The sequence below is a fragment of the Pinus tabuliformis genome, chromosome 3_1 (genome assembly GCF_031772625.1).
Source record: "Pinus tabuliformis cultivar Carrire ecotype Pingquan chromosome 3_1, CPIR1, whole genome shotgun sequence".
In the NCBI taxonomy this organism is placed as follows: Eukaryota; Viridiplantae; Streptophyta; class Pinopsida; order Pinales; family Pinaceae; genus Pinus; species Pinus tabuliformis.
In genome coordinates this window covers 434,076,426-434,148,514 of record NC_142301.1, presented here as the reverse complement: position 1 = coordinate 434,148,514, position 72,089 = coordinate 434,076,426, and positions in this window count along the sequence as shown.

The following is a 72,089-nucleotide window of genomic DNA, read 5'->3' as shown; positions in this document are numbered from 1 at the left end:
AGGCAACCAGCGTATATCCAGTGAACTTGTGATTTAGTTAATTTATCATATGTTGATCTTTAATCAGTGCATCATTACTTTATTAAACATTAAATAGTAACCATGTGTAGTAATAACAGAATAAACCATTACACATAAGCAACACACATGAACACCAAGATTTAAGGTGGAAACCCAATGCGGGAGAAAAACCACCTATTGTTGTTGTCTCTATCTTCTTTTAATATAAAGAATAATTTGTTTACAATCTTGTATTGGTATAGGCTCATAGCAGTACGCAGGCACCCACCTACAGAAGGCTACAACTTTCTCTCGTTCTCCAGCTTCTATTGGAAGGGAGCTACAACCCTCTAGCTCTTGTACTAGCCAATATGTTTACCAATAAGTAGGGCCGACCTACAGAAGGCTCCAACCTTCACTTTTTCTCCAGCTGCTACTGGAAGGGAGCTCCAACCCCCTGATCTAATCACCATCCACTACTGGTAGGAAGTTTCGACTTCCTCACTGAAGGCTCCAACCCTCAGTATCCTCTAGGGACCACGTTTCGTAAATTTTTAGACTGGATGCTCCTATTACATAACAACACACTATGAAGGCCACGTTTCATCAATTTTTCATACTAGACCCATTAGTAACATTGAAGCTCAAAATCAATCACCACTACAATACATCCAAAAAATACATCTGCATCAAGCAATCATTGAAACCCAATCATCAATCTCTGATATAAATGAAGCCCAACCATCAAACTCTGAATCAATCAATCACTGAAACCTCTAACACACTGAATCAAACAATCGATGACCCTATGACACAATTGAATCAACCATTCATTCAAACCTTAATCAAAATTCAACCAATCAACTGAAACAGACATACCAGTACATAGATCTGAACCTAGAACACTGCATCAACAACCAGAACCAACTGTAATCTCAAAAATCATGTGTCATAATGTATACGCTACTTCAATGAAGCCAACCTGCTTGTATACGCTACTTCCTTTAACAAAACCTGCGTATACCTCCAAAATTAATGAATCATAAAAACCTCTGAATCAAAACTGTACCAAACAGTAACAATCTGAAGATCTAGTGTCAAGTTACGGATATCTAAACAGACAACAACAAAGATCACCCTTCTCACTTAATCAATCAATCAATCAGACTCAATCTCCTTATGCATTCAATTCTACTTTCGTATCTAAGAATACATCATTGGCAAACATCAGTAAAAAATAGCACTGATCAGATAGATCACTCATCTTTGAACAACATGCTTTTCTTTTGCATACGCTACTTGGAAGTGCCGAACCAACATGTATACGCTCCTTCACCAAGGCGAACCAGTGTACAGATCTGCAGATAAAAAATTATAACTTCGCAACTATTCTAGTCTTCAGATGTACCCATATCATAGCATTTAAAGCACAAAACATTTGTTAGCACTCATATCTAGCCTATCCATTATCATATCTCATAATGATAAGTCATTACGATCCTGATCCATCATTACATCTCTTCCATCATCTAACACTCAGGTGAAAACTTAGTCCAGATCAAGAAAAGAACCACAAACCCAAAACATGCATAATTGCTTTTGATCTAACACGTCATAATATATTCATTTCTTCTTCACTTATCCCTTTTATCTTCTCCTCCTTATATAGTTTTATCCTTTCTCAATACCTTGGACCAAAACAACAATTAGAACCTGTGGTATTCTTTGATGGGATCAAATAACCGTTACTCCACTCAATATTGTGGGCTAATACCATGGTATTGACCCTTGGTATTATTTCACCTTAATTTCATTATATTTTCATCCCATACGTGATTTTCCTCTTGTGAATGTGTGTGCATACATATACCTCTTTTTGTACAGTGAACCCGCGTATACAACTTAGCATACCTAAAAACATCATTTTTCTTCAACTTCATGATTCTGATCTATAGTCCTTTGTTCCAATATCCTATTCTTCTATACCATTGCCCTGTTACCTCTTAATTGACCTGTTATAATGTGATTTTCCATCATACATCACTTTTGAACTGATTTCTTTGAACTTCCCTGCATTTTGTCACATCTGTAAACACAATTGCCATGCATTTTGTCACATATTGTTTATACTTTTATCAATTAGTTCATTCATCAAATATCAAGGACAACATGCACAAATAATCTCCCTGTATCAAACCTTTTACCATTATTCTCTTCCATCATTCTGTCACCTCTGACCTATAGATTCATCTAGTTGCCATATACTTGTTCTGCTACAAGTGGGTTGCCATCAAGTACAACACATGCATCATAATTCCAACAATATCCCCCTTTGGACTTGACGGCAACTACTTTGGTGTTTGGTCACCACAACCTATAAATAACACCAAGTTGTTATAAACATCAAGCTACTCTCCAAACACCAAGCTACTCTCCCCCTTTGACATCAAGGGAACAGGGCTGACTGACGAATTTTAAATGAAGACTTCCATATCTGAACAGTTGGATATGAGCATTGATCATGCTCCCCCTAGGCACATGCTGAATTCTCTGTTTAAACTACCCCTTTGTACATGCTAAGATGCACTATATCGTCCATGCTCCCCCTGAGCACATGCAAAGTTTGCAAAAATATTTTCCAAAATAATAACATGACTCTATAACTCAACTATGTGAGTATGACCTTCCTATCACCAATGACTCATACATACATCAATCTCCCAACCAAGTGGGGATATACCAAATGACTCAGCCACTCAACCAAGTGGGATTACATATTTGACATGATTTGAAAAGTCCATACATGACTGAATATGACAATTATTACATCATAGGTTTTTACATGACCTTTACATCAAATGATATACATGACATCTATAACAAAGACCAAATACCTAAACAAGACCATGATAGTAATCAACAACTATCATACACCATATATGATCTGCACCATAAGCATCTATCAGCAACATCCAGACCAACAACCTGTATATGTTCATCATTAGTTCCCAAGATATAACAATGTAAATATCATCAACCTATGACAAAGTATGTTGCATATAGATATCAACTTATCCTCTTGATCTCATCAACATCAACTTGCTCCATTTCCTTGGTAGAAAGAGCCTTATCATAACCTTCTATGAATCAGCTAATCATATGTCATATCTCCAAGTAGTAACACAAAATCATTCACATCATATCATATGTATGTGAAAACACCATACTCATCATCTATGATCATAACATCATCATCAAGAACTGTATGATCTTTCCACAAGAACCCTCAAAATATCAACCATGTATCATCACTAGGGAACATCCCACATCTGATAAGCATCAACCATGATAATTAACATATGTGAGTATCAAATCTATCATCATAAATTAAGAAGTCATCATCATTATGTGACTAAGTAAGCAATGTCTCCAAATATCCACATCTTCAAATAACTATGTCTTCATGAGACCTGCAATAACACCATTCTCTTGGCCAACCAACAATATTAATCAATATTCAACTTAAGTAATCATCCATGTATCCAACATAATGTGTATCCATCAAAGAGATAGCAATCTGTATCTAGCAAGCCATGAGCTCATAGTCATTTGTTAATCTTTCTTGATACCATCAACATCAGCAATCCTTAATCATTTGAGAGCCAAGAACTATAGGAATCCTCATCCATAACTACACCATATGAAGTTTATGCGTCTTTGAAGGCATGATGACATGACACTTGTCAAATAACGAAGTTGTGTACTCAAGCTCTGTTCTTCTCCTTGTCCTTACGAAGATCACCATGTAAGAAACATACCATATATACCGCATCATCAAAAGGGTCATCCACAATCATCCATAAATCTGATCTAAATAACAACTATGTGGCTTAAGCAATATAAGTATCATCTGAGATTTCATCATAGGAAACTCATGATTGCAATATAGCATGATGTATCATTTAAACACCTCAACAACATAAGTACCAAAGACTTCTAAACATAATGCCAACAATGCATTATTAGAAGCATAGCATATTATCCCCCTGAACCTGTGCCAACTGTTCACTGTTGGATCTGATCATTGCATATATCAGTAAGGATCATCAAGGCATCATCATCATCTAGTTATACATCAAGTCATCAACAACTTATGAGGGTCAAAATCACTTCTACATATCATCAACATACTGTAATCATCATCAATCAAAACAGAAAGGATAATTGATAATTGACTGAACCATATCAGACCCCTTTTCCTGAGCTTGTCTTACTACTTCTACATGAAACTAACATATACACGATTTTGCAACTTCTAACTTGCGTATATACGTGACTTGTATTCATGATAACTGTGTATGAGAATTAGAACACTAAAATTTCATTCGTTCAGTTCCTCCTGAGTCTGTTCTGTCAGTATACTGAGCAATGCCACATCTTTCTAACTATAAGTCCTTCTTCTTGCATACCTTGGAGTGTGATGATGTTTTCTCCTTTTGGTATGTTGGCTGAAATTTGCTCCTGCATTCTTCTGTTATATGCCCAAACTTGTTACAGGCATAACATCTTATATGTTTCATATTCCTTCTAAAGCAATCAATGGCTTTGTGACCAAACCTAGTGCAAGAAAAACAATATCCCTTAGAGTACCTGGAGGCCGATGATCTTTTTGTGTGATGGTTATTAGCTTGAACCATTCTGCTTCTACATCTGGCTGCAACATGTCCAAAATTATGACATATAAAAAATTCAACATTATTCATCGTAGGAAATAACTGATTATCACTTCCATAGTTAGGATTAAATGATTTTCTTTTAAGTGTTTCTTTCCTTGGTTGTTGATGGGGATTACCTCTTATCTCCTTATTGAGCATTTCAAATTTTGCATTAGAGTTCCTTGCCTCATCTTGTGAGCTAGATTCACCTTCAACAGTTTCATGAAAACCAAGACCAAATTTGATGATAGGAGACCTTTGACTACTAAGAATATTATCCAAAATCTTAGTACTATCTTGAAATCTCAAAAGTTTATCCTTTTCTTCTAATTTACCTTTTAGGATATTTACCTCAACCCGATATTTCTCTGTAATATCCCTCCCCTTAATAATAAATAATAAATAATAATATAATAATAAATAATAAATAATAATATAATAATAAATAATAAATAATACAAATAAATAATAATGATATAAATAATAAATAATAAATCACTTAATAATAAATAATAAAAATAATAAATCATAAATGTTAAATAATAAATGATATTTAAAAATATACAAGAAAATAAATAAAAATAATAAAAATAAAAATAGTAATAACTATACTAAAGCTCTAAATAAGAATAAATAGAAATAAAACAAAGAAAACAATAAAAAAGCAGTAAAGCTATCAAAAAGAAGAAAATAAAACAAGAAAGCTAAAAATCAAAGTCGCATGTAGACACATGGAGTGTGTGCATGTGGTTCACATGGAGATGTGATGATTCACAGGACTCCACAAATGGGCCGAGAGGGCCGGTTTATTTGATGATCTCGTGCGAGCCCATACGCACGAGGGAGAATAAGTAACACCATATGGGTTGGGACAAAACTCAATCAACACTACATATGCCAGTGGTTCCTTTGTCTTGTGTATAGCTCTTGATGGATAGCTCTAGAAGAGCTATGGGACCATCTTGAGGAGGCCAAGTGCCTGATGTTCTAGGCTAGGTGCCTGTTATTGGATTGGGATGCCAAAGTCTGGAAGGGATGTAAAGGACTTCGATGCCTGGGGCTGTGCGCCTTAGTAGTTGTGGAGGGAGTGGACCAGCCTTGCGAGATGCCCGGGGTCATTGAGTGTCGGACCGGATGCCTACCTTGGGGCAGATGAGGTCTGAGTCAAGCACAAGCCTTGGGGCCAGCCTTGGACTAGCATACAGATCGGGTCAGGCTTAGCCTGGTGCCAAAAGTGGGAAAAAGGACAGAGATTCCTTGAGATTTCCCGGGGTGTTGGGGACTTTCGATGCCTGCTGGTTATACTAGTTCAGCAGAGGGTGTTGGCAACAGGAAGTAAATAAAATAATAAATAATAAATAATAAAAATAATACATAATACATAATTCAACATAACTTCAGGACGAAGTTCCTTAAAGGGGGAGAGTATGTAATATCCCTCCCCTTAATAATAAATAATAAATAATAATATAATAATAAATAATAAATAATAATATAATAATAAATAATAAATAATACAAATAAATAATAAATAATAAATAAGAAATCACTTAATAATAAATAATAAAAATAATAAATCATAAATGTTAAATAATAAATGATATTTCAAAATATACAAGAAAATAAATAAAAATAATAAAAATAAAAATAGTAATAACTATACTAAAGCTCTAAATAAGAATAAATAGAAATAAAACAAAGAAAACAATAAAAAAATCAGTAAAGCTATCAAAAAGAAGAAAATAAAACAAGAAAGCTAAAAATCAAAAGAAAAGTAAAGAAATAAAACAAGAAAGCTAAAAATCAAAGTCGCATGTAGACACATGGAGTGTGTGCATGTGGTTCCCATCCAATGTTTGCTCTATTTATTAGATGGTGAGGAGGATGGGAGGCATTCCATCTTTCCAAGATTCTATCTTTCATTCTCTTGGGAGAATGGTGTTCTAAGACATAGGAGTCACTGGCAGTAGTACGTTGATTGAGGGCTCGGGGGTGGCCAGTTGTAGCAAATCCTTGCACAATTGAGCCTACGGTTGGGTGGAGAGTCGTCCCCAAAACCTGGTTGCGGTAAGCCTACTTCTACCACAGGTAAGCACAAGTAAGCACTATTCATAGTTTGAATTTAGTTAATTAATTACATGATTGTTTGGCTAGGTAAGTGCCACTTTGATTTAAATTTAATGTTAATAATTTAATTAGATATTTATTTTGGGCTGTTACATTCTCTTCCTTTTCCAGATACTGCATCTTCATGATTTCTTCATCTTTTCTTCCTTCTTCCAATTGTTGTTTTGATTTGAGAATCTCATTTTCTTGTTCTTCCTCTCTTGAGGTAGTTCTTCATTCTACTTATTTGAATTTTCAAGATCTTCTTTTAGAGAGACTATCTCATCTTCAAGACTTTTATAGTAACTGGATCTTTCTATAAGTTTCTTGATTGTTGTATCCTTCTCATTTACTTCATTTCTCAATGATGTTACTTCATCCTGCAACCTTTGACATTGATCTTCCTTTTCCTTGTATTGCTTCCTTACTTTGTTTCCTTCCTCCAACTGAGCTTTTAATCTGGTAACTTCTTCTTTGTAGGCACATTCCCTTTTATCAATTAGATCTTTTTGATCTCTAATTGTGTCTGTGAGCTTTTTAAATTCTACCTCTATTTGATTTCTTTCTCTTTCACCCATAAGAGAAAATTCAGTTGTTTCGCTGTCACACTCATTAACTTCAAATGAACAGAGAAATGTATCACCAGAGGACAACAGATTCATACCTGATAATTCCTTTTCTTGTTCATCTTCATTCTGAGGTGATTCTGAATCTGAAGAGTTGCTTCCACATAATGGCCACTCGTCTCTCCCATTGTCACAGTTCCTTTGAGATGTCTTCTTCTTTTGAGGTGATTTCTTCTTTTTCTTCTTTCCCATTGTTACTACAACTCTCCTTCAAGCGATCAAGCTTCTGCCCAAGGACCTGCTCTGATAACAATTGTTGGGAATAATACTGAGAGGAGGGGGGGTGTGGATCAGTATTTACAAATCACTAACTTTTTCATTTCCATAATCAGATTTATATACGCTACTTCAGAGAAGGTAATTTTCGTGTGCACACAATTGTTCTTAAGGAAACCAATGTATATCTAGTGAACTTGTGATTCAGTTAATTCATCATATGTTGATCTTTAATCAGTGCAATAGTACTTTATTAAACATTAAACAGTAACCATGTGCAGTAATAACAGAATTAACCATCACACATGAGCACTAAGATTTAAGGTGGAAATGCAATGCAGGATCAAAACCACTTGTTGTTGTTGTCTTTGTCTTATTTTAATATAAAGAATAATATGTTTACAATCTTGTACTGGTGCAGAATCATACCAGTACGTAGGCACCCACCTGCAGAAGGCTACAACATTCTCTCGTTCTCCAGCTTCTACTAGAACGGAGATACAACCCCCTAGCTCTTGTACTAGCCGATATGTTTACCAATACGTAGGTGCCAACCTACAGAAGGCTCCACCCTTCACTCGTTCTCTAGCTACTACTGGGAGGGAGCTCCAACCCCCTGATCTAATCACAAGCCACTACTCGCAAGAAGCTTCGACTTCCTCACTGAAGGCTCCAACCCTCAGTATCCTCCAGGGACCACGTTTCATAAATTTTCAGACTGGATACTCCTGGTACACAACAACACACTACGAAGGCCACATTTCATCAATTTTTCATACTGGACCCATTAGTAACATTGAAGCTCAAAATCAATCACCACAACAGTACATCTAACAAATACATCTGCATCAAGCAATCATTGAAACCCAATCATCAACCTATGATATAAATGAAGCCCAACCATCAATCTTTGAATCAACCATAACTGAATCAATCAATCACTGAAACCTCTGACACACTAAATCAAACAATCATTGAGCCTCTTACACAATTGAATCAACCATTCATTCAAACCTTAATAAAAAAATCAACCAATCAACTGGAACAAACAGACCAGTACACAGATCTGAACCCAGAACACTGCATCAAAAACTAGAACCAATTGTAACCTCAAAAATCATGTGTCAGAATGTATACGCTACTTCAATGAATCCAGCCTGCATGTATACCCTACTTCCTTTAACAAAACCTGCATATACCTCCAAAATTACTGAATCATAAAAACCTCCAAATCAAAATTGTACCAACCAGTAACAATCTGAAGATCTACTGTCAAATTATAGATATCTAAACAGACAGCAACAAATATCACCCTTCTCACTTAATCAATCAATCAATCAAACTCAATCTCCTTATGCATTCAGTTCTACTTTCAGATCTAAGAATACATCATTGATAGATAGCAGTAAAACAACAGCACTGATTAGATAGATCAGTCATATCTGAACAACAGAATTTTCTTTTGCATATGCTACTTGGAAGTGCCGAACCAACGTGTATACGTGCCTTCACCAAGGCGAACCAGCATACAGATCTGCAGATAAAAACTTATAACTTCGCAGCTATTCTAGTCTTCATATATACCCATATCATAACATTTAAAGCACAAAACATTTGTTAGCACTCAGATCTAGCCTATCCATTATTAGATCTCATAATGATAAGTCATTATGATCCTAATCCATCATTAGATCTCATCCATCATCAAACACTCAGGTGCAAACTTAGTCCAGATCAAGCAAAGCATCACAAACCAAAAACATGCATAATTGCTTTTGATCTAACACTTCATAAGATATTCATTTCTTCTTCATTTATCCCTTTGATCTTCTCCTCCTTATATATTTTTATCCTTTCTCAATACCTCAGACCAAAACAACACTTAGAACCTGTAGTATTCTTTGATGGGATCAAATAACCGTTACTTCGCTCAATATTGTGGCCTAATACCATGGTATTGACCCTTGGTATTCTTTCACCTTAATTTCCTTAATTTTTCATCCCATACGCACTTTTACTCTTGTGAATGTGTGTGCATACGTATACGCTCTTTTTCTACAGTGAAACCGCGTGTATACGCTCTTTTTGTACATTGAACCGGCGTATACAACTTAAAATACCTGAAAACATCCTTCTTCTTCAAATTCTTGATTCTGATACGTAGTCCTTTGTTCCAATATCCTATTCTTCTATACCATTGCCCTGTTACCTCTTAATTGACCTGTTATAATGTGATTTTCCATCATACATCACTTTTGAACTGATTTCTCTAAACTACCCCGCATTTTGTCACATCTGTAAACAAAACTGCCATGCATTCTATCACATCTTGTTTATACTTTTATCAATTAGTTCATTCATCAAATATCAAGGATAACACACACAAACAATCTCCCTGTATCAAACCTTTGACCATTATTCTCTTCCATCATTTTGTCACCTCTGACCTATAGATTCATCTAGTTCCCATATACTTGTTCTGCTACAAATGGGTTGCCATCAAGTACAACACATGCATCAGGCCAAGGAATGGGAGAATGTTGTGCTCGAAAGCATTATCACCCATAGCCTTGGTGATGGTGTAAGGTCCATATCAAAGTGGTTGGATCTTTTGATGGGATCCGATAAGGTGTTCCTTCTGCAAATGCAACCAAACTTTGTCACCCACTTGAAACTTATGTGGAACCCAATGTTGATCATGACATTGTTTGTACTTGGCATTCGCTTTATCCGGGATATCATGAACCTACTGGAAGATGTGCTACATGTGTTCAATAAACCTGGTGGCTTTATCAGCTTTGGACAGAACATGTGTAGATCATGCATGTGTAGTTGCAAGAAGCATTGCAACATTAATGGGACACACTAGTTGAAATCCCATGCCCACTTGAAAGCAGTTGTTTCTAGTCGAGCTATGGATAGATATGTTATAGTTGTGTTGCACCTAGGGAAGAATCTCATCTCATGTTCATGGCTACTTGGAGTTTTACATGCATAGTCTGTGCACTATCATCCTATTGACAACTAGTCATCAATCTGAGGATGGAATGCAGTCAACTTGGTGAGCTTAATATCCAACAAATGACTAGAGGCTTGACCAAAATGCACTTAGTAACCTACTATCCTGATTTGATATAATAGTATGTGGAATCCAAAAATGTACCCACACTCATTCAAAGAATATTTTGGCAGTGTATTTTGTTGTGAGGCTCTTTGTGCAAGCCATCAATATAGCCATCTTAGAAAATCTATCAACGACCACAAATACATAATCATTACCATGCCTAGTAGAAGGAAGGCCAGACATATAGTCCATGGAGATGAATTCCCAAAGCTCGCTAGGAGTAGGAAAAGGACTGCACATGCCTTGCTTCTTAATGGTTGGCTTTTCAATAGTATAGGTAGTGTAGGATCTGATATATTTTCCAACATCATGTTAGAGTTTTGGCCAATAAAAATACTTCTAAAGTACTACCATAGTTTTCTCCAAACCAAAGTGTCTTGTGACCGGACTATAGTGCACCTCCCAAATCATCTTGACACGCTCGCTTGAAGGAACACAAAGGTGCCCCGGGTAGGATAACGCTACATCCTAGAGGTGTAAGTATAGTACTTTCTTTCCATCCATCAACATTTGGTAAGTGGTGGAAAATTCTGGATCATTTCTGTATAGTTGTGGTCATCTATAAGTCTTGTGCCCACAAGAGTTGAGCACAGTGGTCAGTGCAACAACCAGGGATCAATTGAGGTAATATACAACAATATTGGTGCTTCCCTTCTTGTATTTAATACTCAAATGGAATTTTTGCATCTATGTGGATCATATTTTATGGTGATCATTCTACAACTTCTCTTGTGTCTGCATAAATTGAAGAGGTCGGTGATCTATGTGGATGATAGTCTCTTTCCCTAGAATGTAATGTTTCCACTATCGGAAAGCTTGCACAATGGATTAAATCTCCTTATCATAGGTGGGGTATTTTCGAATCGTATCATAGAGTGTCTCACTATGATAGGTTACGAGAAACCCTTGTTGGGTGAGAACTGCACCAATAACATAGTCAGAGGCATTTGTCTCATTTTCAAATGGTTGTTGCAAGTCTAGCAATGTGAGTACTTGTGCAAAGAAAAAGAAATAAACTCAAAAAATCCTTTTGTTGTGCCTTGGAACAAAAAAAAATTGCTTTCACTCTACCCTTAGTAACTTAACTCATAGTCCAAGTGATATGAGATAATCCCAACATGAACCTTTGATATAAATTGGCAAGGCCTAAAAAGTTGTAAAGCTCTGTGATAGTTGTTGGGGTTGGCCATCCTTGAATGACTTAGATCTTAGCCGAATCAAGATGCACACCTTGCTCATCCATTACGTAGTCTAGATATTGGACCTGGTTCATGACAAAGGAGCGTTTCTCTAAATTGGCACATAGTTTGTGCTGCCACAAGGTTTCAAGGACATGTTGAATATGTTGCAAGTGCTCTGCCCAAATCTTGTTGAATATGAGGATGTCGCCCACATATACAGCCATGAAAAAGTTCGTGAAAGGACATAAGATGTCATCCATCAGCCTCATAAAAGTTGCAAGGGAATTTTTCGACATGAAGAGCATGAACAACCACAAAAAGAGGCCCTCCTTGGATTTGAAGGTGGTCTCCCATACATGTATGGTTTCTATAGGAACTTGTTGATAGTCAAACTACAGATCAATCATGGTGAAGTACTTGGACCCCTTGAGTTGGTCCAAAATTTCATCAATTTGTGGGATCGGGTATCTATTCCTGATAGTGATCTTATTCAGTGCCCGATAATTAATGCAAAGTCTCCAAGTCCCATCCTTCATTTATAAGAGTATGATTGGGCTCCCACAAGGTGAGGAAATTGGTCAGATGTGCCCTTTTTGTAGCAACTTCTGGATCTGCCACTTGATTTCCTCGTTTTCCAGAAGATAGTGGTGATATACTATCCCATTAGGTAGAGATGCCCCAGGTTTCATATCGATTGAATGCTTGACTTAACGGTGCAAGGGTACCCCTGTGGGTGAGGAGAAGATGTCCTTGTACTCCTCCACAACCTTGCCAACTTGATTTTTCTACGCAGGGAAACACTTTCTGGAGCCCATGGATGTGGCCACGATCTTTCCCTTACTTCGAGAGAAAATAAAAAAGAAAACAAATTTCCTAGTCTGGGAGATGATCTTACTACATTTCTTAGTAGAGACCAAATAAATGGCGGTAGGAGGGGCTACCTCAAGTATCCTGTATAGTTTTCTGCCCAAAGTAATAATAATAGTGTGAGGTCTGGACTCATACACAATATGACACTTCCACAAGTATGTTTAGCCTAATAAAACATCACACACTTCAAGAAGAGAAACATCACACAATACCTCATCTGTGAAGCGATTGATGTTGTAGGGAAGGCGACACTACTGGCTAACACAAAAATCTCATCCTTGGTAATGCCACCCAATGGTGAATGGTTGCCGGTGTGGTGTGGTTGTTAGGCCCAGCCACTTAATGAAATCTTTGGAGATGAGGTTCTTTTGGCTCCCACTATCGACAATGAACTAAAGTAGAGAACCCTTCACCCACATCTATGAGTGGAAGAGATGCCCCCCCTCCTTTGGATCTTTGAGCTCAATCTTTTGGACCTTGGTGGTGGCAATAGTGGAACTCAGTTCTACATTACTAATATGAATCCCCTTGTTTTTCCCCTTGTCAAGTTTTGGCTCAGATTCAAAACATGCATCAAAATATGAAGCTATTAGCTCGACCACCAATGACTACTTAGCGTGAACCTCATTTGTGTTGTGGGTGGGGCTCTTATGGAACTCACACCACTTTATGTTCTCCTTCTTTATCTTCATGGTGCTATTATTTACTTGTGGATTTGATGGGTTGTCTTGGGCCACTCGAACTTGGCTTTGTCCTTTGTTTTGCAGTTTGGAGGTGCATTTTCCCTTCTTCAGATTCGCAGCTCCAAAGTCTCGCTTCTTATATTTAAATTTTTGCTCGATTCTAACATCATATCATTACATTGTGCCAAGTGAGGAGACATCCAGAAACTCCATTTCTTACTTGATGTATTTGTGCAATCTTCCATGGTACTTAAGTATCATATGCCACTCAGAATCCTTGATACCAAACTTTGTGCATAGGGTATGGAAAATGTTTGTGTATGACACATCTTGGTCCATTCCCTGTCATAGTGTGGTTCACTTTATGTACTTATATTCATAGCTTCTAACAGGGTAATATTATTCCTTGATGACATCTTAGAAAGAAATCCAAGTGGTTGCGGCTAAAAATAATGATGGTTCCTCCTCATCCCTCTACTTATAGTATGTTTCCCACCAGTCCTTGACATAGGGGGTGGCTTTGAGGAGTGTTGTTGGGTGTGGAGCTTGATTATCTTCCTGATTGTTTATAGGTTTTTGTCTCAACCACGTTGGACCCCAATTCCTAAATGGTGTGGCAACGTCACCCATATGAAAGTCATCAAGGGGGTTCAAGGGGGAGCGATGAGTACTTTTAAATATCCCCCTCCCTGTGAAGGTTTGGGGGAAACACCCCCGAAGCTAATAATAGATGAAAATTTGCCTTGTAAAATATTATAATTTTGTAGTCAATCTAGGTCGTTCATTAGGCGGATGATATGAGGGTAGAAGTTATGTTAATTTAGTGTTTTTTTCCCTAGAAGGAAACCCTCGGTTTATATGAGGGAATTGTATTTCAGTTGTGTATTATTATTCTAAGAGAGAGAGAGAGAGGAGATTGTGTGAGAGTGAAGAGGAAATTACAACGGATCTGCTATAGGTTGTATCTCTTCATTTTTCTAGATAATATAAAAGGAAGGACTGGTTGTTTCTCCATTGACATAGCTCAAATTCGGTGAACCACGTATATTTGTGTCTCTCTTGTTTTATGCATTTTCTATGTTTTTGTTTCTGCAATATTTTATGTGTTCCATTGCTCTGTAATATATAATTTTCTAACAAGTGCAAAAGTAATATTTTCCATATCAAAAAAATTATGGACTGAAAAGTATCCTTCCAGCAAATTTAACCATCTATCTAGGGAATTTGCATCTAATTGGCCTTCAAATATAGGAATGTCAAAATTAACTTGTACCTTAAAGGGGGTGTGCCTCCGAAGTGACTAATGGATGAATATGTTTTTCTCGCTGATACCTGTCGAAGGTTATGGGAAAAATTGTCCATCATATAATTCCTTTGTTGGTCAAGGGCTTCTTTGAGAAATATTTTGAAAGGATCTCCTGCTCCCTCATATTTATTTTCTCCCACCATGTCAGGCCGTCAGGGTCGTTGAGACCAATCTTGCAAGGGTTCAACGAGTTGAAATCCCAACTCCTTATACCTCGACCTCATTGGGGACATGCACAAAAAACAGAGAAAGAGCAGACCGATCTAATACCACTGATCCAAATCTATCAAGGAACAAAATTAAATATATATTTAATCTAAAACACATAGACACATCGAAAAAAAAACTTTAATTAATAAATAGCAACTGTTGAAAACTATTTACATACATAGGAGAAACAAACTAGCTCGAGTGATTGTAATTTATATATGAGAATAGATGTAATGACTATATGCATTTTGAACTATGTTACAATGAGGCTCACAATCCTTTTTATCATCAAGAAACAATGGAAAACCCTAAACATCCAAAAATATAACCCTAGGAGATGAAGCGTCAAAAGTTTGTGGGCCCTGTTGGGGTTAGTTGGAACATTAACTTCCCCAAGTCATAACTTTGGCATACGATCTTCGTTTGGCACATACGATACCTCGTTAGAAATATATATCCAAGGAAAAAAAAAATTGACTGCAAACCCCTATCATTTTCTATAGGTTTTCCCATTTAAACAAAAAAACAAAACATCGTTTAGGGCCTCAAAATGCATCCGAAAATTCAGGACCCAAAAAACTGCCAAAAATATTAAACTATGCTAGAAATTAGGAAACTAAAAGGAAACAGTGCTGGAGGTCCAATTGGGATAGGCAATATCCACCTGGATCATTCGCATACTTTGAAACTAACTTAAAATGACACTTTGCAAAGGACATATATGACATAAATATATATAAAGGGGCAACGAATGGGAGCCATCGACATATACATTAACAAATGCATTGAAAACTAATGAGAAATGGTGCAATGTGATAACGAAGGGAAAGGACATTGGGTGTATGCATAAGACACTCTCATCAATTCTTTAACGATAATCACAAAGAGAATGATAAGACAAATAGCCACGTGTGTTACAACTATCACGACATTACAAAGAAAGTATGGCACCAGGATTATACGACACATTGAAAGTGGTGATGAGCGTTGATCATAACCATGCATGAGGATTATATTACAAAATGCACATTAAAATGAATAAATTCTTAGGCTATGACACTTGGAGTTATTTTATAGACAACATAAATTAACACATTCGAGATAAATAAATGCCTACATCTACTATGTGTTTAAGCCTCCCCCAATAAACAATGCATATTTGGATATGTGCTAGGGCTAGAAAAACATCCCAATGTGGCATGATGGAGACTTAACAAAGGAAACTGTGCCCAATATTTTATCGTCGTGAACTTTTATCTTATGATTGGAAAAGTCAATATAAATTCTCCTTTGAGATGCTATGTAGGTTGCATTGTTTAGTTGCAACAATTAGTTGAGTAGAGCTTGATATTGTGATTGGCTTTGGAGAATGCGATCTATGTTGCATTTGAGAAGTGCGACCATCCGGGTCACAAAATCACATTTTAGAACCTCAAACAAGAAATACGAAAGTGTGAATTTATTTGGAATGCGAGTATGTGACTATCCCAAGTCGAATCCTTCATTTGCAACCACTACCCAAGTCACATCTCTGATATACAACCTCTCCACATGTCAGGTCACACTTCTAGTCAACGACCTCTCCATAAGATGTAATTTCGTTCTGCGATCCCCTTCAATATCACAATTCACAGATCCAGTCTATAGAAATTAGCTATGAATTGTCTGACATACATAAATTGTGCAAGGATCTGGCTATCTTTCCAGGGCATTTCTCTAAGTCACAGATCACGGTTCCAGTCCCTAATGGAACTGTGACCTATAATGTGATTTACATTGTGACTTGAAATGTGATTTGTGCTAGTGCTTTAAGGTGTGATTTGATTTGAACCTAAAACTATGATCTATGCTAGAATTTAAACATGAAATAATTCACAACCAATTCTTATCCTTCTCCATCGTACTTTCTCTTATCATTGTGTAGCCTTCTACAATAATCACATTATAGGGTTGAATTTGATAGTATTTAGCTCGAGTATATCATAATTCAGCATTCATGGAAAAATTGTGTCCCTTTACCATTGGATCCTCAGCCTGTTGTTACATTATAGCAAATAAATTCATTACATTCAAACAATATATGTGCCATATAAATAGATTATCCATGCTTGGCTTGTGTTGTTCTTCTGTTGGAAAGCAGAGGGCAATGAACGAACTAATGTTGTAAAGCATCCTTATGATATTGACATGTGGCCATGGGAATTTTATTGAGAAGAATGTTTTATATACCTCTCAAACTTGCTACAATATGTAGTAGTGTGGTTGAAGCATGCTAATTTTCATCTTAATAATAGAACCAAGTGTTTATTTTTAGAATCTACTAATTATATGGATGCCTGCAATGTCTCCTATGAAGGAACTCTCAAAATCTGTTCTCAAGTGAAAGAGGTAGGTATAAAGCTAAGACACTTGGAATCACACAGAATAAAGGAGTTGTCACATCATGGATTGCCATGATTTCCACGTATGCATTGAATGTTTGCACTAATGAGGCCTTGGTGTTCTTCAAGAAAATGCAATAGTCTGGTGCAAATTCAAATCTTATCACTAGTTTTACTCCCATCATGTGCATATTTGGCAGCTTTACAACCTAGTGAAGATATTTAATAGACACTATCATGAACCTTTGGCTTCCTTTCAACAAATGAAAAACCTTTATGTGAGCCTTCCCATAACCACAATTGAGAGAATCCTTACAACATATGATAAGTTTGGAAATGACACACTCACATGATGATGCATATGCCATTATGAAGCTAAGGGTGAAATGAGAGGAAGTGAAAAGGCTCAAGGTGATAAGTAGCAAAGTAAGGAGAGGAAAGATAATGGAAATGTGAAGATATCCAATATAGCTAGTGTGAAAGGGCATTATACAAAGAATTTTATTTTCACATGGATGATGTATTCCATTGAGCAAGTGAAAAACCCATTAGTGGGATTCAAATGGGTTTTGAGTATGATTATGGAGTCAAGTCCAGTAACAACACAAAATGAAGATGTAACAAAATGAGCTTCGCACAAGAAATATCAACAAAAGGAAAATCCTTGTGATTAAGGATGCAATAAGAAAACTTGGGTTGCATATTTATTCAAGGAATTCATTTTCAAAGTATTAAACTTTAATTAATAGAAGGTTGTCACACAGCCAAGAATTCTTTTACCATTGTGTCAATGGATGAATGTAAGCTAGCCTTGGGTAGGAGTTTATGTGGAAGGAAAAGGTATTCCCCATCTTGAATAGAGGTAGTTTGGCCATATTTGCATGACAACATCCATCCATGGTGCCAAACCTAAGGATAATTAGGGGTACAAGAGTTTATGTGATATCCTTGCACTCATTTGACGAGATCAATTAATTATATTTTGTATACACAAGGGGAATTGGAGAAATAAGGTTAGATCGCTAGATATGGCTATGTATGGATAAGTAAGAAATACTTGGGAGACACCTCAATATCCAAACACTAGAAAAAAATGGTGATTGGACCTAATGTGACTTAAATTTCCAAGGTAAAAGTAGATGCCCAAAATCAGTTGGAGCATTGTATAGCGACAATTGTACATAAGAATTTTTGTTGTCTCAGTATGCAGAATTGGAGTTGAGGATGGGCATTATAGTGTGAATTGGAAAGGTCCTTGGTGTCCTATTTAAGTGAGGAAAAATGCAGGAGGCCTGGGACCTAACAAAGGAATTTCTTTCTAAGCATATGATACCCAAAGAATTTTATTATAGCTAACTTTACTGGTGTACATTTTAACAGAGGGAATATTTGTGGCCATTACAAAGAATTTAGAATTTTTTCCAAAGAGGCATTGTTTAGGAAGTCATATTCATATCTATAGGTCTATGGATGATGGAAAATCCATTGGCTGTTTTGCATAAATATCCATATGATGGAGTACCTCTTGGGTTATGCCCTAGATCTTGTGTAGGCTATACATACCTTGACAATATGGTGGTGTAGAAAGGGACTTCACAGGGGTCCAAATTGATGTCTTACTCTTAGTTAATTGTTTTATGTTTCTAATATTATTCTTTGACTACAAATATGTATAACCAGTGTAATTTTGTTGTAGGTATAAGAGAGGGAATGAGAGTGTTGACCTATGTGAAGGAAGCTAGGGTTTCCTACATAGACTACACAACAAGGATTTTGAAAAACAGGCTAGCTGGATCCATGTAGGGTCCCAAGGCATTGTGTCAACCTTGATGGAAAATGTCGTAGCAAGAAAATGATCATTCAATGCAGTCAGTGAACAACGTAACCTTGTCACATGGCTTGGAAACCACAAAACCCTTTGTACTCTCCTCATTTCTTCTCTGCTATCATAATGTAAATATTTCTCGTCATGATGCTAGCAACTATCTTGGTTGATTTAAGCATGTAATAGTCGTTATACATGAGAGAGAGCCATGAGAAATGTCAAGACTCATGATGCTAGATGAAAGGTCACAGGTAGGTGAATAATCACCTCACCTCTATAAATATACCCTCATGCCTCATTTTTAGAGGAATTTTAGCACTTTAGCTAAGACTAACATTAGATAGATGATTTATGCTTGAAGAGCTAGAGGCACTCAACTCTTAGTAGTTAAGAGGGTGAGTTGTGGTGAGGATAGGGTTTTGCATTGGATAATGGTATGAGCAACCCATGTTCAATTGTTGGGATTTGACAGATTGCAGGACATGTACTTCTATTTGCAGTAGCATTAATAAGAAGTTATTTTCTTTCAATATAGATTCGCATGCATATTTATGATGGTTGTGTGCTTTCATGTGGTCATATGTTAATGAAATCATTCTTAGCTTATGAATTTCATGTTCACTTTGAATATATGCTTACTTATTCCACGCCATGCCAATAACTTATTGCGAACTGATTTGCAATTATCCTTTGACATGTTCTTGTTCATGTCTATCTGAGATGGTTTTAGCTCACTGATCCTTCTCATGTCATACTTCTTATTGTTTTTGTCATTACTTTCTTGTATCTCTTTTTGCAGTTTTTTAATCTTGGGTTGACCTTATTCCCATTTTCCAAGAATTTCATTCTTGTCCTCACCCTAACATCTCCTCATTTGATAGCCAAGAGTGAAACCAACATGATGGCAGTCGGGCCTACGAACCGGAAGGGGCTCCCATCCCAAATGGTGTGAGATCTAATTGGGACTTCACAATGGGGAGACCCCCTAAATGTTGACAGTACATTCTAACCCATCAATGAAATTTTTGGTGCTAGAAGCACGACCATAACCCATGGAGACTTTATCTTAACATCATATTGTTGAATGGATCCATCCCAAATCTTTATTCTAGATTTTTTTCTAAAATTTTTAATCTTTTAGTCCCACAAGGAATAGTTCATCACTTGTCGCAAAATAAGTTTGATGGTGACAGTGGAATATCTGCGTCTAAACATACATGTTAATTTCTTTAGTTTTGTGTATCTAATGAAGTACATTGAAAAGATGTAGCTTTCATAATTTTCACCCTTACGCTTGGAGGTCGCATCATGGGATGGTGCAAAACATTGCGAGCTACGTCCATCCATTCGTTCAAGTAGTTCTTCAAGGAACTTCATCGCACCTTTAACCGGTATGATTTTCAAAGTTTGTTTAAAAGGTTCAATAAGCTGAGATGGAAACCACATGAATATTTAGAAGAGTTTGTTGATATATTTTTACACCTTTGTTAGCCATTTCCTGAGAGAGATGTGGAGATGTATTTGAATAAAAAATTCCAATGATTGGTTTGCGCGTCTCTGCGACAATTTGAATCTGAATTAAATCCTGATTTTGGTGACCATTCTAGTAATATACAAGTTGTAAATCAGCTAGGCCTTATCCATAATATTTTCTTTCCAACTTCTGTGAGTTGGGAAAAGACTCAAGCCCCTGAGGAGAGCATTACCACCTGTGAAATTCCACATCCTCCTTTAGTTTCATTACCTAATGAAATTTCTTTCATTGATAGTCTAGGCGATGAAGCATGTTTGTGTGATAAATAACCAAGTTGTCTTGCTTCTGAAGCTCTCAAACATCCTATTGAAATTGGACAAGCTAAAAATCAAGTTGATGAAACACCTTCCCCCATTGACATAGTTCAACTTGAGCCTGTTAAGCATACACCTAAATTTATTCCTAAATCCATTCATGTTATGCTCCCTCATTCACCTGCTTGCAATAACCTAGGCACTCTCTCAAATAATACTAATTGTACAATCAGTGCCACAGAGCATAATACTAGAGTTGATCTTTTGATGCTAAATCAAAATCTTGAATCAAATTTGGTTCAAAATGATGCTTCTTCTAGGGATCCTTTGTACTCTCCTTCAACCATGACCCTGGCACAAAGATTTGTACTAGATGATAGTGGATTCTTAATTGATTCCTTAGGGTATAACATACATGTTGATCCATTTCTTGCTCAAGCTGACACTAATGTACAAGGTATGACCTCCGAACTGGACTTGGTTGGAACTGAGGCCTCTTTGTCTGAACATTTTCATCCACTATACCCTGATTTGTTTGATAAGTTTAGTACACTAGCAGTTTCTCCAAATTCATCAGATCTTCATCATACTAGTTTTCACTATGATTACAATCGGGTACATAATTATGTTGTCTCTACATATTGGAAAATTCAAGATGGTCCTCCAGTTGGTTCATCCTCATCCTCAATCCTTGAAGAGTATCATGTGTCAAATTCCCAATCTGATCAAATTATTGGATTTGATGATTGTCACCCTATTAATAACATCTTCATCAATGATAGTTGTCTATGTTCACTTATTGATCTCACTAAGCCACTGAAATTTGATGATTCACCTTTTGAAGGTGTTGTACCCCCAATGTTTTTCCTGAAATCGATGTATTGCAGAGGATTTTTTGTTCATAAGCTCAAAGAGTATTTGGAGCTCTAGATAAAAATGAAGGAGAGAGAGAAAGCAAAAAAGCACAAAAGGATGGAACGTGGGCCTCCCCCTGCTTTTACTTTTATATGGTTAAACAATGACTACCTACCAGGCAGACCCCCATCCATCCAAAAGTGGCTTCGTCCTAGAGAAGCTCCGATGAGGTAACAAGAACGGTAGTTAAGCCAGGGATTGCCCCCAGCTCGTTAAGGTAAAAAAAGGTGCACTTGATAAGCCAACGACTACGATGAACTCTGAGGGGGGTTGAGCCTCATATCCAAGCCCACCCAAGCACTCACGTCGAAGAAAGATAGATGGGCCTGCCACCTTTTGGGCTAGTGTGGTGACTACGTACGTAGTTGGGACCACTACCAGGCAAGCGTGAAACCATTTGGCACATCACCCTCCTCCCTTTATTTCCACCCCAATCTGACTATGCCATGTGGCTCCTCCACGTCACCTCATCATTCCTTTATTTTTCATATAGCAGAAGGGCCAAGGTGTAAAGAATAACAAAGTTTAAATCTATTTTCCTAGAAGTAGCTAAGTTCAAAGACCACACCAGACCTATTCGTCTGGAAAGTGATCTGAAAGAGCTTTCCAACAATTTGAATAAGTCTGGAAATGGCCTCCCAGATCAAAATATAGGGGCAATCAAAGATGAACCTACAAAAGTCAACATCCTGGATCACTGGAATCCCCGTAACTCATTAGAAAATCGGTTTCAAAAATCTCAGGGGAACAGGGGACAAGGGATTTGTCAATTATTGGTCAGGGTCCATCCATTGAAGAAACCCCATAACAGAAATCATGGAACCCCAAAATCCCAAAACCCTGTAACAGTTTGTTAATTCTAATAGGGCGTCGAGGTTGGAGGGAGCAGGGAACAGTAGTGGAGAAATCCTAGAATCCTGGAATCCTGTAGCTATTTCTGATTGCATTTCAAAAATACTAGGGGACTTGATCCAGGTGGATATTAATGGCCACCTTCCTATTACACTTGGACCCCCACCATTATTTCTTTTCAGTTTCCTTAATTGTAGCACACCTTACTATTTTTGGCAGTTTTTTCGAGTCCTAAACTTTTGGAGCCGTTTTGAGGGACCAAAAGACGTTTTTAGGGAAAACAGAGAGACCAGAAAAGTTTCAAATTGATATATTGGTTTCTTTTCGATCTCTTCTCCAAGATGTTTGAAACGAGATATTATGATAGCCAAACAGAGATTGCATGCCAAAGCTATGACCCCAGGAAGTTGATGTACCAATTTACCCAAACAGGGCCCATAGTTTTGGCGCTTCATCTCCTAGGGTTATATTTTTGGATGTTTAGGGTTTTCCATTGTTTCTCAATAATAAATAGGCCTTTGAGCCTCATTGTAACACAATTCATAGGCATGTAGTCGCCACATCTCTTCTCAGAGATAAGCTACCATTGCCTGAGCTCGTTTGATTTCCATTATGTTTGTAAGAATATTTTAGTATTTGATATTAATGAAATGAAGTGTTATTTCTACTGCATCTATGTATTTATGGTTGTTGCATTCCTGTTTAATTTCATATCAGTGGTCTCAGAGCGGTCTGCTCTTTCTCTATTTTTCTTTGCATGTCCCCAATGAGGTCAGGATAAAAGGAGGTAGGGCATGAATGGGTTGAACCTTTGTAAGACTAGCCTCGCAAATCCCGATGACCTCACATGGTGGAAGAGAAGAAAGACGAGGGGATAGGAGATCCTTTCAAAATCTTGTTCGAAGAAGCTATCGAGCGATAAAGGAATGCGATGATGGACAACCTTGCGCAGATCCTTCAACGCCTGCCCAAAGGCGACGCATCTTCTTCCAGCAGCTACTCTGGAATCACCACACCCTTTAAGGAACAATTTAAATTTGACATCCCCATATTTGAAGATCAAATAGTTGTGGACATCGTAGACAAATGGTTAAATCTGCTAGAATGATATTTTTATATTCATGATTTTTCCAACAAGGAAAATATCACTTTTGCACTTCTCAAAGTTGGCACCCACATTAAGGACTGGTGGGAAGCCTTCTGTTGTAAATTTCAATCCCGTACAGAAATTACCTGCATACGAATTCTAAAACACATAAAATAAACAATGCGAGAGCATAACACATAAAACACATATACATAGAGATTTTCCCCTGGATCCCAAAACCGGGACTACCAGCTTGATTTTTCATTATATTCCTTCAATTTTATAATACATATTTATACATGCCGAAGCATCCAAAACCATGGACCGAAAACCATCGTGTCCAAAAACATGTGTGAAAATCATGCACAAGACCATAGGTGGGTCCACCCAACCTAACATAGAGTGGGGTTACATGCACCCCTCAAACCCCCTGTGACCCCCCCCCGCTATGCAATTGGCACAAAGAAGGGGGGGGATCTGCCCCCCCCTCTAACCCCTCAGTTAACTACATGGGCTAGTCGTAGAAAGAATATAACACAACCCAACATTCTCCCACTTGTTGTTTTCTTTCCACAGGGGGCCACAAGAGAGATTAGTCATTTATCTAGCCCTGCAACACCCATTGTTTCTCTACACCAAGAGAACTTCTGAAAGCTCACAGATTTTGTCAATGCATCTGCAGTATTCTTCAAAGTGTCCACCTTTACCAGCAACACATTTTTGTCTTCTATCATATCCCTCACAAAGTGATAATGAACATCAATGTGCTTTCTCTTTGAATGATATGCAGGGTTCTTTGCCAAGAAAATTTCACTTTGGCTGTCACAGTATATCCTTATAGCTCCCTGTACTAACCCCATACTTGAACACAATCTCTGCAACCAAACTGCTTCCTTGCTTGCATGAGTGGCTGCCATGTATTCTACCTCTGTAGTTAATAGTGCCACTATAGATTGTTTCTTACTCATCCAACTAACTACACCTCCAAATAGGTTAAACACATACCCACTTGTAGATCTTCTCTGATCCAGATCTCCAACCCAGTCTGCATCAACAAAGCCACGAATATCCAACACGCTGTCCAATCCTGGTCTTCCTTGGTATCACAAACCATAATCACTAGTGCCACGCAAATACCTAAAAATCTGCTTCATTGTTGTCCAATGCTCCTTTCCTGGTTTTGACATAAACCTGCTCAATACTCCCACTGCATGTGCAATGTCTGGTCTAGTACAGACCATTGCATACATCAGGTTACCGACTGCACTTGCATATGGAACACGGGACATGTCCTCTTCCTCTTCTTGTGTCTTGGGACACTGTTCAACAGATAACTTTACACCTACAGGAATAGGAACCTTCACCGGTTTACTATCCTGCATATTAAATCTCTGCAATGTTGTCTCAACATACTTCCTATGGTTTAACCAGAGTTTCCTCTTTGCCCGATCTCTTTTAATTTCCATGCCCAAAATATAGTTTGCAGCACCAAGATCTTTCATATCGAATTTGGAGGACAATTGGGTCTTCAAATCCTGGATAATTTCTTTGTCATTTCCAACCAGAAACATATCATCCACATACAATACCAAATAAATAAAATGGTCACCAATTAATTTAAAATACACACAGTGATATGCTTTGCTTCTGGTGAAGCCAAGTCCCCGTATAAATGTATCAAATTTCTGATACCACATCCTTGGTGACTGTTTTAACCCATACATAGACTTCTTTAACTTGCATACTAGTTCTTTATTACCCTTCATCGCAAAGCCTTCAGGTTGCTTCATGTAGATTTCCTCTTCCAGATCCCTATGAAGAAATGTTGTCTTCACATCCATCTGTTCTACCTCAAAATAAAAAGCAGCAGCAACAGATAAAAGTAATCTAATAGAAGTTACCTTGGAAATAGGAGAAAAAATATCACCAAAATCAATTCCTGACACCTGGGAATAACCTTTTGCTACCTACCGAGCTTTGTATTTCTCCACCTTTCCTTCTGCATTTGTCTTCTTCTTGAACACCCTTTTGCTGCCAATGGGTTTCCTTCCAGTCGGCAATTACACCAGATCCAAAGCATCATTTTTGTGCAAAGATGCCATTTCATCAACCATGGCCTCTTTCCAGAGTTTTCCATCCTCTGAATCTACTGCTTCCTTCACAGTTCTGGGATCATCATTAGTAATAGATAAAGAAAAATTTGAACATAAAGCAGATGGACTATACCTTTATGGCTTCCTTCTTTCTCGAGCTGATCTTCTCACACTAGGAGTTTGTGGCTCTTCATCTTCTGATTCCTCCTATGCTGTAGAGTCTTATTCTTCCTCCTTTAGCTCAAACTCTATATTCTCAGGTTCCTTTGGTTGGACTTCATGTTTAATAAAAAAATTCACCTCTCTAAACACCACATCTCGGCTATACACAACCTTCCTTGTTACTGGGTTCCAAAGCTTATAACCTTTTAAACCATCCTTATACCCAATAAGGATGCACTTTTCAGATTTACTATCCAACTTGGTTCATTTCTCCTTTGGAACATGTACATATGCATCGCATCCAAATACCCTCAGATGTGAAAGAGAGGGTTCCTTACCAGTCCATACCTCTTGTGGAGTTTTATCCTCCAACGCTGATGAAGGTGATCTGTTGACCAGGTAACATGTTGTCTCCACCGCCTCTACCCAGAATTCCTGTCCTAACCCGGCACCACTGAGCATGCTTCTTGCCCTTTCCATCAACATCTTGTTCGTTCTTTCTACAACTCCATTTTGTTGAGGTGTATATGGAGTAGTCTTCCGTCGTGCTATACCACACTTCTTATAGAATTCTTCAAATTCCTTAATGCAGAACTCTCCACCGTTATCTATCGTCAGCACCTTTATCTTCTTCTCTGTCTGGTTTTCCACCAGAGCCTTAAATTATTTAAACCTATAAAAGACTTCAAATTTCTTCTTAACAAAATATATCTATGTATTCCTTGAGAATTCATCTATAAATGATACATAGTACACAGAATTACCTAGTGATGGAACCTTCACAGGTCCAAACACATCACTATGCACAAGCTCTAATATTTGTTTCGCCCTCTTACCACTATGGGGGAAACTCACCCGATTCTGCTTCCCATATACACAATTTTCACAGATATCAAAATCTAGAGAGCTATTACTCATACCTTCTACCATACCTTTACCATGAAGTATTCGAAGGCCCTTCTCTCCAATATGTCCAAGCTTTTGATGCCACAACATGGTCTTCTCTTCAATGACCACTAGATTTTCTGCTCCACTTTCAGGAACCACAGAACTATTGTACCTGTTAGCCTCTGTTGCAACAGGGTATCATTTTTCATGATTGACATTTTTACATGCCAAATATGTCATACTTTGCAAGCTATTGTGTTCCATATTTCCATAACAGACCAAAGAAAAAGCCATGAAATGTGCTAGTTCAAAGGCCACTGCTGTGTTCCAGTTTTGGAGAGTTTTAGAGGGAGGTCCAAACAGTCCAATCTTGGTCTCCCTAGGTTTCAATTTCCTGTTGTAGAATATAGAGAATGATATCTGTCCAAAACAGTTTAATCTTGGCAGATTTTGTAGATAGGTAGAGAATCAAAGGGACCCAACTGTTTAATCTGGGCCCTGGTAGAAATAAGTGTAGATTTAGATAGGAAATCAAAAAAAAGAAAATAAAAAATTGTAAATATGGGTCTGCAAGTCTAAGTGCACCCAAATCAAAAGAAGAAAAAATGTTAGGAAGTAGGCTGGGTAGGTAGCTGTGCTTGTAGAATGGTGATTCATGATCAATTTTGTGTTTCAAAATGTTTATCTTTTCAGATCACAGTGCAGGCAGTTTTGCATTCAGAAGAGCTCAGAGCTGGACATCACTAACTCCCCCTTCTTCTAAATTCCCCAAAGTCACTTACTAACTCCCCAAAGAGGTCAAGATCTGCTTGAGCCTCTTAGTTTCATCATCTCCATGACATTCGCCTTGGTGAGGATCTGCTTCACCCAAGGATTGCTCACTCATCTTCTGTGAGCCTTCTCTTCCCAACAAAGCCTAAGGTCTCATACCTTAGCACCCTCTGTTCATCTCCATATTAACTACTAACTTTATTATATAAACTCCCTATCAGTTTTTCCCATTCCCCTATTAAACTATACTTATAAAACACCCCTATGTAAATATTCCCTCCCTGGCAATATAGCCATATTTTCATAAGTCCGGGAAAAAATGGTCCATCTGGGGCTGTTTTTAGCCCATCCGAGTCATAGCAGGGATTAATCTGACACCTGGTCAGATTAATAACCTCTTCCCTAACCCTAAAAACCCTCAAAAAACCCACTTTTTATCCCTTTACCCCAAGTTTCGGGCATAAATTGTTAACCCGCGCTCAAAAAAACCCATAAACCCGCCATTTCCTAAGTCTAAACCCACCGCGCGCTATATTTAAATGGGAATATTCCCACGAATATCCCCGCCCATTAACCCGCCGCCGCCTCACGTCTACCGCCAACCGTTGGATCTTCCGCCCCGCAGATCGACGGTGGGCGGGCCGTCCCATCTCCAAAACGCCCGAGCTTTAGCGTCCGGGAGATGGGCGGTATTGCCGCCGTACCTCCCGCCACGCGTCAAGCGTTGGGCTGTGGCGGAGCCCTCTCCCCCGAAACCACCGTCGTCCATAAGCGGTGCGCCCAAAACCGGAAACCGCCCCTGCCTGCGTCACCCGCCTGCCCAGTGACGTCACCCCCCTGCCCAGTCACCATGTCGAGTCATCTGCCTGCGTGGCCTCCTGCCACGTACCCCTGCCACCGTACCTGCCACGTCACCATCCGTACATGATGACGTCATGCTGACGTCATCCGGCCACGTCGTCCTGCTAACATCATGCTGACATCATCAGCACTTTTTTGGCGCAAAGGGCAAAAAATCGCACTTTGGAGCCCCGGAATCAGATTCTGAGGCAGTTTTGATGAGCGATTTGCGCCTAGCGCAAATCGTTCTCACTAGATTTTTTGGGCCTGAATGGGGAATCTTCAGGGAATCTTTTCATTCTGCGGCCCCCAGCAAGCCCGAAAGGTGCCGAAAGACCCATTTTTCTTCGCGAAGCTTGCCGGAAGGAGCAGATAACAGTTTTGAAGGAAACAGAGGCCGAGCAACGGCCATTAATTTGTGAATAAAACCCACGGCACGTCAGAACAGCATCAATTTATTGCCAAAGAGTATCAGAGGAAGAAGAAGAGCCAAAGAGTATCAGTCAAGATTTTTTAGGGGCTCGAGGCACCTGAACATTGATGAGGCCCCCCAGAAAGTCAAATCAGGAGGCGTAAGCCCATCCTTGCCCTCAAATCACAGTTAAAGCTTTAAATGCATACAGACAGCGAAGGTGCAGAAACCCATACTCATTTATTTCAGAAAACACTGCAGCAAGCCACCAAGGACAGCATCATTTATTCAGTTTTGATACGGCGGCCCTGAGCACAGCCCGAGATATTTTTTGCATTTATTTCTGGATAGAATTAGGTTAAGTAGTCATTTTTCTTTATGACCTAATTAGGTCAAGATGTAATAAAGGAACTCTGCAGAGAGTTTTTGCCCTATATATACCACCCTCTGTATAGTTTTAAGTGTTGGTCAATTGAGAAGTTCACTAGAGACTCGCTGTGTATACCTAAGTTTTTCCATAATCAAAGATTGCCGAAAGCTTGGAGAGCAAACTGTCTGTTGTGAATGAATGTTTATGGAAATATGAAGATGGAATTCTTGTGCTGCAGCCTGAAGCAATAATTGCATCTTACCTCTGTTTATTGTTTACCACTATCTAAGTAGCAGGAAGAAAGAATAGGCTAGAATTAGTTTAAATACTCTCTATTCTCAATTTCTGCTATTTCTTTATGTTTTCTTCTGATTGAATTGGTTATGAATATGAATTCCTTCTGGCTCATGTTTACCCCGATTCACCTGTGTTTGCCAATTATCTAGGGATTCTTAAATGCCCCTAGGTAGCGCCCTGTTATCTTCCCCTGTTAAGCATAATTGAGAGATTCTTAATTGCCTCTCATTACTTAGCATTTCTTTCCATCCCTTTAACCTGAAACATTGTTTCATGCCCAGCTATCTTGCTCCATTTTCCCTCACTGTTATTAAGGAAAAGCACCAGCAGTTTTTCTCCTCGACTCCACGCCCAATGGTTCGAAACCCTTAGACTATGCTCTGCCTCTCTATCTGAAAAATCAATTTTCCCACCAAAAACAAAACAAAAACCCTCTGAACTCGAGACCTAGCCTAAAATCCTTTTCAAACAAAGCTAAATCATAAAGAGAGAGCCCTCTCTGATTGCAGGTTGGCTAGAACCTGCAGTCCAAAGTTGGTTTGTGGTTACCTCGGCCATATCCTTTTCCGGAGCTTAAGGACAACCTGAGTGATAACAGTACCCATCAACAATAGTGCTACCTTGTAGCTTGTATAGAGTTCCAATCCAAACTCCCCGCATCAATACCAGTGCTTCCCGAACCATCTTGTAGGTATCATTCTCGAACACTATTTTTACACCTGCATCATCCAACTTGCTTACAGAAATCAAATTTCTAGCCAATGCAGGAATATGCAGAACACCTGGAAGTGTTCTAACCCTTCCACCTTGCAACTTCAACTTTACTTTTCCATGACCAATGATTCTAGCCTTCTTATCATCCCCTAAGAAGACATCACCACCATCGTATTTCTCATACTCGCAGAACCACTCTCTATGGGGAGTGAAGTGAAATGATGCACCTGAGTCAATCAACCATGCCTCATGATCTACATGTGTACTTGAAGAAGCCAAGTACACATCCCCACCTTCATCTGAGGTGGTTTTCACCTCTGTAGAAGGAGAATCATCAGATCCCTTTCCTTTATCAAGAGATTTAGATTTACAGTCCCTTTTGTAGTGCCCTTCCTTTCCGCATTTCCAGCACACCACCTTTACAGGTTTTCCTGGATATTTTGATCTCCCTCTAGATTTAGATCTCCCACTCGATGACTTATTTTTGTTTCTGTTCTGGGACCGTCCTTGTACAGACAAAGCATCACCATTCTAGCTCTCCATATTTTTCCATCTCATCTCCTCCATCAGCAAGGATGAGACTATTTCATCAAATTGCAAGGCAGTTGGATTTCTACCTATTACAATAACCAAACTATCCCACGAATCTAGTAGAGAACATAACAAACTAATGCACTTATCTTCATCTGAAATTTTAATATCAACAGATGCTAACTGACTTACCACAGTATTAAATGCGTTCAGATGCTCTGTCACCGAGTCTCCATCTTTCATCCTCGAGTTATACAGCTTTTTTTGCAGGAACAAAGTCCCTAACTTGTCCCACAAAGCCTTTGTCATAGCTTCCCCTGATACATTCAACAATACTGAATCTGAGACACACAATCATATTGTGCTCTTTACCTTCTGATCCAACTTCTTCCATTCTTCATCAGACACTCCCGTTGGTTTAGTACCCGGATCTACCGCGATCCACTAATCTTTATCCACCAATAGACCCTCCATCTTGAGTTTCCACAACTCAAAACTCCGACCATCAAATTTCTTGATCTCTATCTTTCCACTGCTCGCCATCTTCTTTCACCACTAGAATCGATCTCGCAGATCTCCCACTGAATAGGGTCTACCACAGGCTCAAGTGAAACCCCTCAGCAAAAAAGGCTTCCCCTTGAAGCCAAAACAGCTCTTATACCAAATGTAGGTTTTAACCCCGTATAGAAATTACCTACATACGAATTCTAAAACACATAAAATAAACAATGCGAGAGCATAACACATAAAACACATATACACAGAGATTTTCCCATGGATCCCAAAACCAGGACTACCAGCTTGATTTTTCATTATATTCCTTTCAATGTTGTAATACATATTTATACATGCCAAAGCATCCAATACCATGGACCGAAAACCATGGACTGAAAACCATCACGTCCAAAAACATGTGCGAAAATCATGCAAAAAACCATAGGTGGGTCCGCCCAACCTAACATAGGTTCCAAAACCAAAATTTTCCTGGGCGCTGCCCCAGACCCCATAGAGTGGGGTTACTTGCACCCTTCAAACCCCCTGTGACCCCCCTGTTACGCAATCGGTGTAACAAAGGGGGGGCTCCGCCCCCCTCTAACCCCTGGTTAACTACATGGGCTAGTCGTGGAAAGAATATAACACAACCCAACATCTGTGAGAAGGACGAAAGTACACCCTCACTATTTTCAGCTGCACCCACTTGGAATTCATTCCGGGACGCCATCAAGGAGCAATACTACCGTGTCAAGATCTATGAGGACAAACACATAAAGTGGACCACGCTGCGGTAGGGAAGGGACCAAGACATGTCAGTTTTCCAATGCTTTTCATACCCTTCACATGAGATTGGGTATTAAGGATTTTGGGTGACATTTGGTACTCAAGTACTGTGACCGCCTACACAAGTACATCTAGGACGAGATGGAGTTCCTGGACATCTCCTCACTTGGCATGGCATACCGATATGCTTTCAAGGTTGAGCAGAAGTTCAAACAGAAGAAGCGAGACTTTGGATATGTGAATCTGAAGCAAGGGAAAGGTGCCCCCAAGCCGTAGAGAAAGGAAAAATCCAAGGCGGGGTGACCTAGGACAACCTTCTAAAGCTGCAAGCAAAGAAAAACACCATGAAGACAAAGAAGGACATGAGAAAATGGTGTGAGTTCCGTAAGAGCTCCACTCACAACACAAGTGAGTGTGGGGTCAAGCAGTCACTAGTTGTCGAGCTGAAGGCTTCCAAAGCGGATGCATGTTACAACTCTAAGTCAAAACCTAACAAGGGGAATAACAAAGTGAAGTAGGTCATTGATGCAGAGCCTAGTGCCATCGTGGCCACCACCAAGATCCAGAAGAATGAGCCTAAAGATCCAAAGGAGGGGGAACGCGTCGTCCACTCACATATGTGGGTGAAGGGTTCTCTGTTGCAGTTCATTATCGACAGCGAGAGCCAAAAGAGACTCATTTTGGCAGAGATCATGAGGCAGCTAGGCCTACATGACTACAACACATCTGCATCCATACGCCATCAGGTGGCTTCAATAATGACGAGATCTCTGCATCAGCCAGCAATGTCATCTTCCATACAACATCAAGCCCTTCACGAATAAGGTACTATGTGATGTTGCCCCTCTTGAAGTTTGTGATGTATTATTAGGACAACCATACTTGTAAAAGTGACATGTTGTATATGATTCTAGGCCTCGATTTATTATTATTACTTTGAGAAAAAATTTGTACAGGATACCGAAGATAACCTCGTCTACCACCATCTCTTTGATAACTGCAAAGCAATGCAGTAAGATCATTTCACAGACTAGGAAATTTGTTTTCCTTATGATTCACCCTCAAGGAAAGAAGATGATTGTGGCCACAACTTCCAGATAGGGCTCCTCCACACAACAGTAGCAGATGGACAAGGTCATGGAAGAGTACAGGGACATTTTCTCCTCATCTACAGGGGTGCTTCTACAGTTTCAGGTCAAGCACTCCATCAATCTGACCTCGAACATGCCACTACCCAATGGACCAATCTATCGATGCTCTATTCTTGAGAATGATGAGATCAAGAGGCAAATTCAGGAGTTGTTGCAGAAAGGGCACATCAGGACAAGCTTATCACCCTGTGGGAGCCTAATTGTATTGGTACAGAAGAAGGATGGGACCTGGAGACTCTATATTGACAATTGGGCGTTGAACAAGATCACTATATGAAACAGGGACCCAATCCCATAGATTGATGACCTTCTGGACTAGCTCAAGGGGGAAAAATATTTCAGCAATATTGATTTGAAGTATGGTTATCACCAAGTTCCTATCGAACACTTTGATGTGTGGAAAATTGCCTTCAAATCCAAGGAGGGCCTTTTCGAATGGTTGGTCATGCCTTTTGGGTTAACAAATGCCCCGACAACCTTCATGAGATTGATGGATGCCATCTTGCAAACCTTCACCAATGCATTCATGGTGGTGTATTTAGATAACATCTTGATATTCAACCAGATTTGGGAAGAGAACCTCCACCATATTCGATAGGTCCTCCAAACCATGCGACAACACAAGTTGTGTGCCAATTTGGAGAAATGCACTTTTGGCATGACCTAGGTTCAATATATGGGGTGCATCATTGATGAGAAGGGTGGGCATGTGGACCCATCCAAGATACAATTAATTCAGGATTAGCCAACCCCAAACACTCTACTAGAGCTCCGCAACTTTCTAGGTCTTGCCAATTTCTTCCGCAGGTTCATGTGGGGGTTCTCTCATATCACTTGGCCTTTAAGTCAAGTCACCAAGGGCAGATGGAAAGAAAAGTTATTTTGGTCCAAAACCCAACAAAAGGCATTTTCCGAGTTTAAGCATCGCCTCTACTCTACACCAGTGCTCACATTACCAAATCTGCAGCAACCATTTGAGATTGAGACAGATGCCTCCCACTATGCTATTGGCACAGTTCTTACTCAGTAGGGTCATCTAGTGGCTTACCATAGTGAGATACTTTCAGACAAAGTCTAAAAGTATCCCACCTATGAAAAAGAAATGTATTCCATTGTGCAGGTCTACCGTCAATGGAATCATTACATTATGGGGAAGGAAACAGTCATCCACATAGAAAACCGACCCCTACAGTTCATACACAGACAAGGGAAAATGCAGAATGATCGCCATTAGAAATGGTCCACATACCTACAAAATTTCCATTTGAACATTAATTACGAGAAGGGAAACACCAATAATGTTGCCAACTGCTTCAATCGACCAGTATTCATGGCGTTGATCACTGTGCTCGACTCTTGCACGAGACTTCAAGGTGGCCGCATCTTAGAAGAGCAATCCAAAATTCAGCACAACATAACAAACACTCCTGGAAGGTAAGAAAGTTCCAAATTTTCACCTCCAGGATGCACTATTTTTCCACTTGGGACACATCTATGTTCCTTCAAGCGAGCATGCCAAGATTATTTGGGAGACGCACCACAGTCGATTCGTTGGACATTTTGGAGTAGAGAAAATTGTGGAAGTACTGTAGAACTATTTTTATTGGCCGAAACTTCATCAGGATGTTGGGAAGTACATTCGATCTTTGCACTGCCTATGCGATTTCCAAACCAACCATCAAGAAGCAAGGCCTATATACTCTTCTGCCTACTCCTAGCCAACCTTGGGAATCCATCTCCATGGATTACATGTCTAGCCTTCCTTCTACTAAGCACGGAAACGACTATTTTTTCGTGGTCGTCGATAGATTCTCTAAGAATTAGGGAAATTTTTAGGTATAAAATGGGCCTCCTAAGGAAATTATAAAATAATAGTGGAAATAAAAAAATAAGATTAGATTACATCATCAAATTTTAGAAGGAAAAAAGAAAAAACTATTTTTTAAACTTGTATTGTCAACATATCTCCCTATGGGTTTACTCAAATTTCGAGTGGAAACACTTGTTGGATACAGAATTTGATTCCTCACCCAAGGATTACCCATGTTGCATACTTTCTATGGACCCTACTACATGAAAAATGAGAAATACATGAAAAACATGATTGCAATCACCTTTTGTCATGTATTTCTCGTTTTTCATGTAGCAGAGTCCATTAAAAGTATGCAACTTGGGTACTCCTTGGATGAGGAATTAATTTTTTCATCCAACGAATACTCCCACTTGAAATTTGAGTAAAAATTTAGGGGGATAAGTTGAAAATACGACTTTAAAAAGTAGTTTTATTATTTTATTATTTTTTAATCTTTTTACTTTTTTACTCCAAAAATGGTGAATCATCCCCCATGGTTGAGATCGTCATCTTAAATCTTATTGGTTCTTATAAATTTTATTTTGGTTGTACATTTTTCTCAGGAGGCCCATTTTAGACCTCAAAATTCCCATAATGATGACCATTATGGCGGCCTGCAAGAAGAGTATCACAAAAGTGGCGAATGTTAAGCTCTTCTTTGAGCGAGTGTGGGTACACTTTGGGATCCCATAGTACATTGTCTCAGATCGGGACAAAATATTCCTAAGTGCATTTGGGTCAAGTTTCTGGTCGATATTGGATACCAAACTTACTAAGTCCATGACTTTCCACCCCCAAACTGATGGCCAAACAAAGGTCGTCAACAAGATGATCGTACACATTCTGCATATGTACAACTCGAAGAATCCACACACATGGGATGAAAGCCTCTCCTATGTCCAACACAACTACAACAGAGCTCTCCATAGCTCAGTAGGCCACAACCACTTTTAGGTAGGGTTGGGATTTCAGCCATTATGTCCCATTGATGTGGCCATACCATTTGCAACCACTCAGGCTGATTCGACTCACGTCAAGTTCGAAGCCGACAGGGCTAACAGCTTCATTGAGCACATTCAACACATCCACCAGTAGGTCCATGATATATTAGACAGAGCTAATGCTAAGTACAAGTAGCGTCATGATAAGTATCAAGTACCGCACAAGTTCTAGGTGGGTGACAAAGTTTGGCTACATTTTCAAAACGGGCGCTTCCCTGGACCCCACTGTAAGCTTTGCCCGCTCTGATATGGGTCATACACCATCACCATGGTTGTAGGGGACAATGCCTTTAAGCTCAACATTCCAAATTTCCTTGGTCTTCACCAAGTGTTCAATGTATACCGCCTTCAGCCAACTTTCCACCATTGTTGGACACATCTAACATTGCAGAACAACTCACACCAACAGAGCTAAACCTAGACTACATGGAACATGCCACAACTGATAAGTTCATGGACTCACAGATAAAGAACACTCACCGGCAGTAGATCCAACTGCATCGGGTTGTCAAAGTTGGCCAACTCTTGCACCAAGGAAAGTGGTTCACTAGGGACCAAGTTCAACAAAGGTTTAATGTTGGCTTGTTGGGGCCTGACCCAGGTTCAAAGTTAGTTAGCCAAACAAATCTCAGTACTACTGGCCCTTTCGGCAACAGTCCATGGAGCGCGGACTGAGGTCTCACCCAAAGTAGTTTGGGAGGGTTCTAGAACCAGTTTTCCGCACCCTGGAGATGTCTGATGAGTTTGATTGGTCCACGGTTTCTCCTTGCATGCGCGCCTTCCCGTTCCTCACGACCTGATACACTACCCTCGCGCAACCTTATCCAGGGGTTGTGTCGTGTTTTTCACTATTTCCAAAGACCATGCTTATATTCCAATGTTAGTTAATTATCTTTTCCTACTTGAGTGCTTTGATTTATACTTAACAACATAAAACATTCATACAGGTGTGCACAGTAAATAAACAGTATAATTGCAAGTTATATCAATCATGCATTAACCCAAGAACAGAGATACAGAATTATAACCAAACTTCTCTTTATTGATTCTTTCCACAGTTACAGACTTGACTCGCCCTGCGCACTCAGCTACAGGGGTCCGCGCACTCAACTGCGGACTACTAGGCCTCTACACACTCAGCTGCAGAGCCTTCTCCTACTTTATGACCCAAAGATACACTTCACACTGTGATTCGACTTCTCCTGTTCTATTCTCCTTTTTATTTCCATTGTATCTCTCTCCTTTACACTTAGAGCCTTCCTCTATTTATACAATCCCATGGTCCACGGACCATGGGTAGGTCTATCCAGCCAACATTACATTACAAAACTAGGGCAGACAACCCTGTGACTCTATCATACTTTCACGCCCACAATTCACGGAGCTTTACAACAGCATTTGGTCAAAACTTGGGCTTTGAGCCCCAAAACATGCCTTGGGGGGATTCCATGCCCAACAACCCCCCAACACAAACATCGTGACTCGCCCTCGAGTCACTCTGTCGGCACGCGATCTTTGTGCGGAGTCCCTATAACTGTTCTTGAATTGCGTAGAGGTCAATAGCGCACTGAGTTGTTTCTTGCTAGATCTGCTACATATGTTATTCCGAGACTTTTGTATCTGAACTGCTTCTTTGCATCTGTGTCAGTATCCCTTGCAGTTGTTTATAGTCCCGCGCGGTTGTCCGGATCCTTGGAGCACAAAGACTTTGCTTCTACCAGCTAGTCAGATAGTCGTGTCACCCGTGTAGGGCTTCAAGTGGTTGCCATTCACTTTGCCTGGGAAAGGTTATCCATTTAGTTTAACTAGCTGTACCATGCCTCCATCTGTGACCTCCTTAATAACGTATGGTCCCAGCCAATGCATTTTGAACTTTCCCAGGAATTTATCAAACTTACTATCATACAGCAGCACTAAAACATTTATCTTGAAGGTGCGCAACTTAATATGGCGATCGTTCCAGGCCTTCTCACACTACTTTTTCACCTGTTGATGAAAGCCGACCAGGAATCTTTCCTCCTCAAGTTCTTGGAGTCTAAGGTTTCCCTATTGGATTTTTGCTTCCAAGGTTCTGGGAATCGTCAACCCTACCAGTGTTGGATTAGGCTTTTCAAGTGCTAGAGGGCTTACGGCATTCGTCTCATGTTCCAGCCTTGGTGATGCCTACACAGTCAGGATCTTGCATGTGGTCTTATACGCCCATAGAACCACTGGTACACGCAGGTCCCAATCAGTCTATTTCGCATTGTGGACCCTGTTCAGTACTTCGTACACTTTTTCAAAGGCTTCCACATGGATAACCTTTTGCACGCTTGGTCTTACCATACGTCCTGGTCCCAAACGGAGGGGTTGTTCATGCCATTATCTTGCCCACTCCTGCTTACCGATCATGTTTTCTACCGCGCGGATGGTGTGCCTTTGTGCAGGTTGCACACCATATGCCTGTATCCATCTAGGAAGGTGGGCGCGCGGGCCGTTTTGTCCATCATACTTGGCTTTTATCCGCATCTGAGGCTTCCCAAATCGTAGGTGCATCATCCTTCTGCATTCATGCTAGTCCTCAAAATTTTGATGGTGCATAACCCATAATTTGTTCAAGAACTCCTCTTCTTCACTTAACCCGTCATACGTAGGCAGGTCTCTTGTCTCTGTTGCTATGCAGCGCAGTGACCTTATCATCATGTTACAGTTGAGCATGGTTACCTCATGTAACCGATTCTGCCATCGTTCTATCTCTTCGTCAGAATCTGATGTGCAGGAGCTTTCGTGCTCCCAAGAGATTCGCCCATCCGCAGTGGGATTTACCCAGTCTTGCTCCCACGCGGTTATCTTGTAGATGCAATCCATATCGTCATCACGCACTGGTTCTGTGTAGCACGATCCTTCTGCTGGGTCTAATGGTACCACTACGCACAGTGGCTTTTTCTCAAAAATCATCTTGCGCTACTTTAGATTTATCACTCCATTCATGTCAGTGGCCCAATCTATTCCCAATAACGTGGGATAGGGATTGCTGTCATCAACAATCTCTATCACTTCAAAATCTACTAGCGCACTCGCTCCTTCGATATCTACTATGATTCCCTGCAATCTCCCCATAGGTAAGATATTTTGCTGGTTTTCCATTCGCAGTTGTATAAGATACCATTGCAACATAGACCTGCCCATGCGCTCCCATGTCTGCTTTGGTAGGACGTTCGTGTTCGATCCTAGATCCAGAATTACTTGATCCATCTCGTATTCCCCGATCTATGCGGTCAATCTCATCTCCCTTCCTATTTGCGTCGTGTGCTTTCTGAGATTCCAGACTACGTGCGGTTCTCCTAGAGCAGTCCCAGCACATCTAGTTATGAGTTCTTGCAACCCCTTGATATCCTTGCTGTCACGCAGCAGCTTCATGCATGTCTCCAAGAATGTTGTGAGCATCGATGGTTCCATTTCCGGTTCCAGTCTGTCTTTACTTCCCAAAGTGGAGTTATCCACGAAGCTCCTCTTAGCTACCATGAATGTCTCTTTAGCGCGCTCCAAATCAAATTCAGGTTCCTTCATCGGAGCCTTGCGAACCCAAGTACTTTCTTCAGGCTGCTTTCCCTTGTCATCCCCCATCGTAATACCGCTTCAAAGCATGATATTTACATTATGTTCTTCCTCGCGCGGCTCAGACCTCATCATTTGCAGGTTCTGAGTCGGGGGAGGTTGGAGTGCTCCTTTATCGCACAACCTCGCTATCAGTGTTGGACAGTCCTCTGTCTCATGATTGAACAATGTACAATACAAGCACGATGGTCGTGTTGGATTTGTACAGTCGCGGGCATAATGTCCTGGCCCTACGCAATTGTAACATATCAGTTGGTCGCGACCTCTTCATGGTCCCATTCCTCCATGGCCTCGCCCGCGCCCCTGAAATCCATGCACGCCATTCCCGTGTTTTGATCAAGGTCCAGTGTTTCAGCCTAAACTCTGTAGGTAGGAGTTCGATCCATCATCAGTTCATAACTTCTACAGGTGTGCTCATCATGGCCTACTGACCTGCAGAAATTACAGAACAATTGTTGGGAATTCTGTGTATACTTTTGTAATAGATGGCAGTTATCTGTAGCATGCTTCCCTCCTATCTGTCAAATCACACACCATAATGCAGGCACCAGGTTTGATCCTACTTGTGCCTCTGGTCTCAACAGCATTGGCCCTCCTCCTGCAAGGTAATTCGCGAACACTGGGCAGTGGTCCTTGTCGTGCCCCTGGCCCTTGCATTTTACACACCATACCTCGTCGTGCACTTCTGGACAATCCATCCTATCTTGTTTCAAACTCTGCATCTCAAGGCACAAGTTTTTCAGCTGTGCATGAATCTGCCAGACTCCTACATTTGGATCTTGTATCGAAGTCTCGTGCAATCTCATCGCGACCTCTAAAGCTTCAACTTGAGTTGTTCGCCTTTGTTGCGACAATGCGTTCCGTAAATGCAGTGTTAATGATGCTACAAACCATTCACAATGTTGCCCATCTATTAGTGTCATGTTCGCTTCGCGAATTGTGCACTTTAATCTTTGATCCAGCTCCCATGGGGTTTCGCCTAGTAGCATTGTGATTTCCTTGAATCCAATGATCGATTGTGCCTCCGATTTTGGTCTGCTAAATTCCTTGTTTAGCGTAACTTGGATATCCGTTATCCCCACATTTAGATTGTCATTGGAATGCTTAATTTACCAGGTCAACGCGCGATCCTGTAGAGCACCGACCAATGTTGCCTTCTTTATATTGTTGTCTGTGACACCCTGTGCTTCCCATACCGCTTTTACCACGAACCAAAATTGGTCCACATCTTCATTCCCTACTCCCTTGAACACTGGTAGCTTTATTGTGTTAGCCATACTGCTTTGCGGTGGTGGCGGAGGTGGTATGGGCGAAGTCGAGGGTGAAGATGGTGAAACTGGTGGTGGTGTGGGTGGGGATGGTATGCGCGAAATTCTCTGCTTTACCAGATTGATCGCATTTCTTGGTGAAACCTTCGTGATTTCTTCTTCGCCTCCGTGCGGAGGTGAAATCAAGGGGCTAGTTTCTAGTTCTGTGCTACCTTCGTTTCTATAGATCCTCCCACTCCGCGTAGCCCCAAACATCAATATATTCACATAACCCACTTTTCACACAATATAATTTTAATCCAGGTGTTCAAAGATTTAACGTACTTACCTCGCAGTCCCTTGAGGAAGTGTCATTCTACCTCCCTATAGCTGACTGAAGTATCTACTACGAATTCGGTGATGAATCCTCCAATGATTTGATCCAGCTAGTGATCGACAGCACGCGCGATCCTATCTTCCGATCCTTCTAGTCTGCGCACCAACTCTGGAGTCCACATAATAATTTTGTCTAGTTTACACCTTCCTTGGCTATCTGCTAGCTTCGTGGTCCACTCGTACAACTCAGTGGGGAAGGATGAAAAGAAAATTTCATGGATCTCTGTATACAAGTATCAATCTAACCACTCTTCCTTTGATTATCGCAAATTCCTCCTTTCCTGTGCCGCGAACTCATGAATCTTTCTATCCAACCACTCCTCAATTCCTTTCTTTGTCGGATTCAAGTGGTATGACATAAGACATCTTTATGTAGATCCTGGTCCTGGTAATGGAACCATTTGTTGGCTTGTTGGGGCCTGACCCAGGTTCAGAGTTAGTTAGCCAAACAAATCCCGGTACTACTGGCCCTTTAGGCAACAATCCGCGGAGCGCGGACTGAGGTCTCACCTGAAGTAGTATGGGAGGGTGATAGAACCAGGTTTCCACACCCTGGAGATGTCTGATGAGTTTGATTGGTCTATGGTTTCTCCTTGTGTGTAGGTTTCTTTCACATGCCTTCCCGTTCCTCGCGACCTAATACATTGCCCTCGCGCAGCCCTATCCAGGGGCTGTGCCGCGTTTTGCACTATTGCCCAAGACCTTGTTTATATTCCAATGTTAGTTAATTATCTTTGCCTATTTGAGTGCTTTAAGTTATACTTAACAGCATAAAACATTCATACAGGTGCGCACAGTAAATAAACAATATAATTGCAAGTTATCTCAATCATGCATTAACCCAAGAACAAATACACAGAATTATAACCAAACTTCTCTTTATTGATTCTTTCCACGATTACAGACTCGACTCGCCATGCGCACTCAGCTGTAGGGGTCCGCGCGCTCAGCTACAGACTACTAGGCCTCTGCGCACTCAGCTGCAGAGCCTTCTCCTAATCTATGACCCAAAGACACACTTCACACTGTGATTCGACTTCTCCTGTTCTATTCTCCTTTTTCTTTCTATTGTATCTCTCTCCTTTACACTTAGAGCCTTGCTCTATTTATACAATCCCATGGTTTACGGACCATGGGTAGGGCTATCCAGCCGACATTACATTACAAAACTAGGGCGGACAACCCTATGACTCTATCATACTTTCGCGCCCCGCACCCTCAATTCACGGAGCTTTACAACAAAATTTGGTCAAAACTTGGGCTTTGAGCCCCAAAACATGCCTTGGGAGGATTCCATGCCCAACATTTCCCCATCTCATTGAGGAAATCACCGCAATATGGATCATTGCTTCCTAATGAGGGAGGACTGATCTAGGCGGATATTGGTGGCAGCCTGCCTATTCCACATTTGGTACTCAAATACCGAAGCTTCCCACACAGGTTCATCCAGGACGATATGGAGTTCCTGGACATCTCCTCGCTCAACACGGCATACCAATACGCTATTAATATTGGTTTAAACATAAGAAGTGAGTCTTTGGATCTGTGAATCCAAAGCAATGGAAAGGCACCCCCAAACTACAGAGAAAAGAACAAAGCCAAGGCGGGGCGACTCAGGGCAACCCACCGAAGCCGCAAGCAAAGAAAAACACCAGGAAGAGAAAGGAGGACATGGGAGAATGGTGTTAGTTCCATAAGAGCTCCACTCACAACACGAGTGAGTGTCAAGCCAAGTAGTCATTGGTGGCCGAGCTGAAGGCTTCCAAATCATACGCATGTTCTGACTCTGAGTCAAAACCCAACAAGGGGAATGACAAAGGGAAGCAAATAATTGATGCGGAGCCTAGTGCCATTGTGGCCACCACCAAGATCCGAAAGAAAGAGCCTAAATATCCAAAGGAGGGGGAATGCCTCTTCCACTCAACAATGTGGATGAAGTGTTCTTCACTACAGTTCATTGTCGACAACGAGAGCCAAAATAACCTCATTACAGCAGAGATAGTGAACCGTCTAGTCCTACCTACTATAGGACATACGCAACCATACACCATCGGGTGGCTTCACCAAGGATGAGATCTTTGTGTCAGCCAGCAGTGCTGCCTTCCCTACAACATCAAGTCCTTCACATATGAGGTATTGTGTGATGTTGCCTATCAAGTCAATTTACTAAGTAAACTAGTGCAGGTGTTTTACTTGTCAATCCTGGTTTGTAGACTTGGAAGCACATCCAAAGTATATGGATTTCAGGTAAAGTCAATTTTAGAAGGAAAGGCTCAAAGGTTAAGGGAAATTCATATTACAAATAAATTATATTTTTAAAGAAACGAAAAAGTTTCTGATTAGATATGCAGTAAGCGAAGGAAGAGGCTCCTAACTTAGGAGGTCCTGGTTGTTCTTCCCCATAGTATTGTCCTCAAGAAGATAAACCAAAGAGCAACAGTTTATGATGTGTAGAAAGCGAAGGAAGGGGCTCTTAACTTAGGAGGTCCTAGTTTTCCTTCCTCATAGTTCTACTCCAACAACATTACCATTGCATCAAATCATAAACTGGAATTCAAGAAACAATTCAAGAAATGCAAAAGGATGATTTTTAGTTGTGATTCATAATTTGATAGAAAGAGAATTTAACTTAAATACTTCATTGTCCTTTCATACACAAATTAGATTTTAAACCAAAATCATCCAAAAATCATACAAAAATCATAACACATCTAAGTAACTGAATCATAAAACTGAAACAAGAAATACTGAATCAAAACTATGCTAATTTATACAAAATTTAACCAAAGTGTACTTAGCTTGGTATGGGGGCCCTCCAACCTTGCCTTGTACAACTAAAGAACTCTTCAACTACAGCTAACTTGGTAAAACACTCACAACATGAACAGAAAATAAAAAAATAGAAATGATTCTTCAAATTATCTCAAAAGTCTCCAATATTCTCGATACAAATTATACTCTTTTACACCACTTTGAATGGTATGTAAACTATGTTTAAATAAGAAAATCATAAACAAACTTTTCTATAATGGCTCTAACAGACTTATCAATCCTAATCCATCCATACAGGTCGAGATCATCAAGTCTAGTTCACAAAATCAGGAAAAATTCCACAAAATAATAAATCTACCCCTTTTCACTAGGATTCTTGAATGACAAGTCAAGTTTGACCAGCATTGACCAGGTCAGTTTTTGCTTAGTTTGATTGAACCATTAGGTGTTTCTTCATCCATGGTTCTCAAGCTTTCCAAATATGCGCTTAGATCTCACCCAGGTGTCATGCACATTTGACTTCAATGGAGCTATTACGGGAATTTTAAATGCAATCCAAATTTACTCTTAAAACCCAATTTTTACAAAAAATTCGAAAATTTGAAAAACTTAATTTAGTTACCTAAATATGAAAAATAGGACTAAAATGAGGCATATATAGGTGAAATAGGATGGAATATGGTGGTAAATAATTGGATTCAAGATAGGCAAAAATGACCAAAATTGAGGGCCAACATTGCCCCTCTTGAAGTTTGTGATGTATTATTAGGAAAACCATACTTGTGGAAGCGACATGTTGTATATAAGTCTAGGTCTCGCTTTGTGATTATTACTTTTGGCAATAAGTTGTACAGGATACCAAAGGTAGCCCCATTTACCGCCATCTGTTTGATCACTGCAAAGCAATGCAGTAAGATCATTTCACAGACCAGGATTTTTTTTCCTTATGATTCGCCCTCAAGTAAAGAAGAAGATTGTGGCCACGACTTCCAGACAGGGCTCCTCTAGACAACAATAGCAGATGGACAAGGTTGTGGAGGAGTACAAGGACATTTTTTCCTCACTTACAGGGGTGCCTATGCACTATCAGGTCAAGCACTCCATCGATCTGGCCTCGGGCACGCCGCTACCCAATGGACCGATCTATCAACGCTCTGTTATGGAGAATGATGAGATCAAGATGAAGATTCAGGAGTTGTTGCAGAAAGGGCACATCAATACAATCTCATCACCTTGCGGGAGCTCAATTTTATTGGTATAGAAGAAGGATGGGACCTGGAGACTTTGTATTGAACATCGGGCACTGAACAAGATCACTATATGGAATAGGTACCCAATCCACAAATTGATGACCTTCTGGACCACTTCAAGGAGGCCAAATATTTCAGAAAGATTGATTTAAAGTCCAGTTATCACTAGGTTCCTATCGAACCCTCCAATGTGTGGAAAAATGCCTTCAAATCCAAGGAGGGCCTTTTCGAATGGTTGGTCGTGCCTTTTGGGTTAAAGGATGCCCCTACAACCTTCATGAGATTGATGGATGACATCTTGAAACCCTTTGCCAATGCATTCATGGTGGTGTATTTAGATGATATCTTGATCTTCAGCAAGAGTTGGGATGAGAACCTCCACCATATTCGACAGGTCCTCCAAACCCTACGACAACACATGTTGTGTGCCAATTTGGAGAAATTCACTTTTGGCATGACCCAAGCTAATTATCTCGGGTACATCATTGATGAGAAAGGTGTGCATGTGGACCTAGCCAAGATACAAGTCATTCGGGATTGGCCAGCCCCAAACACTCTAACAAAGCTCCGCAGCTTTCTGCGTCTTGCCAATTTCTACCGCAGGTTCGTGTTGGGGTTCTTTCATATCACTTGGCCTTTAAATCAAGTCGCCAAGGATGGAGCAAGAGCAAATTTATTTTGGTCTGAAACCTAACAGAAGGAATTTTCAGAGTTGAAGCATCGCCTCTGATCTACACCAGTGCTCACATTACCAGATCTGCATCAACCATTTGAGATTGGGACAGATGCCTCCAATTATGCTATTGGCACAATTCTTACACAGCAGGGGCATCCAGTGGCTTACCACAATGAGATACTTTTAGACACAGTCCAAAAGTATCCCACCTATGACAAAGAAATGTATTCCATTGTGTAGGCTTGTCATCAATGGAAGCATTACATTCTAGGGAATGAAATCGTCATCCACACAGACCACCAACCCTTGTAGTTCATACAGACACAAGGGAAATTACAGAACGATACCCATCAAAAATGGTCGATATACCTGCAACAGTTCCATTTGAACATTAAGTACAAGAAGGAAAGCACCAATAATGTTACAAACTACCTCAGCCGATCACCATTCATGGTGTTGATCACTGTGTTCAACTCCTATGGGCACGAGACTTCGGGGTGGCCACATCTTTATAAGTGCGATTCAAAATTCGACAACACATACCAGACACTCCTGGAAGGTAAGAAAGTTCAAAATTTTCACCTTCAAGATGCATTGTTATGCCACCTGTGACACCTCTATGTTCCTTCAATTGAGCATGCCAAGATGATTTTAGAGACGAACTACATTCGGGTCGTTGGACATTTCGGAGTAGAATAAGCCGTGGTAGTACTGCAGAAGTATTTTTATTGGACGAACCTTCATCAGGATGTTGGGAAGTACATTCGATCCTGCACTGCCTATGTCATTGCCAAATCAACCATCAAGAAGCAAGGTCTATATACTCCTCTTCTTGCTCCTAGTAGACCTTGGGAATCCATCTCCATGGATTACATGTCGGGCCTTCCTTCTACTAAGCACGACAACGACTGCGTTTTCATGGTCATTGACAGATTCTCTAAGATGGCCATTATGGTGGCCTGCAAGAAGAGTATCACAGTAGAGGCCACTACTACGTTCTTGTTTGAGTGAGTGTGGGTACACTTTGGGATCCCACAATCCATTGTCTCAGATCGGGACAACAGATTCCTAAGTGAATTTTGGTCAAGTCTTTGGTCGATGCTGGATACCATAATTACCAAGTCCATGACTTTCCACCCCAAAATTGATGGGCAAACAGAGGTCATCAACAGGATGATCGTACACATTCTATGCATGTCCAACTTGAAGCATCCACACTCATGGGATGAAAGCCTCCCCTATGTCTAGCACAGATACAACAAATCTCTCCATAGCTCAATAGACCACAACCCCTTTCAGGTAGGGCTGAGATTTTAGCCATTATGTCCCATTGATGTGGTCATACCATTTGCAGCCACTTAGGAAGATTCGACTCACATCCTGTCCGAAGCCAATAGGGCTAACAACTTCATTCAGTGCATTCAACACATCCGCCAGTAGGTCCATGATATATTAGATAGAGTTAATGTTATGTATAATAAGCGTCATGATCAGCATCAAGTGCTACACAAGTTCCACGTGGGCAACAAAGTTTGGCTACATTTGCAAAAGGAGCGCCTCACTAGAACCCGCTATAATCTTCGCCTACTCTGATATGAGCCATACATCATCACCAAGGTTGTAGGGTACAATTCCTTCGAGCTCAGCATTTCACCTTTCCTTGGTCTGCACCCAGTGTTCAATGTATACCCCCTTCAACCATACTTTACACCATTATTAGACACATCTAACATTGCAAAACAACTCACACCAACAAAGCTAAACCTAGACTGCATGCAACAGGCCACAACTAATCAGATCATGGACACGCAGATCAAGGACACTCGCTAGCAAAAGATCCAACGGTATCGGGTTGTTAAAGCTGGCCAACTCCTGCACCGGGCAAGTGGCTCACTAGGGACCAAGTTCAACAAAAGTTTCCCCGTCTAATAAAATCACTCAACACAATGCGGACCATTGCTTTCTAAGGGGGTAGGATTGATCCAAGTGGATATTGGTGGCCACTCGCCTATTCAACTTGGAACCCCACTGTCGTTACTTTTCATTTTTCCTTAATTGTAGTACAACTTACTATTTTTGGCAGTTTTTTGGGTCCTAAATTTTGAGAGTCGTTTTGAGGGACCAAAAGATGTTTTTAAGGAAAATGGAGAGACCAGAAATGTCCAATTATCACCAGGTGCCTATTGAACCCTCCAATGTGTGGAAAATTGCCTTCAAATCCAAGAATAGCCTTTTTGAATGGTTGGTCATGCCTTTTGGGTTAACGAATGCTCCCACAACCTTCATGAGATTGATGGATGACATCATGCGACACTTCGCCAATCTATTCGTGGTGGTATATTTAGATGACATCTTTACCTTCATCCAAAGTTGGGAAGAGCACCTCCACCATATTCAACAAGTCCTCCAAACCCTGCAACAACACAAGATGTGTGCCAATTTGGAGAAATGTACTTTTGGTATGACCCAGGTTCAATATCTGGGGTACATCATTGATGATTAGAGTCTGCATGCGGACGCAGCCAAGATATAAGTCATTCAGGATTGGCTAGCCCCAAACACTCTAAACGAGCTCCATTTCTTTCTGGGTCTTGCCAATTTCTACCGCAGTTTCTTGTTGGTGTTCTCTCATATCACTTTGCCTTTAAGTCAAGTCACCAAGGGTGGAGTGAAATAACAACTCTTTGGTTTGAAACCCAACAAAAGGCATTTTATGATTTGGAGCATCACCTTTGCTCTACACCAGTGTTCACAATACCATATATGCAACAACTATTTGAGATTGAGACAGGTGCCTTCGACTATGCTATTGGCATAGTTCTTACTCTGCAGGGGCATCCAATGGCTTACCACAGTGAGACACTTTTAGACACAGTCTGAAAGTATCCCACCTATTAAAAATAAATGTATTCCTTTGTGTAGGCCTACCGTCGATGGAAGCATTACAATATGGGGAAGGAAACAGTCATCCACACAGACCACCGACCCCTGCAGTTCATACAAACACAAGGGAAGTTGCAGAACGATCGCCATTAGAAATGGTCGACATACCTGCAACAGTTCCATTTGAACCTTAAGTACAAGAAGGACCGCACCAATAATTTTGTAGACTGCCTCAGCCGACCACTAGTCATGGTGCTGATCACAATGCTCGACTCTTGTGGGAACGAGACTTTGGGGTGGCCGCATCTTTACAAGAGTGATCCAGAATTCACCAGTACATACCAGACACTCCTGGAAGGTAAGCAAGTCTCAAGTTTTCACCTCTAGGATGCACTATTATTCCATCTGGGACACATTTTTGTTCCTTCAAGCAAGATTTCCAATATGATTCGGGAGGTGCACTACAGTCGGGTCGTTGGACATTTTGGAGTAGAGAAAACCGTGGCAGTACTGCAGAAGTATTTTTATTGGCCACACCTTTGTCAAGATGTTGGGAAGTACATTCGATCCCACACTGCCTGTGCCATTTCCAAACCAACCATTAAGAAGAAAGGCCTATATACTCCTCTGCTTACTCCTAGTTGACCTTGGGAATCCGTCTCCATGGATTACATGTCGGTCCATCCTTCTATTAAGCACAGCAACGACTACGTTTTTGTGGTCGTTGATAAATTCTCTAAGATGGCCATTATGGCAGCGTGAAAGAAGAGTATCATAGCAGAGGCCACTGTTGATCTCTTCTTTGAGTGAGTGTGGGTACACTTTGGGATCCCACAGTCCATTGTCTCAAATCAGGACAAAAAATTCCTAAGTGCATTTTGGTCAAGTCTCTGGTTGATGCTGGATACCAAACTTAATAAGTCCATGGATTTCCAACCCCAAACTAATGGCCAAACAGAGGTCGTCAATAAGATGATCATACACATTTTGCACATGTACAACTCGAAGCATCCACACACATGGGATGAAATCCTCCCGTATCTCTAGCACAGCTACAACAAATCTCTCCATAACTCAACAGGCCATAGCCCCTTTCAGGTAGGGTTGGGATTTCAGCCATTATGTCCCATCGATGTGACCATACCATTTGCAGCCACTCAAGCAAATTCATCTCACGTCAAGGCCGAAGTTGACAATGCTAACGACTTCATTGAGCGCATTCAACACATCCTCTAATAGGTCCATAATATATTGGACAGAGGGAATGCTAAGTACAAGCAGTGTCATGATCAACATCGGGTGCCTCACAAGTTCCAGATAGGCGATAAAGTTTGGCTACATTTGTAGAAGGAGTGACTCACTGGACCCCACCGCAAGCTTCAACCACTCCAATATGGGCCATACACCATCACCAAGGCTGTAAGGGACAATGCCCTCGAGCTTAACATTCCACCTTTCCTTGGTTTACACCAAGTGTTCAATGTAGACCGCCTTCGACCATAGTTTCCACCATTGTTGGATATATCCAACATTGCAAAACAACTCACACCAACAAAGCTAAACCCAGACTGCATGGAACATGCCACAACTGATCAGATCATTGACACACATATCAAGAACACTCGCCAGCAGAGGATCCAACTGTATTGGGTTGTCAAATATGGCCAACTCCAACACCAAGGCAAGTGGCTCACTAGGGACCAAGTCCAGTAGAGGTTTCCCCATCTTAAGGGGGCACTCAGCGTAGTGGGGACCATTGCTTCCTAGGGGGGGAGGACCGATATAAGTGGATATTGGTGGCCACCTACCTATTCCACTTGGACCCCCACCATTGTTTCTTTTCAATTTCCTTAATTGTAGCACAACTTACTATTTTTAGAATTTTTTCAGGTCCTAAATTTCTGGAGCCTCTTTGAGAGACTAAAATACGCTTTTAGGGAAAACATAGAGACCGAAAAAGTCCCCAATTAGTGTTATAATTTATTCTCAGCGTCTTCTTTAAGATCTTCGAAACGAGGTATTATGATAGCCAAATGGAGATCGTATGCCAAAGTTACGACCCCGTGAAGTTCATGTACCAATTTTCCCAAACGAGGCCCACAATTTTGGCGCTTCATCTCCTAGGGTTAGGTTTTTGGATGTTTAGGGTTTTGCATTGTTTCTAAATAATAAATAGGCCTTTGAGCCTCATTGTAACACAGTTCAAAGGCATGTAGCCACCACATCTCTTCTTAGAGATAACCTACCATCGCCCAAGCTAGTTTAATTTCCATTATGTTTGTAAGCATATTTCAATATTTGATATTAATGAAATGAATTGTTATTTTTGTTGCATCTATGTATTTATGGTTATATCGGTAATTTTTTGTGTTCTTGTTTAATTTTGGATTAGTGGTATGAGAGTGGTCTTCTCTTTCTCTATTTTTCTTTGCATGTCCCCAACAAGGTCGAGATATAAGAAGTTAGGGCTCAAACTGGTTGCACTTTTGCAAGACAGACCTCACAAATCCCAACGAACTCCCATGGCGGAAGAGAATAAAGGTGAGGGGGTAGGAAATCCTTTCAAAATATTGCTCAAAGAAGCCCTTGAGTGATAGAGGACATGATGATGGACAACTTTTCCCATATCCTTCAATGGCTACCCAAAGGCGACACATCTTCTTCTAGAAGCTACTCTAGAAACACCACACCATTTAAGGTATAAGTTAACTTTGACATCCCCATATTTGAAAGTCGGATAGATGAAAATGCCTAGATAAATGGTTAATTATGCTAGAATGAGATTTTTTTGTTCATGTTTTTTCCAGTCAGGAAAAGATCACTTTTGCACTTCTAAAAGTTGCCCCGCACGTTAAGGACTAGTGGGAAACATGTGTGAAGAAGGATGAAAGTACACTCTCACTATTTTCAACTTCATCCACTTGGAATTCATTCAGGGACACCATCAAGGAGTAGTACTACCCTGTCAGGAGCTATGAGAATAAATACATAAATTGGACCACATTATGGAAGTGAAGGGACCAAGATGTGTCAAATTTTACCAATGTTTTTCATAACCTTCACATGAAGTTGGGTAACAAGGATTCTAAGCGACATTTGGTACTCAAGTACCACAACTGCCTACACAGGTACATCCAGGATGATATGGAGTTCCCGGACATCTCCTAGATCGACACGACATACCGATACATTGTTAAGATTGAGCAGAAGTTTAAACAGAAGAAGCGAGACTTTGGATCTGCAAATCTGAAGCAAGGGAAAGGCAGCCCCAAACTTCAGAGTAAAGGACAAAGCCAAGGCGAGGCAACCCAAGACAGCCCGCTAAAGCCGCAAGCAAATAAAAACACCATGAATACAAATAAGGACACAGGAAAATGGTGTGAGTTCCATAAGAGCTCAACTCACAACACGAGTGAGTGTCAAGCCAAGCAGTCCTTGGTGGTCAAGCTAAAGGCTTTCGAATCAGATGCATGTTTCGACTCTGAGTCAAAAATTGACAAGGGGAATGATAAAGAGAAGAATATCCTTGATGTGGTGCCCAGTGCCACTGTGGCCACCACCAAGATCTAGAAGAATTATCCTGAAGATCCAGAGGTGGGGGAATGCCTCTTCCACTCACATATGTGGGTGAAGGGTTCTCTGCTGCAGTTCATTGTCAAAAGTGGGAGCCAAAATAACCTCATTTCAGCAGATATCATGAAGCGACTAGGCCTACTTACTACCACATCCGCAACTGTACACCATCTGGTTTCTTCACCAAGGACGAGATTTCTGCGTCAGTCAGCAGTTCTGCCTTCCCTACATCATCAAGCCCTTCACGGATGAGGTATTGTGTGATGTTGCCCCTCTTGAAGTTTGTGATGTATTATTAGGAAAACCATACTTTTGGAAGCGACATGCTTTATATGAGTCTAGGCCTCACTCTATGATTATTACTTTGGTAAATAAGTTGTACAGGATACCGAAGATAGCCCCGCCTATCGCCATCTCTTTAATCATTGCAAATTAATGCAGTAAGATCATTTCACATACCAGGAATTTTGTTATCCTTATGATTCACCCTCAAGGAAAGAAGAAGATTGTGGCCATGTCTTCCAGACAGGGCTCCACCACACAACAACAATAGATGGACAAGGTCATGGAGGATTACAGGGACATTTTCTCCTCACCTATGGGGATGCCTCTGAACTATCAATTCAATCACTCCATCGATCTAACCCTGGGTGCATCGCTACCAATTGGACCGATCTATTGAAGCTCTGTTATGTAGAATGATGAGACCAAGAGGCAAATTCAGGAGTTGTTGCAGAAAGGGAGCATCAAGCCAAGTTCATCACCCTGTGGGAACTCAATTGTATTGGTATAATAGAAGGATGGGACCTAGAGACTCTATATTGACTATTGGGTGCTCAACAAGATCACTGTACAAAATAGGCAGCCAATCCCACAGATTGATGACATTTATGACCACCTAAAGGGGGCCAAATATTTCAGCACAATTGATTTGAAGTCTTGTTATCACCAGGTTCCTATCGAACCCTTCAATGTTTGGAAAACTCTCTTCAAATCCAAGGAGGGCCTTTTCGAATGGTTGGTCATGCCTTTTGGGTTAATGAATGCCCCCGCAAACTTCATGATATTGATGGACGACATATTGTCACCCTCCACCAATGCATTCACAGTGGTGTATTTAGATGATATCTTGATCTTCAGCCAGAGTTGGCAAGAGAACATCCACCATATTCTACATGTCCTCCAAACCCAACGACAACACAAATTGTGTGCCAATTTGGATAAATGAACTTTTGGCATGACCCAAGTTCAATATCTGGGGTACATCATTGATGAACAGGGTGTGCATGTGGACCTAGCCAAGATACAAGTCATTCGGGATTGGCCAGCCCCAAACACTCTAACAGATCTCCGCAACTTTTTGGGTATGTCCAATTTCTACCGCAGGTTCATGTTGGGGTTCTCTCATATCACTTGGCCTTTAAGTCAAGTCACCAAGGGTGGAGCAAAAGCAGCATTATCTTGGTCTGAAACCCAACAAAAGTTGTTTTCAGGTGAACCGTCATCTCTACTCTGCACCAGTGCTCACATTACTAGATCTGCAACAACCATTTGAGATTGAGACATATGCCTCTGACTATGCTATTGGCACAGTTCTTACTCAGTAGGGGCATCTAGTGGCTCACCACAGCGAGACACTTTCAAACACATTCCAAAAATATCCCACTTGTCACAAAGAAATGTATTCCATTGTGCAAACTTGTTGTCAATGGAAGCATTACATTATGGGAAAAGAAATGGTCATCCACATAGACCACCAACCCCTCCAGTTCATACAGACACAAGGGATGTTGTAGAACGATCACCATCAGAAATGGTCCACATACCTGTAACAGTTCCATTTGAACATTAAGTATAAGAAGGGCAGCACCAATAATGTTTCATACTGCCTCCGTCGACCGCCATTCATGGCGTTGATCACTGTACTTGACTCCTATGGGCATGAGACTTCAGGGTGGTCGCATCTTTACAAGAGCGATCCAGAATTCGGAAAAACATTCAAGCGAGCATGCCAAGATGATTTGGAAGGTGCACTCTAGTCAAGTCGCTAGACATTTCAGAGTAGGGAAAAATGTGACAGTACCGTAGAAGTATTTTTATTGGTCAAACCTTCATCAGGATGTTGGCAAGTAGATTCGATCCTCCATTGCCTGCGCCATTTCCAAACCAACCATCAAGAAGCAAGGCCTATATACTCCTTTTTCTACTCCTAGTCAACCTTGGGAATCCATATCCATGGATTACATGTCATTCCTTCCTTCTACTAAGCATGGAAATGACTGCATTCTCATGGTCATCGATAGATTCTCTGAGATGGCCATTATGACGCCCTGCAAGAAGAGTATCACAGTAGATTCCACTGCTAAGTTCTTCTTTGAGCGAGTGTAGGTACACTTTGGGATCCCATAGTCCACTTTTGCAGATCGGGACGACAAATTCCTAAGTGCATTGTGGTCAAGTCTCTAGTCGATGTTGGATACCAAACTTACTAAGTCCACTACTTTCCACCCCCCCAAATTGATGGCTAAACAGAGGTCATCAACAAGATTATCGCACACATTTTGTGCATGTATAACTCAAAGAATCCACGCACATGGGATGAAATCCTCCCCTATGTCCAACACAACTACAACATAGCTTTGCATAGCTCAACAGGACACTGCCCCTTTCAGGTAGGGCTGGGATTTCAGCCATTATGTCCCATTGATGTGGCCATACCATTTGCAGCCACTCAAGAAAATTCGACTCACATCCAATCCAAAGCCGGCAGGGATAACAACTTCATTGAGCACATTCAACACATCGGCCATCAGGTCCATGATATATTGGTTACAACCAATGCTAAGTACAAGCAACATCATGATCAACATTGCGTGTTGCACAAGTTCTAGGTGCGCGACAAAGTTTGGCTACATTTGCAGAAGGAGCGCCTCGCTGGACCCCACTACAAGCTTCTCCCACTCTGATATGGGTCAAACACCACCACCAAGGTTGTAGGGGACAATGCCTTCGAGCTCAGCATTCCACCTTTTCATAGTCTGCACCCAGTGCTCAATGTAGACTGCCTTTGACCATACTTTCCAACATTGTTGGACACATCTAAAATTGCAGAACAACTCACACTAATAGAGATAAACCCAGAGTGCATGGAATAGGCCACAACTGATAAGATCATGGACATGCATATCAAAAACACTGGCCAGTAGAAGATCCAATTGTACCGTGTTGTGAAAGCTGGCATACTCCTGCACCAAGGCAAGTGGCTCACCAGGGACCAAGTTTAGTAGAAGTTTCCCCATCTCATGGAGATATTCAACACAATGGGGACCATTGCTTCCTAAGGGGGGAGGACTGATCCAGGTGGATATTGGTGGCCACCTGCCTATTCCACCTGGAACCCCACCGTTGATTCTTTTAAGTTTCCTTAATTGTATCACTACTTACAATTTTTGACAGTTTTTTCGGGTCCTAAACTTTCGGAGCCATTTTGAGGGACTAAAAGACGTTTTTAGGGAAAAGGGAGAGATGAAAAAAGTCCCAAATTAATATATCAATTTATTTCGGCCTTTTCTTCGAGATCTTTGAAACGAGGTATTATGATACCGAAACAGAGATCGTATGCAAAAGTTACAACCCCGGGAAATTCATGTACCAATTTACCCAAACAGGGCCCACAGTTTTGTTGCTTCATCTCCTAGGGTTAAGTTTTTGGATGTTTAGGGTTTTCCATTATTTATCAATAATAAATAGGCATTTGAGCCTCATTGTACCATGGTTTAGAGGCATGTAGCCACCACATCTCTTCTAAGAGATAAGCAGCCATCGCTCGGGCTAGTTTTATTTCCATTCTATTTGTAAGCATATTTCAGTATTTGATATTAATGAAATGAAGTGTTATTTCTGTTGCATCTTTGTATTTATGGTTATATCGGTAATTTGTTGCGTTCCTGTTTAATTTTGGACTAGTGGTATTAGAGTGGTCTTCTCTTTCTCTATTTTTCTTTGCATGTGCCTAAGGAGGTCGGGATATAAGGAGTTAGGGCTCGAACCAGTCGAACCTTTGTAACACCAGCCTTGCAAACCCTAACGACCTCCCATGGTGGAAGAGAAGAAAGTCAAGGGGGTAGGAGATCCTTTCAAAATGTTGCTTGAAGAAGTTGTCGATCAACAAAGGAACGCGATAATGGATAAATTTACCTAGATCCTTCAACGACTACCCAAAGGCGACACATCTTCTTCCAGCAACTACTCTAGAAGCACCACACCTTTTAAGGTACAAGTTAAATTTGCTGGAAGGATATTTTTCTGTTCATGATTTTTCCATCCAGGAAAATATCACTTTTTCACTTCTCAAAGCCACCCCCCCATGTCAAGGACTGGTGGGAAACCTACTATGAGAAGAAGGACGAAAGTACACCCTCGCTATTTTTAGCTGCACCCACTTGGAATTCATTCTAGGATGCCATCAAGGATAAGTACTACCCTATCGAGAGCTATGAGGATAAATACATAAAGTGGACCACGTTGCGACAGGGAAGGGATCAAGACGTCCCTACGTTTACCAATTTTTTTCATACCCTTCGCACGAAGTTGGGTATCAAGGATTCTAAGCAACATTCGGTACTCAAGTACCGTGACTGCCTACACAGGTACATCCATGATGAGATGCAGTTCCTGGACATCTCCTCACTCGACACGACGTACCGATACACTATCAAGATTGAGCATAATTTTAAACAAAAGAAGAGAGACTTTGGATTTGCGAATCCAAAGCAAGGGAAAGGTGCCCCCAAACCACAGAGAAAAGGAAAAATCCAATGTGGGGCGACCCAGGACAACCCGCCAAATCCACAAGGAAAGAACAACACCACAAAGACAAAGAAGGGAATGGGAAAATGATGTGAGTTCCATAAGAGCTCCACTCACAACACGAGTGAGTGTCAGGCCAAGCAGTCACTGGTCATTGAGATGAAGGCTTTTGCATCACACACATGTTCCGACTCTAAGTTGGAACCCGAAAACGGGAATGACAAAGGGAAGCAGATCATTGATGCGCAGCCCAGTGCCACTGTGGCCACCACCAAGATTCAAAAGAATGAGCTTGAAGATCGAGAGGAGGGGAAACACCTCTTCCACTCATAGATGTGGGTGAAGGGTTCTCTGTTGCAGTTCATTGTCGACGATGAGAGCCAAAAGAACCTCATTTCAATAGATATCATGAAGTTAATGTGTCTATCAACTACAACAGATCCACAATAGTACACCATCGTGTGGATCCACCACGGACAAGATCTCCGCATCATCCAGCAATGCTGCCTTCCCTACAACATCTGTTGGGACAGGGTCCCCTGGGTCAATTTCGTTAAAATATTGTAAGTCTCCACATTTTGAGGAGCAGAGCATGAGTAACGCAAGTCAAATAGGAGTCAAGGGGTTTTAGGAAGGTCAAAACCCCTTATATTTTGGTATTGTTTTGAGATCCGCCCATGGTTTGTGCACCATGGTATTGTAATAGAAAAGAGTATATAAAAGGGTGTCTTAGTGAGTCTAAGGCACTGAATTAGATAAGTACTTGTTGGATGAAATAACTTTGAGCCTGTAATTGTAGATCTTCCTGTGTTTTGGGCAAAGGGGAAGGCTCTGTAGTTGAGTGCGCGGAGACCTTGGTAAGTTTGCAGCTGAGTGCGTGGGCCCCTACAGCTATGTGCGCAGGGTCTGGAAAGTTGTATAAGGAATATATGAAGTAATAAAAAGATATTTGAAGCAATTTTGTGTCTATTTTTATGCACTTGTGTATTTTCTGTATTTACGTGCAACTGAATGATATTTATCTATATTTTATCTTAATTACTTCACGAAGATCTGGATCAACTATTAGATGTTATTTCATGTATGATTAGATGGTTATGTGAATCTTATAACTCTCTTTATCTGAAAATCACTTGAGTTTCATGAATAAGGGTTCGCAAAGGTCAGATCAGAACTAAAACTACAGGAAACACCTTAAACCACATCACATAGCCTTCTGGATACAGAACCCTGGTTCTAGCATCCCCCAATATTGCCTTAGGTGAGATTGCAGCCTGCGCTATGCAGGTTATTGCCAAAAGGGCCGGTAGTGTAGGGTTTTATTGGCTAATGCAGCTAACTCAGAACCTGGGTCTAATCCCACCTCAAGCCAACAAATGGTTCTATTGCTGGGATTGAGATCTATCTTAGGGATGTGCGATGTGGCATAAGTGGATACTAACTAAGAAGGAAATTGAGAAGTGGTTAGATCGGAAGTTGCATGAGTTTGTAGGCCAAGAGAATAGGAATCCACGCTTATCAAAAGAAAATTGGTTATGAAGGTATCTTTACACAGAAGTACACAGTCTTCTTTTCATCATTCCCTTGTGAATTATACGAGTGGTTATCCAAATTAGCGGATAGTGAACCTACTTGTAAGCGCAATGATCTTATTGTGTGGACTCCATAATTAGTCAACATCTTGAAAGATCTGATCATAAGGTTATGAGGGTTGTTGATTACTGGATTTATAGTATCTTGGGTGGTTTCATCACTGAGTTTGCAATAGATACATATATTTCCTATAGTGAAGCCGAACAACGATTCTTCAAAGGTCCGAGAGGTCACTACCTAAAATCTCTAAAAACCTAGATTAAAATGCTTTTGTGTGAAAAGAGGGTTATTCCTTTACCTTAATGTTTAAGAAGGTCCCAACTAGATCTACGCGAAGTGGAAAGTGATTCAGAGTAGATCAAGACAAATTTTGCGAAAGTGAATACAATCCCTTATTGGGAGAGTCTGAAAGTGAAGAAGAATGAAGTAGTCCTAGTACACCCAAAGGCGCGGCGTAGATTATAGATCAGGGTACTTCTGGAATTCAACATCTGACCCCTCTACCTCCACCTTTGCCTCCGCTATTCAATATGGAAAATATAGTAAAAATGCCTGTATTCAGGGGTCAGAGATCAGAGGATCCTGAACATTTTTGGTTCGTCACAGAAGTTGTGTGGAAATCACAGCAGATTAATGATGATGATATGAATAAAGCGCAACTAGTTACATTGCTATAGGACAGGGTGCTTACTTGGTATATCAAATACAACATGACTCGCCCGGCTGCTTCATTGACTAATACGAAGGATGCACTAAACACGAAATTTACAAAGCCGAAGTCGAAATATCAGTGTGTGACTGAGATCAGGGAGATTAAGCAGAGGGTTAATGAATCTGCGTGGGATATAGATCAGCAACTAAAGTGCCTACTAAGTCAAGCTAACCTTCAGATATCATCTGAATAACATAGGGACTGGTACATAGCTTCTCTTTTACCTCCCTTAATATTACCGTTATCTTAGCAGAACATTGGGTCTCACGTCAAAGCATTGGAAATTGCAATGAAGCTAGAAGCTTCGCCGATCCAGGGTAGCTAGCAAGCCTACATATGGAGTTGCAGGATCTCAAGAAGGGAAAGGAGGTTAAGTCAGAGACACATCCTGAAGTTTGGTGCACAAAATGCAAGGTTGAAGGTCATCATAAGGATCAATTCCCTGTGTTCCGGGATTATATAGCTACGGGAGGTCCTAACCTGCTAAAACCAGAGTCTTCTGCTGGATCAAGCACTTGAGTAAGTACCTGGTGTAGTATTTGCCAAGTTTCAGGACAAAATTCCACCGATAATTGCTCCTATTAAAGAAGTTTATACAGTCTCCAAAGCAACTTTTTTGTAACTTTTGTAAATTAGTTGGTCACGATGAGAGGAATTGTCAAAGCTATGAACTAATGATGGACAAAACTCCACTATATAGGATGCGGGTTGAAAACCATGCGCAAAACGAACAAGGCTCACCTACAGCTCGTGGAGGATTTCAGGGATGGGGAAGAGAACGAGGAGGGGGAGTTGGAAGAGGTCCAGGCCAGATTATGTGTTACAACTACGAAGAACCAGGCCTCTTTGCATGTGAATTTCAAAATCCAAAACACCCTTCGTGTCAATACTATCGTCAATTTGATCATGTTATAGAATATTTCTCGATCTTAATAGAAGATGCAAGAGAAGAAGACCCAACAGCCGACACGGAATATTCAAATGATGATATCCAAGCCACACAAAGAGAATCCTAGTGTCAATATAGTCAAGCAAAGTAGTGTAGCCATTGGTGAAGACAAGGTTGAAGGAAAACAACCAAAATTAGAGTCATGGTTTTGAAAAGTTGGTGAAAAGAATGTTGGGTTTGATTTACATAAATAAAAGGAGACATTTATGGAGGCAAGAAAGAATTTTATGAGTCCAAGTGCTTCTACATCTCAGAACCTGATGTTGATAGCCTCACGAAAGGAGAAACCTGAAGATGTTATTGCAACCCAAGATTCAGATCCCACTGTGTTGAAATCATTTCTGAAGACCTGTATGAAGTTACTAAGGGATCAAAAGGTAGTGGAGGGACTGCAAGAAATGATAGATAATTGTGCCAGCAAGGATAAGTCGTTATCAAGACAACGCGCAATCAATAAGGTAAGCCAAAAAAAGAAAAGAATCAGTTTGGAGATGTGGCTGACTACGCGGATCAGTGACTTCAAAATGGATTAGATAATCCTAGACTTGGGCTCCAATGCTAAGGTATTGTGAAAGCAAACTTGGGAACGTATGGGAAATCCTAAGCTACAATGGTCTCCAATTCAACTACGCATGGTGAATCGGCAAAAAATAATTCGAATGGGATGCCTGCATGGAGTAAATGTAGATATTGAAAGTGCAAGAGTTGTGGCTGATTTCGAAGTTATTGAGATTGTTGATGATATTAAGCCCTACCCAACATTTCTCGGGATTTATTGGGATTTTGACATCAATTAAATCATCAATTTAAAGAAGCGAAGAATGGTATTTGAGAAAAATGAACTTCGAGTAATTGTCTCGTTGGATACAACTGAAGGGACGCGATACACATAACCGAATCGTGACTATTATGAAGATGACAATATTAAGCACATCTATAAGTTAACAATGTGAAATGAAGATTGGATCAATCCCACTACAGATGGAAGGATCAACAGGGAGAAGGACAACTCCTGCCAATACGACTCAGATGAAGATTTAGAAAACTTGCAGAATCGGTTGCATGAGGTCTATACGTCGCGATGTCATCAACTTACAAAATCGCTACGTTGTGTATCTACCGAGGTACATAAGTTATCCTATTATGATGGCTTAGGTGATGTTAATATATTTCTTGAACATTTTGAAAGGGATGTACCAGAGGATCATCGGTTCCAGGCCTTAGATCTATTGTTAAGAGCTATGACTGCAAGATGGTGGGGTATGCACAGGGATAATTTTACTGACTGGAAGGAATATCGTCGAATGGTGTGATTAAGATTTGGCTACGCGAACACCCGACTCACAAAAAAATACACAGGGAATGATGATCTGCATGAACATTTGGCACGGTGGACTAAGGCGTGGGGTGAAATACCTCAACCTGAGTGGGTGAATATCTTTATTCATACCCTGGATGTTATCCCGAAGAACTAGTATTTAGAAACAGAGTTGTGACACGAGACCACTGACTGGGATAAGATAAATAAAGTTTCTTGGTCACGTTTAGTTTTAAAGATGGGTTCTGTTGACGGTGTTGGACCCGCTAACATTCAGGGGATCTCCCTAGTATGAAGTCCCAACTAGACCTCACATTGTTTGGTGTAGGAGTCCCATCAGGTATGATGGCTCAATTTCCATTGTCTTAAATGTTTTCCCTAGATCTTGCTTGTCATCACATGAGAGTGGTTCGCTTTGTCTTCAAACAACGAGGTTCATGTTCCTGGTGAGTGCTTAGTGTTACTTGTTTCAAGGTTCTTTCACCGCAGAGGGAGAGAGTGAAGGTGAGTCTCAAGTTGAAAGAGAATAGTCCCAACTTTGTTAGAGATACACAACCCAGCAAGACATGCGCAGATTCCGGCGGAGTAGTCCACACGGATGCGGCAGTCACAAACACACAGTGAACTTATAGCATGTACAACACCCAATGGAATAGTCCACGTGAGTACGACATTGTTATAATAAGTTTATGAGAATGGTTTTGTCGAGTGTCTGGCGGAATATTCCACATGGGCGAGACAACATTAACAACTTATACAACACATTTTCAAAAGCATATGTATTAGAACAACCGAAATAGTTCAACTGTCTTAATACAAGTTAAAGCAACATGCATTACAAGCGTCCAAAGAATAGTCTTACAAATGAATACAATACATGTATGAAAACATGCTGGCCTATTATTAGGCTTCTTAATTAAGCGAATGTTCCAAGACGCATCGGTACACCATTACATCACTAACCCCGATAGCGGGGCATTGGAGCCACTACTCGCTCCTCAAAGAAAAGACTACAAACTCTCAAGGCTATGTGGGAGGAGCCAAGGTGAAAATTCCTTTGCATGTACAAATGAGGGGTATATATAGCCAAGGATGAAACTGACCCTTGTGATTGTTTGACTTCCCTCATGACTATTCGACCTACATGACTCTTCAAATTTACATGTGGGTCACTTGGACTTCCATGTTACATTACATTGATTACAACAATATGGCCCACAGTAGTGATGTGGCCAAGATGACTCATGACATGACTCGACATGACAGTGCTGGCATGTTCATGTTGTTGTTGGTGTCCATGTTGAGCTGCAATGTTGTTGAGTGATGAATGTGCTCTTGATGTATCATAGCTTCACCTCCGCATGGAAAGCTGTGCAAATTATTCGATGGACTTGGTCTTCGCTTGATGTTGCACATGCATGTATCTCCTTCGCTTGTACTTGGCATGCTCCATGTGTTCATCCATTCATGAACAAGTCTCCTAGCATGTGCTCCTTATTCATCCCATTCGTCTTCGCGCCATGTCTCATGCATGCACCTATATCTAAAATCATTCATGACGAGACGAAATCATATCCAGAAATATCGTAGTCTACCATGATGCATTATCTTTCATTTTCGGGTGCAAGTGACAAGGCCAGAGGAGAAGGCTCTAAAACTGCGCAGAGCACATTTCAGGCAGGCATGCGGGCTCTGGGCACTGTCAAGGAAAATTGCGCAGAGGTTGCTGGGAGGCTGAGATGGGTAGTCCAGATCCGCTGTGACTATCTGCGGGATCTGGCTCAGCTGAACAACAGATCTGCGCAATTTTCCAGGAAGTCAGTGCAGGCAACAGGGAGGACACTGGCAGTGAAAACTGCATAGATTCTTCGGGGAGGATGGAAACGGGCTGCGGGAGCTTGATGGCCAAAACTACACAGAACTTGGAGGCTGGCCTACAGGACATCTCTACACAGTTTCTGCGCTGAGCGGGAAGCTGGGCAAGTGGGAGACAGCCCATGAAAATTGTGCAGTTTTCAGGAGGATCAGCAGGTCGACTGACAGAACTACGCAAATATCGAGGACATTACAGTGAAAGGCAGTGGTTCCTTGTCCTTCATGTCAGCATAATTTCTTTAGTCAACGGAGGCGGGCATGCTGACAGCTTCTGCATAATTTTTTGGAGGAGTCAAGCCCGGGGTCACTGCCCGGTCAAACTCTCTGGTTGACCAACTGGAGTCTTGATGGATTTACTTGCGGGCAACACAGATTGAGATGGCTTGTTGAGAAACTTCTACATTGTTCTAGGTGATAGTCATTCGGGTCAACTCTAGGATTGCACAGTGCAGACTACCTGGGAGGCAGCCTCAAGCTTTGTGCAATTCTAGGCAGCAGTACATGATCACTGAGAGTTGAGACTGTGCAGTGCAGCTTAGTGGAGGTTTGGCTGTTCGGGGGTGGTCTGGTTGACAGAGTTTCAGAAAAATGACTAAGTGTATGAGCGAGTGAACTTGTGCATGCATGACCTTACAAACACACACTCAACATGACTCGACAACAAGACACCTTGAACCATCAAGAAAACATACACTCAGTGTGACTGACTGACGGGTGCGAGCGACAAGCATGACATTTGAGATAGATCGTTGGATGACTGCGATGACACTTGTGTGACATTGCATACAACCTCGTGTGTGAGTGCGACAAATTCTTACATAGCGAATACAACTTGTACACACGAAGACGATCATGAACATAGCCAGAACATGGCTGCAAGCATGACATTGTGACCAACATGCTAAAATATGTATGGTGAACGGTCAAGCGGGGAGGTTGCAAAGACTCAACACGAGATCATGGGATGAGCTTGAGTGCTTGCAAACATCAAGGGAAAACCCAAGGAGGGATTCGAAATTGGATGTAGGCCAAAATTTTGGAGGGTGTTGCAGTCACTACAGCACTTGGAGACACACTAGTTGAATAGCGGCTTCTCTGTTTTGGTCCATTGACAGCACAGGGCCTTTGTCTATCACGGAGTATTGAATTGTTGTGCGGGTTACTTCAGATTCCCCACTTACCACATGGACAAACAGGGTTCACCTTTTTCCAACTCAGTCAAACACAACAACAAGTTCCAGCTTGATCACAGTGTTTCAAAATCAGGAAGGGTAGTTTGGCTAGCGAGTTAAAAAAAAAAAAATCAGAGTATGATTTTTCATCTCTGGTGTTGCTCCACTGTGAGCAATCCTAGATAGTACCCCGGCAGAGTCACGCAGGAACACACGCATTGCTCCACTGTCAGCGAGCCTTGTCAGTACCCTGGTGGAGTTGCATGCTTCACCTCTCTGCGTAGGAATCCTTTCTCTTCTTTCGCCTTTGTATTTTTTTTTACGAGGACTATGCATAGGCACTTATTTGTTTTTGGGGCGGAAGAGGGATCCTAACTTATTGAGAGTAGAAGAGGTTGTTCCTTCAAAGAAGCATGTAATACCTCTGACATAGATTTTCTCATTTAAATTTTCCCCTTCTCCTTTTCTAATAGTTGGATGAGCTTTAACACATAGAGCAGAAGGTTGAGTACGAGCATGGGGTTTCCCAGTGTGGACACAAGTTCATTGTTGGACCCAAGCTCCCCTTGCAGACGGCTCATATTTTTTGTCAATACTTCATCGGCCAAAGGTTATAACCAAGCATAGAGAAGATGAACACAAGACTGGCCAAGTGTTGCAATGTCACAAGACTCTTTGGAGCTCAGCCACATACTCATTCAAAAGCCAAAACTCAGTAGAGGGAAACACTAATTGAAAAAACCAAAAAATAGCATGATATTAAGCAAAGCAAACAAAAAATGAAATAAAAATAGTAAGCAAAGCGAAAATACAATAAGCAGTAAACAAACTACGTACATGGCGCGGGGTGCGACCCCAACTCATTTAAAGTAGTGTTTCAGATCTTGGCCATTGATAGGAAGGTTTTCAATCCTCCCATCAAGTGATTGCAGACAGTACGTGTGTGGGCCAAGCTTCTCATGGACAGTGTATGGACCAATCCATAGGGACTAGAACTTCGTATGTTTTCCTTTGTCTTCATGGGGTTTGTCCCATTTCAATACTAAGTCACCCACATCGAAGTTAGTGTTCCCTACAGACTTCTTATCGACCCATCTCTTGATACAGTTCTGGTGGAGTCTAAATTTTTCTTTTTCTCTCATCCTTTCTTCCTGAAGCTTTTGAAGTGTATCCATCCTATGTTGAACTAGTAGACAAGGCTTTCCTTGAGATTCTTGGGACAATTGGAGTGCAAGCATGTAGATGTTTGGCAGTAGGATGGCTTCTTTCCCAAAAACTAGGAAGTATGGTGAAGTGTTCACAGAGGGTTTGGGTATTATGTGGTCAACCCATAAGGCATTCGTTAAGGTGGAGTGCCAGCTACGTTGTTCAGAGTAAATGGTCTTCTTGATTATGCAGATAAGGTTTTTATTTGTGGATTCTTTGAGACCATTTTCCTGCAGGTAATAGTTAGATGAGTGTTTCAGCATGATACCATACTACAATGCAAAATCATAAAACTTCAAAGATGAAAAGTAAGTTGCATTTTCAAACACAAGTGATACCGGAATGCCAAAGTGTGAGATGATGTTCTGTTGGAGGAAGATGATGACTTCCTGGTCATTCACTTGCTTGAGTGGAACTGCTTTTGTCCACCGCGTGAAGTAATGTGTAGCTGTCAAGATGTAGTAGTGATGTTTTGACAAATGTGGGAAAATTTCCCCAATGATGTTCAGGCCCCATTGTTGGAACAGTTCGGTCGCTGCAATAGGGTGCAGCGGGGCTACTAACCTTCGTGTTTTGTCAGCACATCACTAATAGACCGAGCACTTGTGGGCGTAAGCGTGTGCATCCTTGAACAATGTGGGCCAGTAAAAACTGTCTCGCATAACTTTGTGCACAGTGGTATTTCCAGCGAAGTGGCCCCTGGTTGGTTCGTCATGTAGATCATGCAAGACCTTCTTTGAATCATGTGCCTCTAGGCACCTGAGCAAGATTTCGTTATTGTGCTTTTTGTAAAGCAATCTGTGCACCAACTGATATGATAAATATTTCAGGCGCAGTGCCCTCTTCTGTCTCATGGAGAAGTGAGAGGGTATGGTGCCGTGCTCAAGGTATTGGAACACATCTTCGTACCAAGAGTTTCCGCATGTAGTGGGTGGTGCTTGCTCTACATCATACATCTTGATTTCATTCTCCCAACCAGCGAGCTCTTCTTCTTCCTCTTGTGCGTGGGTTGCTTCAGCTGCGAGTCTACAGAGACCATGACCCTTGACAGTGTGAACTGGCTTGATGTCAAGATCATACTCTTGCAAGCCTGTCATCCAGTTTGCACGTCATTCACCTAGCTCTTGTTGTACGAGCAGTTAGAGGACTACATGGTGAGGCACGTAGACTATGCAATGGTTCTTCAGCAAGTAGGGTCTGAAGTGTTTCATTTCCTTGTATATTGTGTATGCTTGTTTTCCAATGGTGGGGCAGTTGAGTTCGGGTCCCTACATGTTTGCACTCATGAATGAGATGGGACGTTCATCGTTCATCTCATCCTTCTGAGTGAGTACTGCAGCAAGCGAGTTATCAGAGACGAAGGTGTATAGAAAGAAATCTTTGTTGAAAAATAGATTGTAAAGTGTAGGCACTTCTGTTATAGCCTTCTTGATATGGGTGAATGCATTCCTTTCGCTCTTGCCCCAATTGTAGACTGCATCCTTCTTGATTATTTCTTACATTGGTTTCACTATCTGCGCATAGTCCGAGATGAACTTTTGGAGGAAGTTCATCTTTCCCAAGAAGGACTGCATTGCTTCCTTGTTGGTTGGCTGAGCGATCTGTGTAATGGTCTAGACTCAGTCCAGATCAACCTTAATCCCACTTCTGGCAATGATGTGCCCAAGGAAGTTCCCCTCAGACACTGCAAACACTTTTTTTTGGGATTCAAGGAAATCTCGTATTTCTAGCATTGCTCAAATATCTTCTTCAGATGGCGTATGTCATCTGACTATTTTCTTGAAAAGACATTCACGTCATCAAGGTACACCACTACTCTCTGTTTGATGAGTCTGCGGAAGGCGATGTCCATGATGCGCTAAAAGGTTGCGCCTGCATTCACGAGCCAAAATGCCATTCGTCTGTATGCAAACGTACCCTACTTGGTACGAAAGGTAGTTTTAAGTCGATCAGGTTCCACTACCAGAACCTGGTTATATCCTGAAAACCCATCAAGGAAAACATATCTTCCCCAGATATTGTCTGTAAAATATGATCCATAGACAACATGGGGTAATTGTCTTTGTCCGAGGTGCTGTTCAAGTTTCAGAAATAAACGCACAAGCGGATCTCCCCGTACTTCTTACGGACAGGAACAAGATTGGAAACCCATGTGGAATGATGAACTTTGTGTATGATATGTGCATCCAACAGCTTGGTCAACTCTTTTTGTATGAGGGGTTCAAGTGATGGATGTAATTTTCTCAGCTTCTGCTGAAATGGCTTGACCCCTTCTTTGATTGGAATCACATGTTGGATTATTTGTGTGTCGTACATTTTCAGATCATCATATGTCGTTGTGAACACATCCTGGTACTGTTTGAACAAGTGGATGAAGTCTTGTCACTCCTACTGTGTGCAACATGTACCGAGATTGAAGAACTTTGGATCTTGTTCTATTCCCAGGTTTATCTCTTTGTGCATCATGGTGGAGTTGTGGGTTTTGTTGTTCCTTGGACCCTGAAAGTGGTTCTACAAGTAATAGAACTTTTCTAGAGATACCACACCCTTGGGGATGAGGTTGCTTTCTTGTTATCAGCCCCAACTTGCAAAGACTGCTCGTTCTCGTCTTTGTCAATCAATGCATCTTTGAAGACATCAGTGTTAGCCATGAAATGCAGTATTTGTCGATCATCGTCAAAAACATGCAGATTATTTATGTTATCAAGGATAGAAGGCTTGTACAAAATTTCAACAGTAAATCTATCCCAAATTGGTGACATCCTAGAAGCTGCGTTTCCTAAAGCATTGTTAGCTGCATTACGCATTCTTGACATAATAGTGATATTGAATGCTTGGAAGTTATATATTAGTCGCCATACCTCTTGCTGGTAACTTTTGAGATGAGGTGATAAACAGTGCATGGTGTTATGTACCTGTTGTACGACGATTTCTGAATCACCTACCACTTTGAGCGCAACAACGTTGAGGCTAATGGCCTTGTGTAAGCTTAACACGAGTGCTTCATATTCAGTAATGTTATTCGTGCACTCGAACTCCAAGCGGCTCAAGATCATATGTTTCCTGTGCTTTGGGTCGATCAGGACACACCTGGCTCTAGAGCCTCTTTGATTCGTCAAAATACATGGTCCACAACTCATTTGTTAATGGACTATTTGATGTGCTTGTACTAATGCTACTGCTACTAGTGTTGCAATGTGTTGTATAGGTTTCATTTCCATCATTCGGGCAAGGAAGGAGACCCAACGGCTTGTCTAGTGGGGTTGGAGCTGGCTATGCGAGATAACACCCCAGCGTTGTTTCCAAGAGGAAGTTACCGAACATGAGCTCTACGAAAGCCAACGGTTCGTTCTCACCATTGATGGGAGTGATGTTATGTCTCATGTATCTCTCAGATAACACCCGGATCTAATTGTTTTTGCCCTGGTACTGAAGCCACAAGTGTGACCAGTCTGTAGAAAAGTACCCATTCAACTTGCTGGACCAGTCTCTGCTGAGCAGTAAGCCATACGCTTCTGGTATGTCCACAACAACAATGTAGATGCACTAGTGAACTTGTCCGTCATGAGATAGTCGGATGATCACATCTCGAACTTCGCCAATGGAAGGTACGCATGTCTGATCAAGTTGGATGATCTGCATTGATGTCTTGCTCCATTTCGCATTGATCTTCTTGGAAATGGAGAGTGGCATGACGTTGGTTGATGCACCAGAATCAACTAAATAGTTGTGAACATTACAGTTAAATATTTTGAATGAAAGAAAGAATGGAGGGAAAACAGATTTTGCTTCTTCCATCCGGAGTGTGTTGAGAACAATTGTGAGTGAACTAGGAGATGTGCTTGCTCCCTTGCTAGTAGAGGCTACATTGTTTGCAGATGTTTGCCCCAGTGCATGTAGCAGAATATCCTACTGACTTTGAATCTTATCCAACTCGAACAAATAAATGTTTGCGCGAGTTTTCTTCATGTCTTCCACAATGTTGTAGTCAAGAGCGGGTAGACTCACTGAGATATCTGGGGTTAGACTTGTGTTCATACTGTCCAACGAAGTGTTTTGCAGTTTGCTTCCCATGGACGTACTCTTGTTCATTGTTGTCTTCCCGGTCTTAATTTGTGTCTTCTGCTTTTGGACGGCTAGTGGACCAACCCTCCTCAACAGTTCAATCTTTTCTCCCATTTCCCAAAATGTAGGGGGATCCCCTTGACTTCTAAGATTGTATCGACCATTTTTCTTTTGGGGCTACTTCTCGATGTCTATTTTCTACGCTGCTTGTGAGCACTGATACATGTTTACCACCTGCCCAGTGCTCGGAGCCTCATCAAGTGCATCATCTTCATCATCATCTGTGTCTTTCGGTTGGCCTTGTGTACTGCTTACTACGTTTAGTGTGTGGTTTCATACTAAGTCCACAACTCGTTTCCAATCCGAACAAGACCCTTTCGGGTGATCGTCTTTATGGAATGAGAAAAAATCGTTGTTCACACACTGTTCTATCTAAAACACTGAGTTGGAGCTCTGCACAGTTTTAGCCAGGAAGCGGTTGCTGCCTGATGACATGCTTCCTTTCTGTTTTCTGGGAGGTTGTTTGCTCACAGATGTGTCGATTGTTCGTTATTTCAACTTAGACACCTCTATTGTCAAGTTTTTGACAAGACGAGTAACGGTTTCAATGTCACTTTCATCCTTGTCTTTACCCTTGCTCACCACAACCTAGGGCTTCCTGCTCGCATCTCTGGAGTCCTTTGTTGGTTCATCATCCTTGATGACTCCAATCGCACACAGGTCTTTCTCCACAGCGATTGCATTATCGCAGTTTTCTAAAAACGTTGGTTTCGCAACTCGCTTGACGAACTGCACAATACTGGTTAGCAGTGAAGATGTATAATAGTCAACAGTGATGGAGTCATGATGTTTCGTGTCTACTGCAAACTTTTTCAATATCCACAAAAACCTCTGATTGAAATATTTTACCTTTTCTTTCACCTCCATCTTCAGATTGCCCAACTCTTTGAGCAAGATGGTCAGGGTCTTGTCATCAACGAATTTTTCCAAAAACATTCGTTTGAACATACCCCATTTATGGATGGATTTGACAGGAAGGTTGTGATACCATACTATTGCATGGCCATCCAAGTTACACGGAAACAATCTGCATGCAACGTCATCATATCATACCTCGAGTGTTTGCAACTATAGGTAGAAATTGTCCAGGTGATCTTCAGCCTTCACTACTCTGTCAGGGTCATACTTTGTGAGAATTCTCTATGAATGCTTTGGAATTTTGTTCAAAGCACCTAGGAGAGCCAATGGTCCCTGGGTCAGCCATGTCTTCTTCTTCTTCGTCCTCCTCCTCTTCTTCAGAATTTGACAAATCCGTCTCTGAGTCTTTTGGTTCGTCTCCGCCTCCGCCTCCGCCGCTGCCTTCCCCACCACCTCTTGTACCATAATCTGAGCCCAAGATCACGAAGGTGTCTCGTTATCCCTGTTGCAAGACTGGAGGTTCCTCTCCGTTCTCAACATCTTTTGCCAGACCATCGAGTGTGGCAAGAACTGCTTCTTCCATTGATGCTACAACAACTCTTGTGGGAGTGGTATTTGGCTTCTTTGATGTGTATGAAAGATCTTGTATTCCTGGGATCAATCCGACTACTTTTGCAAAATGACGGGTGATGGAATAGACAAAGCGGAGGTGTGCTGATATGAAATTTTGTGTTCATGTCTGGGAGGTGAGGAGTAACCAACTTCAAAGTTGCGCGTAGGTGAGAGGGAGTGCGAGTTACTGCCTTGACCAGATGATTGATGAGTGGGGGTGA